The following is a 52,901-nucleotide window of genomic DNA, read 5'->3' on the forward strand; positions in this document are numbered from 1 at the left end:
TGGCTGAGCCCCAAAAGTGCGGTGGGGTCTGCATTCCGACTGGGGGTGACAGCCCACCATCACCCTCCATAAGTATGGGGAGGGGGGGTGAGGGCCAAGGTGATTGTGTCCCCCACCCGACCCTGGGTGAACGCAGCGCGGTGCATCGCTAAAGCGCGGCTTACCTGAGGGAGCGCTGACGGCGTGCGGCGCGTACTTCCGGGTTTCGGTAAGTCGCGGCCCGATGACGTCACCGCGACTCGGCGATCATGTGCCGGTGTCAAAAGAGCGCAAAATTTAAAAAAAAAAAAAAAAAATGGAAAAAGTGTGCTGATGCGCTGCTAGAGGGGAGGAGCCAATACCTATTTAACCTATCAGGTAACATGGCTCAGAGCTTCCCAAAGCTTCATTCTTTCATTATGGAGTCTGAAGGTGTCCAGTTGCAGCAGCAGCAGGTTGAGCAGCCGCCATCCTCACCATCTCAGCGGCTGTCTGGGGAGCCCCAAAAAACGCATCGCGCACGTGGTTCTGGTAGCCGGTCCTCAGGAAAACGGAGCTCTGAGTCTGGTCACCATACCTCTGGTAGAAGGGACAAATCTGCAGCCTCTAGGCAAGGTCCCCCGGCTGAGAAGGGTCCTTCCTCCAATCCGGTACCAGCTGTTTTTTCTTCCTGAGCCGCCTGAGTAAGTGATCTTCGAGTAAGTTCACTTAGTAATATGGTATCCCTTCTCCCCTTCCAAATTTTAACAGGGCAAGGCAAGGCATATATAGTGTGCGCTATGCAAGTCTCTTCTTCCTGACGGATACCCTAAAAAGCTATGTCAGTTATGCATAAACCAGACACTGGCAGAAGAGGGTCCTGCTCTAACTTCTGGTTTAAAAACCTTAGTTAAAACAGAGATTCACAAGGTCCTCTCCAAGAGAGTTAAAGAGAAAGTGAACTCGGACTGTGAGATCCCCTTAGTCTTGGATGACCCCCTATCCTCTCCCTATGAGTCGGATTCAGATGGTGCAGTTTTTTCCACTGCTTCCTCCTCTGATAGTGGTGTGGGACAAAATTGCTTCCCCCTTGGTGAAGTGGACAGATTGATTAAAATGGTTCGGTCCACTATGGGCATCACAGAGGCCAGGCAGGAGAAGTGAGTTCAGGACATTATGTTCGGGGGCCTGGCTCAAAGGAAGAGAAGGAGTTTTCCGTTGAACGAAAAAATTCAGGGCTTAATCCTTAGCGAATGGAAAAAAATGGAAAGGAAGGGCGCTCTACCTCCATTCTTCAAAAGGAAGTACCCCTTTGAGGAATCGGCCTCTTCCTCCTGGGAAAAAGCCCCCAAGATAGACGTGGCCATTTCCAAAGCCTCTAAGAGTTCCTCCCTTCCGTTTGATGATATGGGAGCTCTTAAAGACCCCCTGGATAGGAAGGCTGATTCTTTCCTTAGAGGGACCTGGGAAACTTCGGCGGGAGCCGTAAAACCCGCGGTGGCAGCTACTTGTACCGCCAGGTCCCTAATGATCTGGCTGGACCAGCTTGAAGCCCATCTTAAAAACAATACCCCCAGGAAGGAAATCTTAGCGGACATGTCTCTTCTTCAGGGGGCGGCAGCTTTTCTGGCGGACGCATCCGCAGATTCTGTCAGATTAGCAGCAAGGTCGGCCGCCATGTCTAACTCGGCCCGGAGAGCCTTGTGGCTAAAATGTTACCCGGGGGACATTCATGCGAGGACAAGAGTCTGCGCTATCCCTTGTGAAGGGGAACATCTTTTTGGGTCGGTTCTGGATGAACTATTGGATAGAGCAAGTGACACAAAAAGGGGCTTTCCTAGCCTATCTGCCCCCACGTACAAACGTCCTTTTCAGAAAAGAAGATTTCTACATAATAAGCGCCAGAAGGGGCAGGATAAATGGGAAGACCGTAGACCGAAAGGTAAAGGCATCCTGTTCGGATCCTCTTCTACTAGCCAAGGCCCCCGAAAACCGAGCCAATGACTCGCGGCCCAGGTTCCGGCCTGAGACTCGACTTTCAGCGAGTCCCTCGTGGGAGGTTCGTCCTGACCCCAAACCGGTCCTCAACACGGGAGCAGATGGCCCTACAAGTGGAGGTCCTGAATATGGTCCATAAGGCCGTCTTAGTGGAGGTCCCGATAGCAGAGAAGGGACTGGGGTTCTACTCACCGTTATTTTTGGTCACTAAACCTGACGGATCCTTTAGGTGTATTATTAACCTTAAGGCCCTGAATAAATTTTTGTTAATTCCCACCTTTAAAATGGAGTCCATTAAGTCTACTATAAAACTATTGTTTTCAGGCTGTCACATGGTAGTATTGGATCTAAAGGACGCATATTACCATATACCTATACACAGAAGCTTCCAAAAATACCTTAGAGTAGCCTTGGTCATAGGGGATGAAATCAAACATTTCCAATTTGCGGCCTTGCCATTCGGTCTCGCTATAGCCCCTAGAGTATTTACGAAGGTGATAGCGGAGGTGATGGCTCATGTACGGGAACATAATGTGTTAATTATCCCTTACTTAGATGATTTTTTGATCGTTGGAGACTCAGCCTCTCAATGTGTCTCCCATCTTAAATTGGTCTCCTCTATTCTGGAAGGTCTGCGCTGGATTCTAAATCTGGAGAAATCCAGGGTAGTTCCTTCGAGAGTATAGCAGTTCCTAGGTATCATGCTAGACTCAGACCTCCAGATGTGTTTCCTTCCAGAAGCCAAAAAACAGAAGGTTAAAAGGCTGGTGGAAGGAGCTCTTGCGAACCCGGTCATGTCCCTTAGGGCTGCAATGTCCTTGCTTGGTACCCTAATATCTTGTCTGCCGGGGGTAATATGGGCACAGTACCACTCCAGAGTTTTACAGTGGGACGTCCTACAGAATGAGGTCTCGTTACGTGGGCACTTGGAGAGACGGATGTTCTTATCTCCTCGGTCTATTGACTCTCTACAGTGGTGGGTGAATTTAGAAAACTTGTCTCGAGGAGTTCCCTGGGTGGTCAGAATATCTGAAATAATTACAACTGATGCAAGTCTACATGGATGGGGAGCTCACTTGGGGGATATGATTGCCCAGGGGTTCTGGTCGGACACTGAGAGATCTCTTTCCTCTAATACTAGGGAACTACTGGCAGTTGATAGGGCTGTTGATCATTTCTTACCATTCCTTCACAATAAGAACATTAGGATCCTGTCCGATAATAATATAGCAGTAGCTTATATTAACCATCAGGGGGGTACTCGTGCTGGATCGCTAATGAGAGTGGGGGATCATCTCTTTCAGATCTCGGAACACCATCTCCTCTCTTTAACAGCCCTCCACATCAAAGGGAAAGAAAATTCAAAGGCAGACTTCTTAAGCTGTCATTTTTTAAGGCAAGGCGAATGGGAACTAAAACAGGACATTTTTTCCCTATTAGTCCGGAAATGGGGTCTTCCGGTGGTGGATCTCTTCGCCACAAAGCAAAACCGGAAGACAACGTTTTTTTGCTCCCTAGATCCTAGAGAGAGGCCCCTGACAGTAGACGCTCTCCAGATCCCTTGGAACTTCAGTCTGGCCTATGCCTTCCCACCGTTAAACCATCTGCCTATGGTGCTAAGAAAGATCAGAGAGGACAAGGCAAGGGTCCTCTTGATCGCCCCCTTTTGGCCCAAAAGACCCTGGTTCTCATGCCTGAGGAACATGTCCATCTCGGACCCTTGGGTCCTACCCGATGTTCCGGATCTCCTCAGCCAGGGTCCAGTACTCCATCCGCGAGCTCCGGGCCTCCACTTGACGCCGTGGAATTTGAGAGGTCCCTGCTAGAACTAAAGGGGTTTTCCCAGAGTCTAGTATCTACTTTATTACGTAGTAGAAAGCCTGTCACTACCAAAATTTATGCAAAAATTTGGAACAAGTTTTTATCTTTTTCGAAATCTTCAGTGGATAAGGGAGCGCCAATTGGGAAGATTTTAGAGTTCCTACAAAGGGGCTTCGAGCTGGGATTAGCAACGAGCACCTTGAAGGTCCAAGTGTCGGCACTAGGTGCTTTCTATAACTGTGTCCTCGCAGAAGACTATTGGATTTCTCGCTTTATAAAAGCGGTAGGTAGGTCTAGGCCGGTTACCAAAACTAATTTCGCTCCATGGGACCTAAACCTGGTTCTGAAAGCGTTAGCTGGGTCTCCCTTTGAGCCGATAGATTCTGTATCCCTGAGATCTATTTCCCTCAAAACAGCGCTTCTTGTAGCCCTAACATCTGCTCGGAGGATTGGTGATATTCAGGCTCTGTCCTCTGGCACTCCCTTCACCCAGGTCCTGGACAACAGAATAATTCTTAGAGCAGATCCAGCATACTTGCCTAAGGTAGCTTCCCGGTTTCATAGACTTCAGGAAGTAATATTACCCTCTTTTTGCCCGAACCCTAGTAATCAGATAGAAGCAGATTTCCATGCTTTAGATGTGAGAAGGTGTGTGGTTAGGTACCTTGCTGTCACTCAGCCCTTTAGGAGAGATAGTTCCTTGTTTATCTCCAATCAGGGGGTTAGGAAGGGGCTCAAGGTCTCTAGATCCACCATAGCTAAATGGATTAGGGAGGCCATTACGCTAGCCTATGTATCCAGCGGAGAGGAAGCATCGCGTGGCCTGAAAGCTCACCCTACCCGGGCGGTGGCAACCTCATGGGCAGAGAGGTCTGGCGTCTTGATGGAGGACATATGTAAGGCAGCTACCTGGTCTTCTCCATCTACCTTCTATAAGCACTATAGACTAGATCTGGGTACTTCGTCTGACCTCACATTTGGGAGAAGGGTACTCCAAGCGGTGGTCCCTCCCTAGAATCTTCATCTCTGCAATTCTCTCGTGGTGCTGTCATGGTCGACCGATAAAGAGATTAGTTACTTACCGGTAACGGGATTTCTCAGAGACCATGACAGCACCCTTATATTCCCTCCCTTCACCCCTTTTTGGGAGCACTTATTATGTTTTCATTCTTTATTCTCACACATTGGTGTTGTAAGAAAATGTATATACTGTTTGTTTCATGATTATGTTGCTATGTCTACTAACCGGGCGGTCCTCTCAATGCTCTGTAATCCAAACTGAGGCGAGAGGGAGGGCCGCCCCCTTTTAAGCCTGTAGGTTTCCTGTCCTTGGTGGGCGGATTCCCTCTCTCGTGGTGCTGTCATGGTCTCCGAGAAATCCCTTTACCGGTAAGTAACTAATCTCTTTCTTCAAGAAGCCCTCCTACTCTGCACTCATTACCTGTAGTAATTGCACCTGTTTGAACTTGTTACCTGTATAAAAAAAAACATTTGTCCACACACTCAATCAATCACACTCCAAACTCTCCACCATGACAAAGACCTGTCTAAAAATTACAGACCTCTCCAGTCTTTGTAGATGGGAAAACTTGCAAAGTCGGCAGTGTATCAAATACTTATTTTCCGTACTGTAGATGTATCTCTATGCTATGTACCAGTACACACTAGCTGTAATTTTAGAGTCCACAATGCACATTCATGTAAAATATAATTCTCCCATGGTTGTCAGTGCAGGCTGTGGCTCATACTTTTTGCTGTTGCCTAAAGTGAAGCAGTTTATAAGTGAAAAAAATGGTGACAGGTTCCCTTTTAAAGAAAGAAAAAGTTCTGCAACAATTTCTTTTTTCAAGACAAAAACCTGGCATTTTAACAAGGGTGTGTAGATTTCTTTTATATCTACTGTATGTTTTTTAGAAGTGTGGTATATGCTGCGCTTTACTAGGCATTTTTGACTTTTTAAAATAAATGTGTAACCAGCATAAAGATAGTTAAACAAGAGCAGAGGTGTACTATGACTGACCATTACTGTATATAGCTCATTGAACATGTCGGTGTGACAGAGCAGGCAGGGACAGCAGACCGGTGAACAATCCAAAAGACCTTTTTGGGGACTAGTGGTCGAACATGGGTGTCTGAGTCATTAGGCAAGTTATCTCGGAGTGGTGTTGTCACGGGTGTTTCAGGTGTAATAGACAGTGCCTCTGGGTCTAGCTGTAGAAGGTCACTGCGCTTAGAATTGCAGACACCTTCCTTTAAGACCCAGCGGCGACCTCCCTCCTGCTGCTGATTGACCCTTGCATGAGAGTTATAAACTCTCTGTTTTCTCCAGGCAATTGTCGGTGATACTTCTATGTTCTTTTGTGCATGCTTGGAGCACTAGCTGTTTGCTGATTTTTTCTCTGGTACCCTTCGAGGACAATTGGGGTTACTCCTCTGGTGTCTGCTCAAACTAAGTTAATCCCCTTTGTTTGTCTACCTTGTTGTCTTTAGTTTGGGTGGGCCATGAATAGTGCTCACCCCTCCCCCTCCCTATCTAGGGCCAAACTCTAGGGACATACAGGGTTTATGGTCCTGCTCGGCGATTGGTGTGGAACCAATATATGGACGGTAGGATAGTCAGGGTGTTTTAGATCTGCCTAGGGGTCTCCACTCCCCCTTTCCCTAGTGTTTGGGCTTCCTCTTCCCTTCGTATTGCACTTAGTCTTTCCCACACCTTGCGTGACAGGTGTGGAGTGTTTTTTTGTTATACCATGCCTGAGGAAGAGACCAAAGATGTCTCGAAAGCTTGCCTTATAACATCCTTTATTTTATTTTTGTTAGCTATTAAATGTATCATACAAGATTATCTTGTTTTTCCCGAGCAATCTCGGAGTGGTGACACCTCTTACTCCATTGTAGATGACTGTAGATAATTTATAGGTAGATTTGGTGCAGGGTCATTCCTCAATTGATTAGCAGGGCTGGAGGCTTGCAGATGTCTGTGCTGCCCACACTGATAACGTGCGCTGTGGCACACTCCTCCCTATTTGCATTCTGGGGAAGTAGATAAGGGAACCTGGAGGCTGATAACCATGTGTAGGTGTATGAGGTGATTGTTGGGGTTGAGGATGACTCCTCCACTGCTTAGTTGGTTGTCATAGAGGGAAATTAAAATCCAAAAGACATTTCCGGGGAGGGGACATTCACCCAACCCCTCTGCCTCCCGCCATCAGACAGAACATCAGGGACAAAGAGCTGACACTTAACACATATGGGGAAGAGGAAGCCAGTTATAGCTATGGGAGAAAAAGGGATTAAAACTAATTAAGATAGGAAGAGCTAAGCATTGAAGGTGAAGCAGAGGACTTCCTGCAGAGTACAGGTAATTAAACAGGAAAGATTTTTCTGGGAAAACAGATATCAAAAGGAGATGTGTGCTTTCACAGGCACGGAGCTTCCATTCCCTCATCAGAGGTGGTAGCCAGTTCTGCTCCAGGGTCCAGATAGGAATATTGGGGTTTGTATCGATCTGATATTTATAGGATATAGATTTTTGGCATCGTAGAGAAGGGACGGACATGACGCTTTCACACACATCGGCGTAGGGCCACCAGAATCTCTCCAATTGAATAAAGGACTGATAGATGGTGTGAACCGGGTCATCCTCTGTCTCTCTGTAAAGGTAAAATCGCAATAATAAACATGATGTCAATATCTAATTCCTGCAATTTTCATGAGTGAAGATATTGTGAATGTGGGGAATCTGAAACTGAAGCCACTTTCCATGACCCGCCTTGTTATGAGTCATCAGAGGCCCAGAATTAGGGGGCTGCAAACTTGGCTATTGCCCAAGGCCCCCACACCTTTGGGGGCCCCCAGCCTCTACAGCAGGGGCTACACTGATAATAGCATTGAAACAATAAAAAAATACACATATTTGGTTTCACTGCGCTTGTAAAAGTCCGATTTATCCGATAGGTAAATGGCGTAACAAGAAAAAAATAAACTCCAGGATTACATTTTTTGGCTGCCGCAACATTGCAATGCAGAACAGTAAGAGAAAATCAAAACATCATATCAGCCCCAAAATGATATCAATAAAAAACGTCAGCTCAGGGTGCAAAAAAACAAGCCCTCATGCAGCCCTAAAATAAAAACATTGCAGATTTTATTATTTTTTTTTAGAAATTTCAGATTTTTTTCACTTCTTAAATAAAAATTATACGTTTGGTATCTGCGTACTCATAATCACACTGTTTCTTGCAATTTCAACACGTTTGGATTTTTTTCCCCACTTTCCACTACATTATTTGGTAGAATGAATGGTGTCATTCAAAAGTTCAACTTGTCTCGCAAACAACAAGCCCTCATATGGCTATGTGGACAAAAAATAAAAAAGTTATAGCTCTTGGAAAAAAGAGAGGGAAAAAAAAAAGAAAGAAAAAGGCCGGGGGTGAAGAGGTTAAAATCCTTGTAATGGCCATACAATTGCAGCTCGAGAGCTCCCTGCAGGCTTCATTCTTCAGATGTTCATGGTGGGTTTTTAGTAAAAAAACTAAAAAAATAATCATATCTATAAAATGTAATTAGGGTCAGAGTACCTCCTTAACCCCTTTCCGGCCCAAGGTGTACTAATACGTATCTGCGCCCTGGTATTAGTACGCCCTGGCAATTTTATTGTATAGCGGGTGCTCGAGTGACATGCTCGAGTCTCCACCCCATATGTTTTGCCGCTGTTATACAGCCAAAAAAACCTCATGATTGCCTGCCATGCACGAGCGATCCCCGTATGGTTTTTTTTGGGTGTCTAATAACCGTGAAACATGCGGGCGGGGACTCGAGCATGTCATTTGAGCACCCGCGATACTTGGTGCATATCTGAGTACCCGATGCAAACTCAAGTAATGAGCACTTGCACTCAAGACTAATGGCAACTTATTCAATATGATGACCTAATGTTATCAAATTCTGTGTCGTACCTCTGGATTCAAAATATTCACTATACCCCTTGATAAAATACTTGAGGGGTCTAATTTCCAAAATGGGGTCACTTTTGGGGGGTTTCCACTGTTTAGGGGCTCTCCAAACACAACATGGCGTCCGCTAATTATTCAAGCAAATTTTACATTCAAAAAGTCAAGCAGTGGTTTTCCCCCACATATGGGGTATCGGCTTACTCAGGAGAAATTGCACAACAAATTTTGTGGTTCATTTTTTAATGATACCCTTGCAAAAATAAATAAAAAAATTGGGTCTAAAGTAACATTTTTGGAAAAAAAAATAAATGTTAATTTTTTTCTTCCACATTCCAAAAATTCATGTGAAGCATCTGAAGGGTTAATAAACTTCTTGAATGTGGTTTTGAGCACCTTGAGGGGTGCAGTTTTAGAATGGTATCCCTTAAGGTATTTTCTGTAATAAAGGCCCCTCAAAGTCACTTCAAATGTGATGTGGTCCCTAAAAAAATGGTTTTGTAAATTTTGTTGAAAAATTGAGAAATCACTGGTCAACTTTTAACCCTTATAACTTCCTAACAAAAAAAAATTTTGGTTCCAAAATTGTGCAGATGTGAAGTAGACATGTGGGAAATGTTATTTATTAACTATTTTGTGTGACATATCTCTCTGATTTAAGGGCATGGAAATTCAAAGTTTGAAAATTGCAAAATTTTTACAAAATTTTCACCAACTTTCCATTTTTTTCACAAGTAAACGCCAGTGATATCGAATAAATTTTACCACTATCATGAAGTACAATATGTCACGAAAAAAGCAATCTCAGAATCAGTGGGATCCGTTGAAGCGTTCCAGAGTAATTACCTCAAAGTGACAGTGGTCAGAATTGGAAAAATTGGCCTGGTCATTAACGTACAAACCACCCTGGGTGGTAAAGGGGTTGTCTGGTCCAAATCAATAAGTCTGCAATCTGTATGAGTTATACATACTCCCAGCCAGTGGGTGTGGCCTCACTCCATTCACTTGTGGGGCCGAGGCCCAGCCCGACTAGTGACACGGCAATACAAGTGTGTGGAGGGTGAGGCAGCTGGCTGGCAGTATGCATAACACATACATACCCTCCGGTCGTTTCCTCGCAGTGCACAGTGCGTGCCCTGGGGGAATTCATAAGTAAGTGGAGAAAGTCATTTGTTTGGATAAAAGATGTTAACTCACACAATATTAGCAGTAATGGCGATAATGATAATTTAACAGTTGCGGCACAGTGGGACCACGAACCATGCTTGTGCTTATCAGTCCGAGTGTAACAGTTTCCTTAATGTCCTCATACTCGCGATTCCACCAAGTGTCTATAGCTCGATACGCTTCCGCAGTTCCACCCTCTACGAGTCCCTTCAGATGCTGGACACGCTCCATTTGTGAAACTTCTATTAACTCACATTGGTGTTCAAAGTCCTGGAAGAATCCCTAATGGCCCCTGCAGCCTTATTAAAAGGCTTAAAGTTCTTGTGGGACACTCTTGGGGATTCCCATAGTGGGTGGTGTGGTGAATGTCTGCCTGTGATTTCTAGCTGGTTCCACAGCGAGCTGCTGTTCACGAGCTCTCTTAATTGCCTCCCATTTATCCTCCTCCTGTGTCCCCCACCCCCCACCCCAGCATTGCCACCTTCTCCTCATACCTTACAATACACTGACTTTTCTGGGTATTTTCCACCTTTCAATGTCTTCACTAAATTGGTTTTGGAAGACAACTATCCAGGTGACGTTTTGGGAAATCAGATTGCAATCAATCTGGACAGCTAGCTATTAATGAAATGAGATCATGGGATGACGAAGTGTTTAAACCAGCTGATAAAGGGGGTAATTGGGTTATTTGGCCTAATGAGATGTATGAAAAACAAACCTTTAAATTATTGACCAACAAAATTGTTACAAAAAAATGCCAAATAACCCAATGAGTTTTTTTTCTGAATGAACTCTGCAACATCTTAGAGAGACCTTATCAAAAGGGAATTATCTCCAAAAGATTAGTGGATGTGATTATGATGTACAGTACAAAGTTATTGTGGTACCGTGTTAGACAGAAAAATCGATGTAAATACTTTAATGCCCAAAAATGACAAAAGTATTCTCGGAGTGATACCTTTATTGGCTAACCAGAAAAAATACACTACTCAAAAAAATAAAGGGAACACTTAAACAACAGAATATAACTCCAAGTAAATCAAACTTCTGTGAAATCAAACTGTCCACTTAGGAAGCAACACTGATTGACAATCAATTTCACATGCTGTTGTGCAAGTGGAATAGACAATAGATGGAAATTATTGGCAATTATCAAGACACACTCAATAAAGGAGTGGTTCTGCTGGTGGGGACCACAGACCACATCTCAGTACCAATGCTTTCTGGCTGATGTTTTGGTCACTTTTGAATGTTGGTTGTGCTTTCACACTCGTGGTAGCATGAGACGGACTCTACAACCCACAGAAGTTGCTCAGGTACTGCAGCTCATCCAGGATGGCACATCAATGCGAGCTGTGGCAAGAAGGTTTACTGTGTCTGTCAGCGTAGTGTCCAGAGGCTGGAGGCGCTACCAGGAGACAGGCCAGTACACCGGGAGACGTGGAGGGGGCCGAAGGAGGGCAACAACCCAGCAACAGGACCGCTACCTCCACCTTTGTGCAAGGAGGAACAGGAGGAGCACTGCCAGAGCCCTGCAAAATGACCACCAGCAGGCCACAAATGTTAGAAACCGACTCCATGAGGGTGGTATGAGGGCCCGACGTCCACAGATGGGGGTTGAGCTCACAGCCCAACACCATGCAGGACGCTTGGCATTTGCCACAGAACACCAGGATTGGCAAAGTCGCCACTGGCGCTCTGCGCTCTTCACAGATGAAAGCAGGTTCACACTGAGCACATGTGACAGACGTGACAGAGTCCGGAGACGCCGTGGAGAGCGATCTGCTGCCTGCAACATCCTTCAGCATGACCGGTTTGGAAGTGGGTCAGTAATGGTGTGGGGTGGCATTTCTTTGGAGGGCCGCACAGCCCTTCATGTGCTCGCCAGAGGTAGCCTGACTGCCATTAGGTACCGAGATGAGATCCTCAGACCCCTTGTGAGACCATATGCTGGTGCGGTTGGCCCTGGGTTCCTACTAATGCACGACAATACCAGACCTCATGTGGCTGGAGTGTGTCAGCAGTTCCTGCAAGATGAAGACACTGAAGCTATGGATTGGCCCGCCCGTTCCCCAGACCTGAATCCGATTGAGCACATTTGGGACATCATGTCTCGCTCCATCCACCAACGTCACGTTGCACCACAGACTGTCCAGGAGTTATACCTCCATACGACATACAATTGGTTTGAGAGCTGTTTCTTGGTATTACCTCTCTAGTAACGGTGATAAAAAGATGATAACCCTACTACTTATTTTACCTGAGTGGATTCTCACTCATAACCTGTTTATATTCAAAGATGACATCTATTTGCAATTACAGGGGACTGCAATGGGGTGCCTAGGATGGATGAGATACATAGATAATATTTGTTTAATTTGGGAAGGACCCATTAAGGAGCTACAAAATTTCATTGATAGATTGAACCAAAACGCTCTCAACATCAAATTAACCTATAAATATTGAAGGACTGTTGACTTTTTGGATTTGTAGATATGCACTCTTAGTAATGGAAATCTATCTACAAATTTTTTTAGCAAATCTACAGCAGCCAACTCCTTTCTCCATGCTCATTCTTCTCATCCATAGGTTACTAAATGTGGAATCCCGATTGGACAATTTTTGAAAGTTAAATTAATATGTTCGGATATCCAGGAATTTTTTTTTTTTTTCAAACATCATTTTTATTAGGATTTTCAAAACAGAAAGAACATATAAAGACATATGAACAATGCCAAAATGAACATTAATCAGGAGCCCGTAAGCTCATCAGGCACAATGTATAATCAATTAATTGTGATTAGCTGACACAACAAATAAATAAAGATTAAATATTAACAACTTACAGTCATCATTGTCAACAAAAGGAATTAAGTAAATATAAATAATTTGTACTGATTATCTCCCATGTTTTAGTTTACGCGTAATAGTCCTAAGTTGTTATTTAGATCCTCTAGAATATACCATTCTGTAGAAGTAAATGGTTCGACAATTTTGTTTCTTTCAGTTAGAGAGCAACACGTTACAATAAACTGTCTCCATTTTGACAAAAATTTGCCAGCCTGTTGTTCCTCGTTACTGAGGGCATCTAGATGTTCTACTCCCATAAAGTGTTTCAATTGGATAATCAGCTCTTCTATGGGGGGAATGATAGGATCTAGCCAATGTTTGAGTATCTGCTTTTTGCCAGGAAGAGTAGAGTATGGAGCAGTTTTGGGGGGCTTTTTGTTATTTTGTAGATATTCTCTGGGTTACTCCAATAATGTAGTATGGCTAAGTATGGAGAGGGGGTGTACCCTTGGACCCCATATAGTATTCATCAAATCTGAAACCTGATCCCAATATACTGTTGAATCGGTGCAGGACCATAGGCCGTGCATAAGGTCAGAGTATGGATGATGACACTTAGGGCATGCAATTAATCTATTTGATAATGGATCTTTTTTCGGTATATTAAAGACGTAGATGGCCCCATGTATTATTTTATATTGAGTTTCTCTCAATGTTTCAGATATCCAGGATTTTGAAGCACAATCTGAAGAATTAGTCCAAAGATTTCAGGAACGTGGATATAGCAAAATAATTATTTGACGGGGCTGCCAGAGGGCCAAAAAGACACCCAGGAATGAATTACTAAACAACAATAGGACCAAAAGAGACTCCCATTCTGACAATCAGGTACAACTTATTATAATATACCATAATAAGTGGCACAAGTTCTGAGAAATCATAGACAGACATTGGACAGTCCTTCATACTGACCGATTCTTCCATCTACACCCTCAATTGTAGAAAACAGATCTAGAAACTTATGGGACTTTCTATTACATAGCCACTATAATCCTACAAATTTTTTTTACCAAATGCCGGATTCACACCTAAAGACTTCTATATATGTGGGCTATGTCAGGCCTGTTCAAATCTTATCAAGGCCAACACCTTCAGCAACTTTGATGGGTCAAAAACGTTTGACATCAGAAAGTACATCTCCTACATATCCAAAGGTGTTACATATTATGCGGTATGTCCATATCGAAAAAGAAGTATTTTACTAACAACACGGGAACTTAAAATTCTAGTACAGGAGCATTGCAGAGACATAGAAATGCGGATGATGATAAACCTACACATTCATCATCTACACATGCACCTGCACTCAGTAACCCCAATGGGTTAACAATGCACTTTTTCTTCTTTTCAATATTATAAGCAACACTGATGCACTTTTCGCTAGCTGGTATAGCTTCCTTCATCTGTGGTGTATGCACTTTTGTACCTTCACACACACCCTTTACTTTGAGCTTTAGCACATTTGTACCAATATGCACCACATCTAAGTTGATATTTGGCTAATTGGGCTTATTTTGGTATACTTGACTTATCAGGCTAATATTTGGCTTATACGTTTGGCTCATATACAGGGTCGGACTGGGGTGTCTGGGGCCTACAGGGGGAATTGACTCTGGGGCCCACCCTACAGTTATATGCAAATACCTGTTATCCCTGTTATAGTGGAGCGTCGACTGTAAAACACAGGCGGCACCTGCCCATCTACTGTGCGGCACCATAACTGGGATGTACAATTATGGTAGTTTGCATTAAAGGGTTATTTGATGAAAATAAGTTATCACCGATCCACAGGTTAGGCAGGTGATATCTTATTGATCGGTGGAATCCGACCATTGGAAACTGCATCGATTGGAAGAATGGCGAACTTTTATCCCTGACAGGGCACTTTTATTCCCATTTTAAAATAGAGCGGCAGCTGGGGATAGCTGACCGCAGCCTCATTCATGCTGTTTGGGGGCTTCCAGAAAAAGCCAAGTGCACCCCTTAGGGAATGAATGGATAAGTGGTCGAGTTGCACATGCCGCTCCATACTAATGAGGATAAAAGCTGCACATTCTGTAAATCGGTGCAGGTCCCAGCAAGTCCGACCCCCATCAATCAATAACTTATCTTTTATCCTTTGGCCATGTTCACATGTTCAGTATTTGATCAGTACTTGACATCAGCATTTGTAAGCTAAAATCAGGATTGGAACAATTAGAAGAAAAGTATAATAGAAACAGCTCACCACTTTTGCATTTATCACCCACTCCTGTTTTTGGCTTACAAATACTGAGGCAAAATCCTGACCAAATACTGAATGTGTGAACATGGCCTTAGGACAGGTGATTTCTTGTTTTCACCGTAGAACCCCTGTAAGTGCATATTTGTTACTGTGTAATAGTCAAAGGACAGGGAGAGGTTAAATATCCAATATTTAATCTCTATTGAAAATCAAGAATCTTCCCCTTATTGGTATCTCCATACACAACATAATCCACAATACCAAGACTAATAATACCACATACAATGAACAAATACCACCACAATGTGACCAACTAATGCCACAAACAAGGGATAAATACCTTCACACCATGACCAGATCACATATTACGATCACATAGTGATCGAATAATACCACTTACAGCGGATAAATACCACCACACCATGACCAGGCCACATATTACCACCACATAGTGACCAAATAATACCACATACAAGGGAGAAATACCACCACACCATGACCAGATCATATATTACCACTACATAGTGACCGAATAATACAATAGTGATCATTAATAAAAACCATAATACTAATAACATTAATATTACCAATGGTAACATTATACACAGGAGCTCTGTATATAGTTTCAGTATACAGGTAATGCAGTGATCACCAATGACATTATACACAGGAGCTCTGTATATAGTATTGTCTTTTATTGTATGTACAAGTCCCATCTAAAATGTAAAGTGCTGTGGAATATGTTGGCACTATAGAAATAAAAAATATTATTAATAAACTGAAACTCTCATTCCAGTGTTCAAAACTTCTCACATGCTGCGCCAATTCTTTGGAATGCACTACCCAGGATTCTTCGAATAATCCCCAATACCCACAGTTTTAAGCGTGCCCTAAAACACATTTCTTTAGACTGGCCTTTTGCCTCACCTCACTTATATAACTACCCCCCTTTTTTTTCTTTTTCTTCCTTCCAAATCAGGACCCTCGTATCATCTATTCACACACCCCCATTTACTTAATAGACTTCTGTGTCTGTACTTGTTCACATACTGGTTGGTGACTGGTTCATTTAGCATTATGTAATTACCCTATTTATTAAATTGATGGTTGACTGTACAATACAAGCAATTATTACCATTCACCCTTTGTGTCTTCCCTATTTAGTCATAGACTGTAAGCTTGCGAGCAGGGCCCTCTCTCCTCCTGGTATGTGTTGATTTATGTGATTATTGTTTTTCTGTAATGTCTTTTATTGTCTGTACAAGTCCCCTCTAAAATGTAAAGTGCTGCGGAATATGTTGGCGCTATGGAAATAAAAATTATTATAGTATACAGATAATACAGTGATCACCAGTTACATTACAGCATATACAGAGGTCTTGTGTATATAGTATACAGGTAATACTGTGATCACCAGTGCCATTATACACAGGAGCTCTGTATATAGTGTACAGGTAATACGGTGATCACCGGTGACATTATACACAGCGACATAGTGCTGCTCTGCACAGTAACAGGATCCCACTTTTGTTACCCCACATGGAAGACAGTATCTTCAAAAGTAAATTAAATTACAGCAATAACAATGTCCCCTGATTGGTCCCCACAGTAATTACACTGTGTGCAGAATTATTAGGCAAATGAGTATTTTGATCACATGATACTTTTTATACATGTTGTCCTACTCCAAACTGTATAGGCTTGAGAGCCAACTACCAATTAAGTAAATCTGGTGATGAGCATCTCTGTAATGAGGAGGGGTGTTGACTAATGACATCAACACCCTATATAAGGTGTGCTTAATTATTAGGCAACTTCCTTTCCTTTGGCAAAATGGGTCAGAAGAGAGATTTGACGGGCTCTGAAAAGTCCAAAATTGTGAGATGTCTTGCAGAGGGATGCAGCAGTCTTGAAATTTCCAAACTTTTGAAGCATGATCACCGAACAATCAAGCATTTCATGGCAAATAGCCAACAGGGTCGCAAGAAGCGTGTTGGCCAAAAAATGCGCAAAATAACTGCCCATGAATTGAGGAAAATCAAGCGTGAAGCTGCCAAGATGCCATTCGCCACCAGTTTTGCCATATTTCAGAGCTGCAACGTTACTGGAGTATCAAAAAGCACAAGGTGTGTGATACTCAGGGACATGGCCAAGGTAAGGAAGGCTGAAAAACGACCACCTTTGAACAAGAAACATAAGATAAAATGTCAAGAATGGGCCAAGAAATATCTTAAGACTGATTTTTCAAAGGTTTTATGGACTGATGAAATGAGAGTGACTCTTGATGGGCCAGATGGATGGGCCAGAGGCTGGATCAGTAAAGGGCAGAGAGCTCCACTCCGACTCAGACGCCAGCAAGGTGGAGGTGGGGTACTGGTATGGGCTGGTATCATCAAAGATGAACTTGTGGGACCTTTTCGGGTTGAGGATGGAGTGAAGCTCAACTCTCAGACCTACTGCCAGTTTCTGGAAGACAACTTCTTCAAGCAGTGGTACAGGAAGAAGTCGGTATCGTTCAAGAAAAACATGATTTTCATGCAGGACAATGCTCCATCACATGCATCCAACTACTCCACAGCGTGGCTGGCCAGTAAAGGTCTAAAAGAAGAAAAAATAATGACATGGCCCCCTTGTTCACCTGATCTGAACCCCATAGAGAACCTATGGTCCATCATAAAATGTGAGATCTACAGGGAGGGAAAACAGTACACCTCTCGGAACAGTGTCTGGGAGGCTGTGGTGGCTGCTGCATGCAATGTTGATCGAAAACAGATCAAGCAACTGACAGAATCTATGGATGGAAGGCTGTTGAGTGTCATCATAAAGAAAGGTGGCTATATTGATCACTAATTTTTTTGGTTTTGGTTTTTGCATGTCAGAAATGTTTATTTCTAAATTTTGTGCCCTGATATTGGTTTACCTGGTGAAAATAAACAAGTGAGATGGGATTATATTTGGTTTCTATTAAGTTGCCTAATAATTCGGCACATTAATAGTTACCTGCACAAACAGATATCCTCCTAAGATAGCCAAATCTAAAAAAAAACACTCCAACTTCCAAAAAATATTAAGCTTGGATATTTATGAGTCTTTTGGGTTGATTGAGAACATAGTTGTTGATCAATAATAAAAATAATCCTCTAAAATACAACTTGCCTAATAATTCGGCAGACAGTGTATGTCCCCACTTGCCACCATAAACCAACAATGTTTTTTCCTCATCCTGACCCCCATAAAGTAATTATGTCACCCATTTAATAAAGTCCCAAATCCTGTGCCCCTTTATTAATGTCCCCATCCTAGGCCCCTTTGTTGCCCCCATCTATGTTCACTTTAATAAGGTCTCCATCCTGGGCCCCTCCCACTAATAATGTCCCCATTCTGGGCCCCTTCCAGTAATAATGTCCTCATCCTGGGCCAGTAATATTGTCCCCATCCTGGGCCCCTTCCAGTAATATTGTCCCGCTCCTGGGCCCCTTCCAGTAATATTGTCCCCATCCTGGGCCCCTTCCAGTAATATTGTCCCCATCCTGGGCCCCCTCCAGTAATATTGTCCCCATCCTGGGCCCCCTCCAGTAATAATGTTCCCATCCTAGGCCCTTATGTCAGCCTACATGTCCACTACCCTGTCCAATCACTGAGAGGAAAAAAAAAAAAGATTCTTCTCACCTTCCTGCGCTCCCCCGGTGTCCTCATGTGGCTTCATATTCAGCATGGTCGTTAAAATTACCGCCGACTGCAGCTGTGACAGGGCACTCTGCTCAGTTACGGGCTGTGCGCTGACGTCACATAGCAGTAACATTGAAAGGTCGCCAGCCTATCAAAGACTGCAGGCGTCAGAGTGTATTGCCAAGTTTTTAGCAATAAGGTTCGGATACGGCTTTAAAGGAGGCAACCACTTGTAATATAACGCAATTTTATTTATAACAGTTAATTTGAAAGATCAAATACAGAATCAAAGGAATAGTATGATATTATGATATTGCATACACTTTTGTAGATTAAAGGTTACAAAGGTTAAATACTTATAAAGGTTACATACTTGCTATTAGATAGAAGAAGAAAAAGATTTCCCTAGTAGCATGTACATCATCTGTCCAGAAACTTCAGCTGGAGAAGCGTTCAGCGATGGGCAGAGAATGCGTCCTAGCTCCTACACTGTAAAGTGCGTCCTCTTCACAGGTCCACAATGCTTCTGCCATAACCGAATTCTTCAACAGCTTTTATATTTAAAAAAAAGGCTTACCCAACCTAATATTACGTAAGCATGAAAATTCATAGGTTGTTGTCCAACATTCCAATCCTGTGACAGTGGCCAGCTATCACAGATAAGCAATACCGGACAAGACCTGTTCACGGACCATTCTACTTCTGTCATAATGTTTACATATGATAAGAGTAAATCCTATACCGGGTTATAAATCAGAACAAGGTTTTCTTCCCAGACAGTATATTGTGTTAAGAAGCTATGTATCAGTGAGATACATTCACAGATAAAGTATACATTAACAAAGAATATATAATAAGAATATTTAATTAAAGGTTGAATACATCATAATGGGTTTCAGATAGCCACTTATATTTTTGGTACTACAATAAGCTTCTCCATCTTAAGCCATATGCCTGTAGTCTTATTTACAATATTGTGCAATCGTCTGTCTCTGGTTCTAGCAAACACAGTTGTAAGGCAGCGCTAGTCATCATAATGGGGGATACTCGCTGCATCGGGTCAATTAAGGCACATAAGCAATGTCCTTCCGATAATTCACAATGCAGTTTATTATTTCGTCATAAACCGCTAATCACACAGTCCATCTTAGTATACGCCCGGCATGTTTACACCTATCACCTCCGGGAGCTTCTCAAGTGGCAGACCGGCATATTACACACATCACACTCGGGAGCCTTTCCAGCGACAGATACGTCCACTTGGCTCCCGTTATAGCCCTTGGCTAGGCAACAACATAAATGGCCATATAACGCAGCGTTTTTACCTTTAGCGGGTTTTGGCTGCTACAGTCCGTTTATTCCGCCACCACTGTGGCTTTGCGGCTTTCCCAGGTGGGGGTCTCTAGCCGTCGTCCCCTCGTAGGCTACTGGTATGTCTTCCACACTTGACATCCAGCCTGCGCCTTTCAAGGTTCTGCACCAAGCCGGCTCTCCCTCAAAGGCCACTGACATCCACGCACCGGATCCAGGCTCGGCCTTCCAGGCTGCCAGGCTTCACTCTCGGCCTCACTAGGCCTCACACGAACGGTGTTCCCACACACACGGGAACAGGCCTTACGCCTCTCTCACCGAACACACCTGTCTCAAATTACCAGGGTTTATATATCCTGTGCACACACACACACATACTGACAGGACCTTGCTGATGTCACAGTCATGTGATCAGTCAGCTGTGTGTATAGGTCCTGTGTGCTGTCCCAGTCATGTGTACAGACCTTTACTGTGCATACAGGACCTGTGTGATGTCACAGTCATGTGACCAGTCACCTGAGGGGGAAGGTATATGGTCAGGTAAAACACATCCTAGACCATTACCATAATGCCAGCAAGTCGCTGCATTACACAGTGTATACAAAAGGCTAATTCCCTTCAGTAATAAAGATTAAACCTCAGACTGTTAGCAAACTTAAACTAAAGCTATGTTTTAGTATGTCTGGACTAATGACCCCTAGTCTACTGAAGTAAGATACCTACAAATGCTGACATGTCTAGTTCCTATTTTATTTCAATATGGATAAAATAGCCATTTTTCATGTTCATACTACTGTAAGGCAGCGCTAGTCATCATATTGGGGGTTACTCGCTGCACCGGGTCAATTAAGGCACATAAGCAATGTCTTTACGCTTTTCTCACAATGTTGCAGTTTATTACATCATAAGCCACAGTTCACCGGGTCCAACTCTGTGGCACGCCGACACACATATCTACAATATTCATGAGACAAGTGGCACACAGGCCCACTTGCTCCAGGTTACAGCCTACGGCAAGGTAATAAATTATCAATGTCCATAACACAGTCCATGTAACAAAATGTATTACCTTTGCCGGGTTTTAGCTGCTACAGTCCATTTATTCCGCCACCACTGTGGCTTTGCGGCTTTCCCAAGTGGGGGTCTCTAGCCGTCGTCCCCTCGTAGGCTACTGGTATGTCTTCCACACTTGACATCCAGCCTGCGCCTTTCAGGGTTCTTCACCAAGCCGGCTCTCCCTCAAAGGCCACTGACATCCACGCACAGGATCCAGGCTCGGCCTTCCAGGCTGCCAGGCTTCACTCTCGGCCTCCCTAGGCCTCTCACAAACGGTGTCCCACACACACGGAGCACAGGCCTCACACCGAACACACCTGTCTCAAATTACCAGGGTTTATATATCCTGTGCACACACACACAAACTGACAGGACCTTGCTGATGTCACAGTCATGTGATCAGTCAGCTGTGTGTATAGGTCCTGTGTGCTGTCCCAGTCATGTGTACAGACCTTTACTGTGCATACAGGACCTGTGTGATGTCACAGTCATGTGACCAGTCACCTGAGGGGAAAGGTATATGGTCAGGTAAAACACATCCTAGACCATTACCGTAATGCAAGCACGTCGCTGCATTACACTACACAGAGCGATGTAGTCTATTTACAGACCAATGTCGTGGTGGTGCGCATGCCACAATCACGCTATACATCTTACTGTCCTGCTCATGGCAACTGGTGACGACAGGCCCCCCTGCCCATCTGGGGTGTGAACAGCAGCTCTCAGATGAAAGTTAATTTACCTGTGGTGGCGAGATGACCGCATGCGCAGAAAGAACCACGTGTACTCATCATTATGACATGGAAAAAGCTGACTAGTACAGTGCAGGTGGGAGGACTTTCACCAGGTAACAACTCCGGATCCCCCAATTGGTCCACCTGGCCTTAAATGGCAGTGATGCTCCCCCACCCTGACATACCACCGGGAGAAGCAAGATGAAACGTGTGTCGTGGTGGAGGGATGCAGTTACACTCTGTCCTATGGATTCAGTCAACACGCTTTCCACTTAGGTAATTAATATACTAAACACCAATTTTTGTTTAATCTGGCCTATCTTGGGCATATTTAATGGGAACATTATATCTATAGTTGAGATGCACATGCAATAGATATATTTACCTACTAATATAACCATTGGTGTTATAATATTAACAGTTGTAAGGTAGCGCTAATGATCATGTTAAGGGGCACTCACTTCACCGGGTCAATTAAAGCACACATGCAACGTTTTCCGGTAATATAAAGTCCAGCAGTTTATTACACATCATAAACTGCTTATAACATAGTCCATCTCAGTGGCTAGCAGGAATGTTACACATGTAATATCCTAGAGCCTTTTCAGTGGCAGCTAAGCCCGCTTGGCTTCAGATACAGACTTCAGTAAGGTACAACATCAATATTCATTTAAAGCACCGATTTACCTTTGCCAGGTCTTAGCTGCTTCTATCAGCTCTGTTCTGCCACAGCTGTGGATTAAGGCTCCCGAGACGTGGTCTCCAGGCCACGTGCCTTCCAGGGTTACTGGTGTCCCAGACACAGGGACCAGGCCTCTTGCCTCTCAAGGCTAATGGTGTCCCAGACACAGGGACCAGGCCTCTTGCCTCTCCAGGCTAATGGTGTCCCAGACACAGGGACCAGACTTCTCCACCGTTTCAAAAACCACCAGGATTTATATATCCTTCTGTGCACACAGGACCTGTGATGATGTCACAGTCATGTGATCAGTCACCTGAAGGGGAGGTACATGGTCATCCAGAACACACCCCCTCTGACATTTTGGCAGTGCAGCAAGCCGCTGCATTACATATCCCCCCCCTGTTCAAACTTGTGGGGTTGAGCACATAATATACACAATCACATTATAACCCACAGTTCATACAGAGACGATGTACTTGACATTTGCGCTGCTCAGCCCCTGGAACATTAGTCATCAACATTAGCCCATTCCTTAGGGACCTACCACCTGTCATTGTCTCCAACTTCGTCAAGTCACATTTCCTAGTCGTAACCTCGTCAGACCTCCCCTGCTCCCAGCGGTCAATATAGCAGTGCGACTCACTTGCGCTTGTATGTAAGGTCCGGTACGACTCCGTACTGTCTCGTACTCTACTGGGACTGTTGCATGGGCCTCTCAGACCTGAGTTACTGGAGGTCTCACTACCTCTAAACCCATGCCCACTAACCTCAGGACATCCTGAAAGGTCTCTAACTTCTGCTGTAGCTGTTCTAATATTTAGGGGGCCCTTTCTCTGTCTGGTCTCACAATTTATAGACGGCTGCCATCTTCTGCTGCTCAGGCGACGCTGTCTTTCTATTCGCAGTCTGGCGAGATTCAACTGTTCTACCTCTCGCAGGTAGGTCACTCCGTACTCCATCAGCATTCGTATATATGCAAGATTTTCTTCTGTTCCTACAGCAGAGAATGACACCATGCCGTCTTCATCCAGTATCCAGTCCTGATGATCACGTGGACTGCTTATTTTTATCACACCAGACTTCTTTACCATCATTTGCATGTGTAACGGGTCTGGGAGGCGGAACCTCTGGGCTACAATACAAGGGGGCGGTCCTTGTAAGGGAGCGGGTGGCGACCAGGCAGGTAGTCACAGGAGGTGACCAGGACAGTCTCTGGGTGTACGGGCAGGAGGACACGGCAAGTGATCGGGGCAGTCTCTGGATAAAGGGTAGGTACGACCTGTGATGGCTGAACCTCCAGGTAGGCTAGCAAGGCAGATGAAGAATGTGTGCTCCCAGGTGAGCAAGCGAGAGTCTCTGGAATAGCAGGTGGTCACAGCACGTGACGGCGGAGCCTCCAGGTAGGCAAGCAGGCAGGTAACGGAGAAGCGCTCCCAGGTGAGCGGGCAAGAGTCTCAGGAATAGCTGGTGGTCACAGCACGTGACAGCGGAGCCTCCGGGCAGGCAAGCAGGCAGGTAGCGGAGAAGCGCTCCCAGGTGAGCGGGCAAGAGTCTGGAGTAGCTGGTGGTCACAGCACGTGACAGCGGAGCCTCCGGGCAGGCAAGCAGGCAGGTAACGGAGAAGCGCTCCCAGGTGAGCGGGCAAGAGTCTCAGGAATAGCTGGTGGTCACAGCACGTGACAGCAGAGCCTCCGGGCAGGCAAGCAGGCAGGTAGCGGAGAAGCGCTCCCAGGTGAGCGGGCAAGAGTCTGGAGTAGCTGGTGGTCACAGCACGTGACAGCGGAGCCTCCGGGCTGGCAAGCAGGCAGGTAACGGAGAAGTGCTCCCAGGTGAGCGGGCAAGCTGGTCCATAGACAGACTGACCGGAGTTGTAAGGCAGACCGTCGGACCTCAGGAAAGCAGGCAGGTAGCTGAGGTGCGCTCCCAGGTGAGCGGGCAGGCTGGTCCTTAGACAGACTGACAGGAGTAGTAAGGCAGACCGTCGGACCTCAGACTAGCAGACAGGTAGCAAGTAATCAGGCAGGAATCTGACAGGTAACTGGCAGGTAACTGGCAACGGGACCTGAGGGCTGAAGCACAGGTGAGACACAGGTGCAAACAACATTGCTCGGGCACCTCCATTTTGGAGGAGGTGCCTTATATATGATGAAGTCCTCCGGCCATTGGCCGGGGACTCCTTAGGACGGCGCGCGCGGCCCCTTTAAGAGGAGGGGAGCGCGCGCGCGCGCGCCCTAAGCACAGGGGCCGGGAAGGAGCGCGCGCTGAGAGCAGAGCGGGAGGAGGACGCCGGGAAGGAGCGCGCGCTGACAGCAGAGCGGGAGAGGGACGCCGGGCACGGGGCAGAGCGGTGAGGGGAGCAGCGTCCCTGCCTAGCAGAGGGCAGGGACGCCGGCACTACAGTACCCCCCCCTTTAGGCCCCCCCTTTTTTAGGCCAGACAGAAATTTAGCTAGGATGAGAGGGGCATGGATGTTCTCCCGGGGCTCCCACGTTCTCTCCTCAGGACCAAACCCCTTCCAATCTACCAGAAAAAAGGTCTTTCCTCTTACCCTTTTGGTGGCAAGAATGTTCTCTACCTCAAACTCGTCCTCAGCAGAAACCGGAGCAGGAGGCGTACCTGTAGACTTGGAAAAAGAGTTAAGTACCACAGGTTTGAGGAGAGATACATGGAAGGAGTTAGGGATCCGTAAGTTGGCCGGGAGTTTCAATTTATAGGCCACCGGGTTGATCTGACTGGTGACCTCCAGAGGTCCGATGAACCGAGGCCCTAACTTGTAAGAGGGTATCTTGAGTCGAACATATTTAGATGAGAGCCAAACCTTATCTCCTGGACGAAATTGAGGAGGATCCAGGCGTTTTTTGTCAGCGTGTCTTTTCATCCGCTCGGACGACTGAAGGAGTGCGGATCGGGTACTCTCCCAAATGGAGGAAAATTTGCTAACGAGAGATTCCGCAGCCGGGTTGTCCACCGAGGTGGAGACAGGAAAAGGAATCCGAGGATGCTGACCAAAGACTACAAAAAACGGGGATTTGGAGGAGGATTCGCTCTCGTGATTATTGTAAGAGAACTCGGCCCATGGTAGGAGATCCACCCAGTCAGAATGGTGGGCATTAACAAAGTGCCGGAGGTAACTGGTCAGGTTCTGATTGATCCGCTCCACTTGACCATTGGACTGTGGGTGGTAAGCGGAAGAGAAGTCCAGGGTGACGTCTAGTAGTTTACAAGTGGCTCTCCAGAAGCGTGAGGTGAACTGTACCCCACGATCCGACACGATGTGGAGGGGCAGGCCATGAAGACGGAAGATGTGACGAATAAAGTCTCTAGCTAGCTCGGGTGCAGACGGGAGGCCTGGCAGGGGAACGAAATGAGCCATCTTGGAGAAGCGGTCAGCGACCACCCAAATGACCGTACAACCGGCAGAGAGTGGGAGGTCAGTTATGAAGTCCATTGCAATATGCTGCCAGGGGGCAGCAGGCACTGGGAGCGGAAGAAGGCGACCGGCTGGCAGATGTCTCGGAACCTTGTTGCGGGCGCAGGACACACAGGCAGAAACAAAGTCTATTACATCCTTGTGCAGGGTAGGCCACCAGTAGTGCCGGGAAATAAGCTGGAGGGTCTTCTTCTGACCAGCGTGGCCAGCCAGTTTAGACGAGTGACCCCAGTGAAGGATCTTCTCCCGATCAGGTACTGATACGAACGTCTTTCCGGGAGGGAGACGATTTAGACTCACGGGAGCCACCTGCATTACTCTGGCGGGATCGATGATGTGTTTCGGATCTTCCTCGAGATCAGATACCAGAAAGGATCGAGACAAGGCGTCCGCCTTGACGTTTTTGTCAGCCGGGCGAAAATGAAGGACAAAATCAAAACGAGCAAAAAACAAGGACCACCGGGCTTGGCGCGGGTTAAGTCTCTGGGCATGCTGGAGGTAAGCCAAGTTCTTGTGGTCAGTGTAAATTATTACCGGGTGAAGAGCCCCCTCAAGCAGGTAACGCCACTCCTCCAATGCCAGTTTGATGGCCAATAACTCTCGATCTCCAATGGAATAATTGCGCTCTGAGGAGGAGAAGAGTTTAGAGAAGAAGCCGCAAGTTACCATCCTCCCGGAAGAAGATTTTTGAGTAAGTACCGCTCCAGCTCCAGAGGAGGAGGCGTCCACTTCCAGGAAGAACTGCTTGTTGCCGTCCGGGCGATGCAGCACCGGGGCGGAAGAGAAGGCCTGTTTTAAGGAAAGAAAGGCTTCTTCTGCTTCGGGCGGCCACTCTTTGGGATTAGTACCCTTACGGGTGAGCGTGGAAATTGGGGCAGTCCGGGAAGAGAAGTGTGGTATGAAGAGGCGGTAGTAGTTGGCGAAGCCCAGGAACCGCTGAATGGCCTTCAACCCCTCCGGTCGGGGCCATTTCTCGATGGCAGACAGTTTCTCTGGATCCATTCGTAGGCCGGTCTGAGAAATAATGTAGCCCAAAAACGGAAGCGAGGTCTGCTCAAAGAGGCACTTCTTGTATTTAGCGAAGAGGTGATTCTGCCTGAGCCTGAGCAGGACCTGACGAACGTCCCTCCGGTGAGTCTGGAGATCCGGAGAGAAGACCAAGATGTCGTCCAGGTACACCACTACGCAGGAGTAGAGAAGGTCCCGGAAGATGTCATTGACCAACTCTTGAAAGACGGCAGGAGCGTTACAGAGACCAAAGGGCATTACCAGGTATTCATAGTGGCCGTCCCGGGTGTTGAATGCCGTCTTCCATTCATCCCCTTGACGGATACGAACCAGGTTGTACGCCCCACGGAGGTCTAGTTTGGTGAAGATTCTAGCCCCCCTCAGACGATCAAATAATTCTGGAATGAGCGGAAGGGGGTACTTATTCTTCACCGTGATCTGGTTTAGGCCTCTATAGTCTATACAGGGACGGAGAGAGCCGTCCTTCTTTTTGACGAAAAAGAAGCCTGCTCCCGCCGGGGAGGTAGATTTCCGGATGAATCCCCTGGCCAGATTCTCCTCAATATATTCGGACATCGACCGGGTCTCAGCAGCGGATAAAGGATAAATACGCCCACGGGGAGGAGTAGTACCGGGTAACAGGTCGATGGGACAATCGTATGGTCTATGAGGGGGTAATGTCTCTGCCTCCTTTTTATTAAAGACATCAGCATAAGACCAATAAGGAATTGGAAGTCCAGGTAGATTAGCTGGGGTAGGAGAGGGACGGACGGGATGGACGGGAACCAGGCAGGTCTTATGACAGTCTTGTCCCCAGCGAAGGACTTCTCCGGTTTGCCAGTCAAGCACGGGTGCATGTCTCTGGAGCCAAGGCAGACCTAGCAAGAGGGCGTGAGAGAGTCCAGGCAGAACATGAAAGGAGATACTTTCAGAATGCAGCATTCCCACCTGCAGAGTAATGGATTCGGTGATGAGTTGGATGGGGTGTGGTAAGAGCCCCCCATCCACGGCAGCCACAGACAAGGGTACAGCCAGAGGTTTGGTGGGGATGCGGTATTTCTCTACCAGGGACTGTGAAATAAGATTCCCGGCCGCTCCAGAGTCCAGTTGGGCTAGTTCGAAATAACGGTTCTCCCCATAGACGATTGAAACTGACAACAGCAGGGATGGAGAGGATTTATTCTTGTCTAGGTGGACCTCTCTGAGCGAACCTAGACACAGGCGTTTCCCGACCTCTCCGGGCAGGCACGGATCCGGTGCTCCTTGCTGCCACAGTAGAAGCAGGTCCCCTCGGCACGGCGTAAGTCCTGACGGGTCTTGACCATCTTGGTCTGGTCGACCTGCATAGGCTCAGGAGGGTGTACCTGGTTAGAGACAGAAGGAGTGACGGGTTTCTGAAAAGTAGGAGCTAGACGTGGTAACCTCCTCTCACGGGTGACCTCTCTGGCACGCTCCTGGAACCGTAGGTCAATCCGGGTGGCAAGAGTTATTAAGTCATCGAGAGTGGTAGGAATGTCCCGACCGGCAAGTTCATCTTTAATACGGCCGGACAGACCCTCCCAGAAGACGGAAACCAGAGCGTCGTTATCCCAGGCCAGCTCCGAGGCAAGGGTACGGAACCGTATGGCATATTGGCCCACGGTGAGACTCTCCTGATGGAGGCGTAGCAACGATGATGCAGATGAGGTCTTCCGTCCGGGTTCGTCGAAGACTTTCCGGAAAGCCGTGAGAAAAGCAGGCAAGTTGGACACCAGGGGGTCTCCTCTCTCCCATAGAGGATTTAGCCAGGCCAGGGCCTCCCCGGTGAGATGGGACATGATGAAGGCAATTTTGGCCCGGTCGGAGTTAAACTGGTGGGACAAAAGTTCAAAGTGCAGGGTGCACTGATTTAAGAAGCCCCGAGCCTGGACGGAGTCGCCTCCGAAGCGAGGAGGTGCAGAAAGCCGGGGTCCGGGGTAGGATACCATGGTATTAGTGGGCAGCGGAGCTGCCGGATTGCAAGATATGGCACTGGCGGAGGTTGTTGGTGGATCAGACAGAGTGTTCAGGCGAGTATTGACATTCCGCAGGTGACCCAGGATGGACTCCTGTTGGGACCTCTGACGGGACAGTTCAAGACAGAGGTCCGAGAGCGAGGGAGCTTGGGTGCCACCGGGTTCCATGGCCCGAGCAAACTGTAACGGGTCTGGGAGGCGGAACCTCTGGGCTACAATACAAGGGGGCGGTCCTTGTAAGGGAGCGGGTGGCGACCAGGCAGGTAGTCACAGGAGGTGACCAGGACAGTCTCTGGGTGTACGGGCAGGAGGACACGGCAAGTGATCGGGGCAGTCTCTGGATAAAGGGTAGGTACGACCTGTGATGGCTGAACCTCCAGGTAGGCTAGCAAGGCAGATGAAGAATGTGTGCTCCCAGGTGAGCAAGCGAGAGTCTCTGGAATAGCAGGTGGTCACAGCACGTGACGGCGGAGCCTCCAGGTAGGCAAGCAGGCAGGTAACGGAGAAGCGCTCCCAGGTGAGCGGGCAAGAGTCTCAGGAATAGCTGGTGGTCACAGCACGTGACAGCGGAGCCTCCGGGCAGGCAAGCAGGCAGGTAGCGGAGAAGCGCTCCCAGGTGAGCGGGCAAGAGTCTGGAGTAGCTGGTGATCACAGCACGTGACAGCGGAGCCTCCGGGCAGGCAAGCAGGCAGGTAACGGAGAAGCGCTCCCAGGTGAGCGGGCAAGAGTCTCAGGAATAGCTGGTGGTCACAGCACGTGACAGCAGAGCCTCCGGGCAGGCAAGCAGGCAAGTAGCGGAGAAGCGCTCCCAGGTGAGCGGGCAAGAGTCTGGAGTAGCTGGTGGTCACAGCACGTGACAGCGGAGCCTCCGGGCTGGCAAGCAGGCAGGTAACGGAGAAGTGCTCCCAGGTGAGCGGGCAAGCTGGTCCATAGACAGACTGACCGGAGTTGTAAGGCAGACCGTCGGACCTCAGGAAAGCAGGCAGGTAGCTGAGGTGCGCTCCCAGGTGAGCGGGCAGGCTGGTCCTTAGACAGACTGACAGGAGTAGTAAGGCAGACCGTCGGACCTCAGACTAGCAGACAGGTAGCAAGTAATCAGGCAGGAATCTGACAGGTAACTGGCAGGTAACTGGCAACGGGACCTGAGGGCTGAAGCACAGGTGAGACACAGGTGCAAACAACATTGCTCGGGCACCTCCATTTTGGAGGAGGTGCCTTATATATGATGAAGTCCTCCGGCCATTGGCCGGGGACTCCTTAGGACGGCGCGCGCGGCCCCTTTAAGAGGAGGGGAGCGCGCGCGCGCGCGCCCTAAGCACAGGGGCCGGGAAGGAGCGCGCGCTGAGAGCAGAGCGGGAGGAGGACGCCGGGAAGGAGCGCGCGCTGACAGCAGAGCGGGAGAGGGACGCCGGGCACGGGGCAGAGCGGTAAGGGGAGCAGCGTCCCTGCCTAGCAGAGGGCAGGGACGCCGGCACTACAGCATGGTTCGGCCATTTCTACCAATGAGCTTTCTTACCACAGCATGAGGCACCCGGATGACTTCTTCCCGCAGACTTTGAGCTTTTCTCATAAGCTCCAGTTGTCTAATGGCTTGTTCCATCTTCAACCGGACAAACCGCTTCGTGCGAACACATCGCCAGTACATGTCACTTAGGATAGCCACCCTCTTCACTGTGACTTCGGTTGTGGACAGGACCAACAGCTGTTTAGCTTCTGAGGTCGAGTATACCTTACAGGCTCACACGGCCTTCTTAAACTCTTCATGCACTGACTCTCTGGTGCATTCTTCTCTCAAATCTTCAGGTACATCTATGAGGCACTTGTACTGAGACGTTTCTGTCTCACCAGTGGTTTCCAGACGATCATCCGGCTCAGGTTTCAGGGACAACTGACTTTCAGCTTCTTTACCCTGTATGCTTCCCCTGAGCTGCCTCACCGCTGTGAACTCAAGAATTCTCGTCTTGACAACTTCCATTCCATACTTATCTTCTTTTAACACTCTCTCAGCTCTCCTCAGGTCCACCTTCTCATGGTTTAAAGGATTAAGCACAATTTGTTTGCCCTTCTCCTTCTCCAAGGAGGCCTCGTTCACTGATTGGTACTTTGCCAGGCGACCTTTGAGCTCGACAACTTCTTCCTCTAGCTCAGCTACTCGCCTCTCAGCAACCCATCTCTGAAGCTCTTCCTGCTTCAACTGCTCCTTTATCAGCAGAATTCTCTCAGACCTCTCTGTCTCCAATGTGCCCACTCGGCTCTCGACAGCCAGTCTCTCAAGCTTCTCTTGCTTCAAATGGGCTTGTAACGTCTCCTTGAACTCCTTGATCTCGGCTCTTACATCCACCGAATCATCCAAGCTCGCATTATTCGAGGAGGCATTTGCTTCATATCTCACTTGTCCGATAGACTCCTCCATCTTTTTCCGCTCAGCTTCCATCCTGCCGATTCTATCCTTAAGGCACGGCTCTGCCCTCTGGAGATCAACACAGAACGTCTTCAGCTCCTTCACCTGAGCTTCCAGTCCTAGGGTCTTTCTGCGGAGATCATCATTTTCATCACGGGTGTCCTGCAGAGTGGTCTCAGTCACTTGGCGCATGTGCTCTGCATCAGCCTTATCATCCTCTAGTTTTTCCTTAACCTTGAGGAGATCCTCATAGTCTCTCTTGGTTTGTTGCAGTTCCCTATTGAACTTTTCATGCATCTTTTCTGCCTCACGGTCGTGACCAGACACTTCATCTTTTATTGCCTCTTTCAGGGCGGATAGCTCCCGGTCTCGCTGGTACAGAGAGTCCTCCAGCCGCTCCTTCTCCTGCATTAGAGGCTCTACTTGGTCCTGGAATTGCGGCAGCTCCCTCATGAGTTCACCATACTCCTTCTTGGAGTCACACAGCTCCCGGTTGAACTGTTTGCGCAGTCGTACTAGGTCTTGATCACGTCCAGAAACTTCATCCTGCAGCGCCCCTTTTAAGGCAGATAGCTCCCTATCCCTCTGGTGTAGACCCTCATCCAGCCTTTGCTTCTCCTGCATCAGCTGCTTCACCTGCTCCTGAAATCTCTGCACTTCCTTTCTTGAGACCGCTGCTTCTTCCGCATCCAAAGAGCCTTTCTTCACTTTGTACAGCTCTAACTGTACCAGGGAGAAACGATCTTTCATCTCGCACAGCTCATCTTCAGACACCGCTTAGTCAAACTGCAACTGAAAAGCCTCCTCTTTGGTTTTGCTGAGGTCCTCTTTAATTTTGATTTCCTTGCTGCTTTCCTCCAGTTCTCGCTGCAAGTTCCTCACAACGTGGTTTATTTTCTGCCGTTCAGACTCCAGGTTCAGCTGGTCCTGGGACATGCTCTCCATGTTTTTCCTTAGTTGCTGCACGTCACTCTGATACTGCTGCCTGATAGGCTCCAGCTCTTGGTCATGATTGGCCACCTCCTCTTTCATTTGTCAGTTCCTGAGCCTTCTGTCTCAGTAGATCATCCTGCTTGTAACGAATCTGCAGAACTGCATCCAACTGTTCCACCTGATCTTCATTGTTGTCTGATACTGTACCAGAGATTGCTACTGGCAACGTCACCTCCTCTTCCATCCTGATCTCCTCTGCTTCTGAAGGAGGATCCACACTCAGAATAAAGGCACACAGCATTGCATTTTCGTTATTTACCCTTTCAGCAAAGGCTAAAGGAACAACTTTTTTGTGGCCCTTGCGCCTTCGACGACGAGACGGGAACTTTCTCACCTCGTTTAGCTCCTCCTGACTGAACTCTCTTTCTACTTTCGTAGTGTCACCGTCAGTTGTGGGGTCTGTGTCACTCCCCATGGTGTTGTGGACCAACAAGTCACCCCCCACTTTGATGTCAACCCCTTCTACTGGAGCTACCCAGTTATCAACGGTTGAATTGTCATTTTTAGGCGGTACCAACACACGATCAGTAACCAACTTTGGCATTCTATACCCCACCCTCTTTTTAGACTCCGCCCCCTTTTGGACAACCACACCTGTAGGTTTTTTTCAAAAAAAAACAAACCACGCGATAGTCTTAGGACCCAGTTCACAACATCGCTTACCACCTCCCTGGGCACTCTGGGACAGTACCGGTGCCCCAGGAGAACTCAAGGAATGGTCCGCTGCCGCCATTCTGTACGGTGCCAACAGCTCCTGCACCATCTCCTGTTGCTGTAACTTTAACAGGCACCTTAATCGCTCAACAGCTTCAGTCTCATCTGTTTCTCCCTTCACAGCCATCTTTATCTGCTTCTGCATTACTTCAGGAAACTCTATTTTGCTGAAGAGCGTTTGCAGCTGGACATCTAACCACTTCTCCCTTGACAATTTTCGTGGCCCCACCAAGCCACAGCAAACCAGGTTTGAGTGCGACGACAATTTTCGTAACCCCGCTGAGTTACAGCCAGATGCTTGCATCCACATTCGTCATCCTGTGCCGTTACCCCTAGCAACCAGGCTGCAGTTGCCCACATTCTCCAACCAATTGTAAGGTAGCGCTAATGATCATGTTGAGGGGCACTCACTTCACCGGGTCAATTAAAGCACACATGCAACGTTTTCCGGTAATATGAAGTCCAGCAGTTTATTACACATCATAAACTGCTTATAACATAGTCCATCTCAGTGGCTAGCAGGAATGTTACACATGTAATATCCTAGAGCCTTTTCAGTGGCAGCTAAGCCCGCTTGGCTTCAGGTACAGACTTCAGCAAGGCACAACATCAATATTCATTTAAAGCACCGATTTACCTTTGCCGGGTCTTAGCTGCTTCTATCAGCTCTGTTCTGCCACAGCTGTGGATTAAGGCTCCCGAGACGTGGTTTCCAGGCCACGTGCCTTCCAGGGCTTTTGGTGTCCCAGACACAGGGACCAGTCCTCTTGCCTCTCAAGGCTAATGGTGTCCCAGACACAGGGACCAGGCTTCTCCACCATTTAAAAAACCACCAGGATTTATATATCCTTCTGTGCGCACAGGACCTGTGATGATGTCACAGTCATGTGATCAGTCACCTGAAGGGGAGGTACGTGGTCAGCCAGTACACACCCCCTCTGACATTTTGGCAATGCAGCAAGCCGCTGCATTACACAGTGATGATAATAGCGTTGGCTTTTTCTGTGTGTGAATTCTGCATATCAGACTGATTGATATTACTTATAAGTGCACGTAGTATAATCAATATTTTCCTTATTTGAAAATTCTGTATACCAGACTGATTGTTATTATTTACAAGTGCACTTAGTACAACCAATGCTAGCCAGCATTTATTTAGTTGTTGTTTTATATTTTGCCCATAATGATTTGGTAGCTTCGATCTCTCTTGGCTTGAGGCACCTTTATTTATCACTTTTATACTTATGTAATTTTGTTTCTCAATATATAATTTTTGTATACAGTGTTGTCATGCCTTCAGCATTCATTTTCATATGTTGAGTTTGTTTGCAGTACACAGGCTCCATCTTGTGGCTGAATTCATTTATCAGGAAAAGATTTTGGTCCCTCTGCTCTTCCTATCCCTTGCTCTGTAGTGGTGCATTTTGGGAAGCAGCTCATTAACTCGCTGACTGGTGTTCAGAGGCCATCCACCATTTTACTCCCCTTCGTGATAGCATCTCTGATAAGAAGGATTATGGGGTACTTGAAGCAGCCACCAGATACCCAAGACTCTCACCCCTGCATTAGTCAGGTGCATCTATAAGACTGGATAGCAGGCTGGTTTAACATATGTTATAAACTGTTCAGCCATTTGCCTCGTGTATTTCTGTGTTACCTGTATACATGTAGGCATGCCTTTTTTATTTCATTGCTCCTAGTTTCACAAAATGTATTTACTAATATTCAATAAACTGCACAGACTTCAAGACATAGTATTCTTATTGGACTACGGGAGATCGGTTTAGCTGCCTGACAGACCACGCACACTCCTCAGGGTAACGTGTAGCGAGGACAAAACAGTGAAACAGCTGTTACCCAGTCAGTGGGATTCAGGACACCAACTATTCAGAGACTTAGTACAGCTACATCAATCTCTACACAGTCAAACATTCCCTTAACCCCTTTACAATCTTAGACGTATCCATACGTCCAGGTCGCCTGGTACTTACCGTCCTGAACATATGGATACATCATGGCGATTTTACACGCACAGAGGCTGTGTGCTCAATCGCCGCCGGGTGTCAGCTGATTCTGACACCCAGCTCTTAGTGCCAAGTGTGCTGCCCGCACCACTCCAGGCACTTTAAACCCCTAAATGCTGCAATCGCAGCATTTAACGAACATGCAGAGGGAGAGAAGCCCCTTTGCTTTTGTATCGGCGACCCCGTGACGTCATCATGGGGTCCCAATCATTGCCATGGTGACCCGATGTTATCATGATGACATCTGGGTCACCAGGCACTAGCAAGGTAGTTAGAGCATGTGCAGTCCATGATCTAACTAACTTATTTCTGCAGGGCTGACAGTCATAAAGCATAGCAGTGATCCTGCTGTGCCTTATAACAGCGATCAGCCTGCAGAAAGTGAAATTCCCATAGTGGTACAAAGAAAAAAAGTAGAAAAAAATTGTAAACGTATTTAAAAAAAAACCCCACAAAATAATAAATATAAAAATATTTTGTACCCATAAATCCATATTATTATGAAAACAAAACTATAAAGTACACATTTGGTATTGCTGTGTCTGGAATGACCCGACCTATAACAATGTTACACTAGTTAACCTCTTTAATGAACACCATAAAAAAACAAACAAAAAAAAGAGGCAAAAAACAATGCTTTATCATCATACCACCAAGCAAAAAGTGGAATAAAACATGATCAAAAAGACGAATGTAAATGAAAATGGTGTCACTAAAATGTCATCTTGTCCTGCAAAAAAACATCGGAAAAATAAAAAAGTTATAGTTCTCAGAATAAAGAAATGCAAAAATAATTATTTTTTCTACAAAATAGTTTTATCATGTAAAGGCGCCAAAACATAAAAAAGATAAATGAGGTATCGCTGTAATCGTACTGACCCGAAGAATAAAGCTTCCTGATCAATTTTACCATACGGCATTAAAAAAAATAAAAACAATTCCTGAATTGTTGGTTTTTGTTTATTCTGCCTTGCAAAAATCGGAATCGAAAACTATCAAAATATGTCATGTGCCCAAAAGTGGTACCAATAAAAATGTCCACTCATCCCGCAAAAAAACAAGCACTCACATGACTCTGTTGGCAGAAATATGGAAATATTATAGCTCTCAAAATATGGTGATGCAAAGATTATTTTTTTGTGACAGCAGCCAAACATAAAAACCTGATATGAATCTGGTGTGGCAAATCCTCATCTCGCCACCCCGCCTGACGTCACTACTACATCAGAAGGATCACGTGATATGGATCTGCTCTTGCACCAACGTGATGTTCCGCACCCCTGGGAACATGTAAAGTCAGATTGGTACAGTTTTACACAGACACCCCCTGTCAACACGGACCCAGGAAGGCACAGGGAGTGAGAGGGTGTGGCCCAGTCACTGACGTGGCACCTCACTTGCTCCTACCCCTGACAGGCTGAGAGGCCCCTATCACTAGCCCCACTGAAACAGAACTTTATCAGTTCCTCATTCGATATAAGCCCGGTCCAACGGAGCTAGCTGTTGGGTGGTTGAATCCCTTGTTTGAAGCCGGCCAGTTGTCTTGTTACAACTACACATGCTTACAGGTTGATTGTAAGCTGCCATTACACCCCCCCATCCTTCACATCAGGTATCGCTGTAATCGCACCGGACCAAAGAATAAAGTAGTCTAATCACTTTTACTGCACGAGGAACAGCATAAAAAATAAATAAAACCAATTCTTCACCTACTGTTGATTTGTTCTGTCTCCCAAAGATTGCAGTAAGGCTCGGCTCACATTTATTCTGTGCTCTGCACACCTGCGTTTCTGTGTAAATCTCTGAAATACATGGTTCAGAGTGAAGCCCCGGCGAAAGTTTATCTATAATGAGGCAAATGGAGGTACTGTGGACAGGGGCTCTGCCAATGTGACATGGCACCATCAAACCAGTCCAGCAAAATATGAAGCCCAATATAGCGCTCCTTCCTTCTGAACTTTCCCCTGTGCCTCAAAAGTAGTTTTCGACCACATATGGGATATCGGCGTACTCAGGAGAAATTGCACAACAGTTTTTGGGTTCCATTTTCTCCTGTTACCCTTATGAAAATGCAAAATTTGGGGCTAAAATTTTTTTTTGTGGGAAATAGGTAAAATTTTTATTTTCACGGCTCAATGTTATAAACTTTTGTGAGGCATATGGGGGTTCAAGGTGCTCACCACACATCTAGATAAGTTCCCTGAGGGGTCTAGTTTCAAAAATGGTGTCACTTGTAGGGGGTTTCCGCTGTTTAAACAGATCAGGGGCTCTCCAAATGCAACAAGGCATCCGCTAATTATTCAAGCAAATTTTACATTCAAAAAGTCAAATGGCGCTCCTTCCCTTCAGAGCCCTGCCATGTGCCCAAATAGTGGTTTTCCCCCACATATGGGGTATCAGCATGCTCAGGAGAAATTTCACAACAAATTTTTTGGTCCATTTTTTCCTGGTACTCTTGCAAAAATAAAAAAATTGTGTCTAAACTAAAAAATTTTGCAAAAAAAAGTTAAATGTTTCTTTTTTTCTTCCACATTTCAAAAATTCATGGGAAGTACCTGCAGGGTTAATAAACTTCTTGAATTTGGTTTTGAGCACCTTGAGGGGTTAAAGTTTTAGAATGGTGTCACTTTTGTATATTTTCTGTCATATAGACCCCTTAAAGTCACTTTAAATATCATGTGGTCCCTAAAAAAAGAGTTTTGTAAATGTTGGAAAAATGAGAAATGGCTGGTCAATATTCAACACTTGTAACTTCCTAACAAAAAAAATCTTGTTTCAAAAATTGTGCTGATATAAAGTAGACATGTAGAAAATGTTATTTATGAACTATTTTGTGTGACATATCTCTCTGATTTAAGGGCATAAGAATTCAAAGTTTGAAAATTGCAAAGTTTTCAAAATTTTTGCCAAATTCATATTGGAGAAATTTTACCACTGTCATGAAGTACAATATGTCATGAAAAAACAATCTCAGAATCAGTGGGATCCATTGAAGCGTTCCAGAGTAATTACCTCAAAGTGACACTGGTCAGAATTGAAAAATTGGCCTGGTCATTAACATGCAAACAGCCTTGGGGGGTAACGAGGTTAAAGGCACCATGTCCTAAAAATCTTCATAATAAACAAGATCTGTAGCTTCTATTTGCACAAAGGCATAGTCAATCAGCAACATCGTGGAAATGCAACTGAAGTTAGAGATAGTGCACTTGGAAGCTACACTGCAGATAGCAAAAGCTAACCAATAGAGGAAGTCACAAATTGAGCAGACACGCCTGGATGCCACCTTAGAGAGACTAGCAGCAGAAAAGAAGGCTGCAGCCACTCTATCTGAAGCAGAGCTCCTAGAAGCCACACAATATCCTGAATTGCAAAGACAAGAGCATGATGTTTATACCACAAGATTCATTACAACGCACATTACAGTATGTTAATGAGCTCCCTGATTCAAACTGCAATTCTAAGCCAGTACGAAAAAAAGAACACGATCTCTCCATTGAGATAAACAGGTCTCAACATGGGACGCAGACCCAGAGCTATAAATGTGAAAGCAACATGCAAGACAACTCTGCTAACACAACCATGCCGCTCATCAGGCAAATTAAGCAAATCACCTTGCTGGCATATCTTTCATCACACCAAAGCAATAGGACACCGGCTGGCGCAACTCACAGGATACTAACAAGTTTGAGCACACCTACCAGGGTGACTTACTGTCATAAAAATATTAAGAAAATATTAAGGATTTCTATCTCCCCCTGAAAACCCTCACCCCCCACCCTATACTATTTGTCACCAGACCAAGAGTTGGCAACTCCGGAGCTATCTGTATGCCAATTAGCACGCACAGGAGAAGTTGCTAGTAGGCAAATGCTAGCACAAAGGGGGCTACTAACGAGTGTATTTTCCATTGGCACAGGCCTGCGATAAATTTACACCTGGGTGAGGAGGATGCAGCTTGTTTAGGCTTCAAACACTACTCACAATAGCCAGCTGCAAACTCTAGGCTTTTAGGCACCGACATGAAATATTGAATATTGGAAGTTCCATAACTCTGATAATAATGGGACACGTATTTTTAGCGACAGGGTCAGCTAAGGAACAATACTCTTATTTTTCCATAGCTGTATGCCCCGCCGTAGAGTGGTAATGCAATAGTACAAAATAACAGACCACAGCTATTTCATGTGTAGTCTCTAAGCACAGGTAAATTCATAATAAAGAATATGGCGTCACTTGCAAGCTTCTGCGATCAACCAGCGATAAATTATCCCAGAAGTTTGAGATTTTAATAAAAATATGAAGGCTGGAGCCCAGCCCACGTGCTGTCATCACAGGGTGTGTGTGGAGAGGTTCCCCCCTTTGACATAAGACCCAGCCGAAGATGGGTCAGCACTCATGTTGGAAGTACATATTTATGGGTAACACGGGTCACATTCGCTGAACGGGCATAGGAGCGCTTCCCTCCAGCTATACTGAATAGTCTCTGTGGTCTTTATAGTAAGTTTTGTTTGTTAACCGCTTTTTATTTCGTGTAACTGTATATTCTGTACTGTATTGTCTCCATTTGTAAAATCTTTGTATATTTTTCATAAACACTGCCTCCCTTTTGAATTAAATATAAAATTTAATTTATTTTGCTCTGTAATCGTTCCCTCCCCCGAAGCCATATGTAGCGCCCCGGGGGTTCGGTCGCTACAGGGGTATTGCACCTCTGCCAGAGGTGTGGTATTCCACTCCTGTGTAAGGATGGAGTATGGACTAGGGCTCAGTTAGCTGCATGCATCACACACACCCCATTTCCGGGGGACAGCTCCTCAACGGTGCTCCCATTTATATAATGCAGGCACGACAGACCCTGTCCCTGACTGGAGTGGGGAGGGGGGAGGAAAACCCAGTGATGTAGGAGCAGGAGGGGACGGTTTCTGAGCATAGGAAGGAGCTCATTGGGTGCTGGTAACCTGAGCTCACACTCAGAGGAGGAGGTATAAAAGGTGGGCACCATCTTAGTTAAGGGTTCAGTCTGTTCAGTGGAGAAGTGACAGGGAGCAGAGGCTCTGTAGGAGCTCTGCTCTGAGGTAGGCCTAGAGAAAGGGCCGGGGCCAGAGAGAAGGAAGGAAGGAGAAGTAGGCCTAGAGAAGAGGCCGAGGAAAGGGGGAGAAGAAGGAACAGAAAAGGAAGAGAAGGAACCAAGGAGTAGAAAGGCTCAGAAACAAGAAGGCAGAGGGGACCCTAAGGACCAACGTGAAATCGGGTGACGGGTCAGGCAAGAAAAGGGTACCGGATCCCAAGTTGGTGGAGGCAAATAATCCTTAGCCAAGAACCGGAGGTCGTGATCATCACTTGGTGCGACCCCCTGCTAAACCTTGCTAGGAAGGCACCATATAGGATAGCGGGAAACGGGGCCCACGTTTACCCGCATAGATCCGCGGCAGCTGGAAAAAAGCTTGGTCACTGGTGGGGCACGAGCCAGAGGAAGGATAGAAAGGAGTCCTGTGCCATATTCCTGAATTGCCTGGGGGTTGACCGAGCCCCTCGCCTGGTGGACACGGCACGGCTTGGGCAGTCACTACCTGTACAGAAGTGGCTTGGAGTATACGAACTGTGAGTAAAAGATCCTGGACTGCAACATGTTGTCTTTGTGCTTCTTGCTTCGCCAGCACTAACGGTACTGTGACTCCCTGTACCATCACCCCCACCATCTACTACACTGCCCTGGGGCCACACTCCTCCCGTGGGGAGTTATACGATCTCAGCTGCACACACCATCAGCCTCAGGGGACTGCCTTGCAGCGGCGGTTCATAATAGTTGCAATCCACGGGTGGCGTAGTCGGACATTACCTAAAACATATAAAAGACTGCCACTGGTCTGACTGCCCTGAGCCACGGGACCGGGTCGCCACTACTACTCCCAGCATTGCCCTGAAGTCCGGTCCTGAGTGCCCCACGGCCCAGTGGGCGAGTCACACACGCTCGCTACCAGAAAGCAGGCGTCAAATCAGGCCTGTATTGTATTTTAAAAGCTGGTCAGTGGTGGCAGCAAATAATGATAAATGGGTTATCGTGAAGCTGGCAGTGACCATACTGGGGCGTATACACATATTACATGCGTTGGAATCCGGAGGTGTGTATGACATACGCTCACTGCGCGCTTGCCGATACCTACGTAGTGAGAAATCGGGATCGTGTGCATGCGAATCCCTGCTCAATCCTGTCAAGAGTGACGGCAGCGGTGGGATATTGTGCGATCTCTCCCTGTCGTTCCCTGACACTCACCATTATACCCTGCTGATAACCAGTTCACAATGAACTTTCCTAAGTTCTTTATACGGCGTGAACTAGTAGCCCAAGGGCTCTTAAAATTCAATGACCAGGCTGAAGGCTACCAGGCCTGGATGTTATGTGCTTCACAGAAGGACCCAGCAAGACTGGCACCAAACCAGCAAAGGAGCAGCCACAGACGCACTTGGCACAAGCTACCCAGCTAGGCGAGACGTTGAGGGCCGAGAATACTCTTGACCAAATCCAATGATCATCCATGATTTGGTCACTTGGGTCAGTATAGACTATTTTATTACTTGCTTCATACATCCATGTGCTACATTCACCTCTTCAATGACTGTGTAACTATGTCTCTACCTTTATAGACTTTACAATTAGCACTACGCACTTTATTCTGGAATCTATTTAGGGACCTGTTGCACATTTATGTCTTGTTTTGGTTTATGATTAATTGATTTTTTGTATGAAAATTATGTTATAGCTACTAGCTTTTCCTGTGACCTTTCTGTTGTGTTACTTTTCCTGTACACATATTAATATATATGTATTTTTTATTGTCTTACTCTTTATCCATCAATAAATGGATTTGTATATTTTTATATTATCCTAGTTCCTGTGTCACATATGTAGCTTTTAGATGCCGAGCATGCCGAAACTACTCGGCGAGCAACCAAGTGTGCTCGTTTAAAGGGTTAAACGAGTATACCCGTTCATCATTACTATTCACACTAGGTTGCTGACCAATACCATATTTATAAGGCCACTACCTAAAACCATGATCATCAGACATGATTCTATATTACTGCGATAATTATCCTTTTTGGGAACGTGACAAATATTATAATCCATTTAAAATGGGCAAGGCGCGTGGAAAGGGACAGGGAAGTGGACGTGATGGTGCACGCAGAGCCCGAGGCCGTGGGCAAGCTGAAATTGTGCCTGCTGAGGGAGCACAATAAGCACCCACATCATGTCGCCCTACCTTCCTGTCCGACTTTCTAGGTGGTCATGGAACACCATTCTTGAAGCCAGACCAGTGTGAAAAGGTTGTTGGTTGGATAGCAGATAATGCTTCCAGTCAGTTTTCCACCACCACCCTGTCTTCCACATGGTCCAGTCTCAGTAGCTGCGAGTCTGGACCACATATTCCTCACCCTGATCCTCCTTCCTCCCACCATGCCGAGTGCCTGGAGACAAGTGATCCCACACTTGGACACTCCGAAGAGCTGTTAATTTTTACATTTATAGCTTCGGGTATGAGGAGATCTTATGTAGCGATGTCCAAATATTTGAGCAGCCACAGTCACACGAAGGCGACAGTGGGAAAGTGTAATTACTGTCGCAAGAGGTGGATGATGACGAGACACAATTGCCATCAAGTCAGGAGGAGACCCAGGGTGCAAACGTGGAAGACAAGTTGGTGGACGATGAAGTAACTGACCGAACCTGACAAGGTGACATGCATAGCAAGGACATCAGTGCAGAGTGGGAGGGAGCCGTAGCACCACACAGGCAGGGACAAGCAGTGGGGTGGCCACAGACACAAGGCAGGCAACTGTTCCCCAAAACACCAACACGAGGGAAGTTGCCAGTCCAACAGTTAAGTCTTCCCGAGTCTGGCTCTTTTCTAAAGACTGTCCAGTTAACCCCAAAAATGCCATTTGCAATCTCTGCCATGCCAGCATCAGCAGGGGCAGCAAAACTACCAGCCTGACCACCACAAGCAAGCTCAGGCACATGACAGCAAAGTACCCAACCATTTGGGCCAATGCCAGGGTCCATAAATAGTGTCTGCAGTAGTGTTGAGCGAACATGCTAGACACTGCTCGGTACTCGCCCGAGCATCACGCTACTCGGGATGTTCGGCGAGCACCGAGCATTTCCGGGTTACTCGGGCGGGAGCTCGGGTCTCCGCCCTGCATGTTTGGCGCTCTTTACAGAGCCAATGAACATGCAGGGATTGCCAGCCAGTCACTGTAATGCTGCAGCCATGTTGGTTGTGGGCATTACAGTGATTGGCTGGCCGCACAGCGTCACCTCGAGTATTTAAAACGGGGCGCCGCCATCTTGGACACAGTCGCTCCGGATTAGACAGTGTAGGGACAGCGCTGCTGATTTAGGGAGAGATATAAACTGCGAAATAGTTAGTGTAGGGTCTGTAAAGGCTGCCAGAACAAACAAACAGTCCTTTTCAGGACTAATATCCATCCCAGATACCAGGCAGGCAGGCTGTATAGGAGACACAGTGGTTATACCAGCAAACGCTGCATTACAGTCCTGTGTGCTACTGTTGCTGAAATTGCTGGACTTAGCACCAGGTGTCGGGGGCCAGGAAAAATCCTTTTTTTTCCATCTAAATCCTCCTTTTTTTTTCCTCCTTCACACTGTACAAATACCCGTCTTATTAACCTTTTGGTGTGTCGTCCAACCCTCCCCCCCCAAAAAAAGCGTGTCTCTGATTTTTCAGACACAAATATAACTGTTGAAAATAGTCTGGTGTAGGCTAGAGAAACAAAAGTGTTGTTTGGCACTTCCACGGTTCAAACCTCTGTATTATCCATTTAGGGCCATTTGTATCTAAAACAAAAAACAGTTTGAGTGTGTCGCTCACTGTTCAGCCGCAAATATCTCTATTTAAAAAAGTGTGGTATACCCCAGTAAACAATAACTGTGGTTTTGCCATCCCACGGTAAAAAATCTCTATTATTCAGCTTTTGGTAGTTTTTTCCGTAAAGAAAAACAGTAGTGTCAGCTGACTGTTGTGACACAAAAATATATCTGTTGAAAATAGTCTTGTGTAGGCCCGACATCCCAGTGTGGTTTCGTAGTTCCACGGGTCAAATCGCTGTACTATCCAGTTTTGGGCCTTTGGTATCTAAAAAAAAAGCAGTTTGAGTGTGTCGCTCACTGTTCAGCCGCAAATATCTCTATTTAAAAAAGTGTGGTATACCCCAGTAAACAATAACTGTGGTTTTCCTCTTCCACGGTTCTAATCTACTCTTTATTACCCTTTTTCCATTGATAGTGCAAGTGTAAGCTATTTTACTTCATTTACAATGGGCAAGGCGCGTGGCAAGGGACGTGGAAGTGGACGTTCTGGTGATGGTTCATGCAGAGGACGGGGCCGTGGCCAAGGTGAAAATGTGCCACAACCAACAGCCACATCTTCTCGCTCCCACTTCTTGACCGAATTACTAGGGAAGCACAGAACAACACCAGTATTGAGAACTGATCAGTGTGAACAGGTTATTAATTGGATAGCAGACAATACTTCCAGTTACCTGGGAACCACCACCTCCGGTCTGTCTTCCACACGGTCAACTCTTAGTAGCCTTGAGTCTCGACCGCATACTCCTCCTCACCCTGATGCTCCTTCCTCCCACCATGCCGAGTGTCGTCAGACAGCAAGTGATCCCACACTTGGACACTCTGAAGAGCTGTTCACTGGTCCATTTCCATATTTGGGCCCCTCGCCTGATACGCTTGAAGTGGTGGAAGAGGAGATCCCATGTTGCGATGCCCAAATATTTGAACAGCCACGGCCACAGGAAGTCGACGTTGGCAATCTGTCACAAGAGGTGGACGATGACGAGACACAATTGCCAGGAAGTGAGGAGGAGGATCGTGGTGCGCAAGTGGAAGAGGAGGAGGTGGTGGATGATCTAGTAACTGACCCAACGTTGAAGGAGGACATGCAGAGTGAGGCCAGCAGCACACAGGGGGAGGGAGGCAGAGTACCCCAACAGGCAGCAAGAAGCAGTGTGGTGGCCGCAGACAGAAGGCAGACAACCGTTCCCCGTAACACCAACACGAGGGACGTTGCCAGTACAAGCGGTAGGTCTTCCAGAGTCTGGAATTTTTTTAAAGACTCTGCTGATAACCCCAAAAAGGCCATATGTTCCACCTGCCATGCCAGCATCACCAGGGGTGACAAAACTACCAGCCTGACCACCACCAGCATGATCAGGCACATGGCAGCAAAGCACCCGACTTTGTGGGGCGAAACCCAGGGTCCACGACCAGTGTCAGCGGGTGTCACCACTGCTTCTTCCACTGTTGTGCGTGCAATAGAACCCCCTGTTGTGTGTGCAAGGCAATCCCCTGTCCATACTGCATGTAAAGATGCCCCCTCCTCTGTCTTCACTTGTTATGGCAGTTTCTCAAGAAACAGCATCAACGTCCACGTCCACGTCCCACCGCAGCGTTCAATTGTCCATATCCCAGACCTTTGAACGAAAGCGGAAATTCGCAGCTAACGCCCCACAGGCCACAGTCCTAAATTCGCACATTTCACGACTGCTTGCATTGGAAATGCTGCCTTTTAGGCTGGTGGAGACGGAATCCTTCCGCAATCTTATGGCGGTGGCCGTCCCTCGGTACTCAGTCCCCAGCCGACACTATTTTGCCCGGTGTGCCATCCCCGCACTACACAAGCACGTGTCCCAAAGCATCTGCCGTGCCCTCAACAACGCAGTTACTGGGAGAGTCCACCTGACAACGGACACGTGGACAAGTGCTTGTGGCCAGGGACGGTACATCTCTCTGACGGCACACTGGGTAAACATAGTGGAAGCCGGGACCCAGTCGGACCTTGGGACGAAACACATCCTCCCCACACCAAGGATTGCGGGCCCTATGTCAGTCAGAGTTGCCCCCACAGTGTACAGCTCCTGCGCATCCTCCTCCTCCTTCTCCTCATGTTCAGCCTCCATCTCAGATATCACCACATCAGTTACAAGCTGGCAGCATTGCAGCCAAGCGGCAACAGGCTGTGCTGAAACTCATAAGCTTAGGTGATAAACCTCACACTGCTTGTGAGTTGTGGACAGCTGTGACAGAGCAGGCAGATCTGTGGCTGAGACCGCTGAACCTACATCCCGGCATGGTCGTGTGTGACAATGGCCGTAACCTGGTGGCGGCTCTGAGGCGAGGTGAGATCACACACGTACCATGCCTGGCTCATGTGCCTAACCTCGTGGTTCAGCGGTTTCTTAAATCGTACCCCGAGTTGCCAGATCTGCTCGTGAAAGTACGCCGCCTGTCAGCTCATTTTCGCAAATCGGCTACAGCTTCCGCCGCCCTTGCTGTGTTGCAGCAGCGTTTGCAGCTTCCGGCACACCGACTGGTGTGTGATGTCCCCACACGTTGGAACTCTACCCTCCACATGTTGCAAAGGATTTGTGAGCAGAAGAGAGCAGTTGTGGAGTACCAGCTGCAACAAGGCCGTCGATATTCAGGTCAGACTCCACACATAAGACCTCAGGAGTGGACCTGGATGTCTGACATATGTACCATCCTGACAAACTTTGAGGAGGCCACCAAGATGGTGAGTGGCGATGACGCCATCATTAGTGTCAGCATCCCACTTGTCTGTCTTTTGCAACGCTCTCTGCAGAGAATTAAAGAGCAGGCATTGCAGCCAGAGTATGATGAGATGGATCAAGAAGCCGTAGCGGGCGATTACACACAGCCCAGCCTCATCTCATCCCAACGTGCATTGGGGGACAATGAGGGAGAGGAGGAGGAGGAGGAGGAAGAACAGGAGCTGCTATCATGCGTTGTAGACGGTCGTACCTGTACAAGTGTCATACCGTCGGTTCAGCGTGGGTGGCCTGAGGACAGGGGGGAGGAGGAAGAGGAGGAGGAGGAGGAGAGCATGGTCAGTCGTCATCTTGGTGAGGACACGGAAATCTTGCCCGTTACCAGTCTGGCACGCATGGCTGACTTTATGTTACGCTGCCTTAACCGTGACCCTCGCGTTGTCAAAATGTTGGGTGACAGTCATTACTGGTTGGTGACACTTGTAGACCCCTGCTACAAGGAGAACTTTCACTCTCTTATTCCTTAGGTGGAGAGGTCTATAAAAATGGGGCAATACCAGAAGGCCCTTGCTGCAGAACTCGTAAAAAAATTCCCATCTGAACACGCTAGCGGCAGAGGTCACAGTTCGTTGCCCAACCAAGGCGTACAGGCGAGAGAGATGCAACTCCTATCCAGCAGAGGCAGGGGAACACTGTCAACGTTCTGGGACAGTTTTCTGACATCCGCCCAGCTTACAGGCCCTGAGGCGCGAGGTACTCTCACAAGGAGTGGAAAGTTTCAAAACATGGTGAGGGAGTACCTTGCCGATCGTACCAGCGTCCTCCGTGATTCCTCTGTGCCTTTTAATTATTGGGTATCCAAGCTGGACACTTGGAATGAACTCGCTCTGTACGCCTTGGAGGTCCTGGCCTGCCCTGCCGCTAGCGTGTTATCGGAGCATGTTTTTAGTGCCGCTGGGGGAATTATAACTGATAAGCGCACTCGCCTGTCAACTGACAATGCTGACAAGCTGACCCTTATCAAAATGAACAAGGGCTGGATTGGGCCAGACTTCTCATCACCACCAAATGACAGCAGAGTAACATAAAGTCAAATCCACTGTGTTATTTCGGGAGGTGTATTCACATGCACCGCTTCACACCCACACATGGGTATACGCTTCCTCGTTTCGGCTGTTTAATCTTCTTCTCCTTATCCTCAGCCTCCACCACCACTATACCACCAGGGTGCCAGCATTGCAAGTTGCTCCATCCTAATTTTTGGCAGCTTTTGCTTGGAAAGCATTAGCAAATACTATGGGACACCCACTCCCCAATAATGGGACTTATGTTTGTAATATGCTGTACTGCATGGCTCTTGTAAGGGGCATTGCAAGTTGCTCCGTCCTAATTTTTGGCAGCTTTTGCTTGGAAAGCATAAGCAAATACCATGGGACACCCACTCCCCAATAATGGGACTTATGTTTGTAATATGCTGTACTGCATGGCTCTTGTAAGGGGCATTGCAAGTTGCTCCGTCCTAATTTTTGGCAGCTTTTGCTGGGAAAGCATAAGCAAATACTATGGGACACCCACTCCCCAATAATCGGACTTATGTTTGTAATATGCTGTACTGCATGGCTCTTGTAAGGGGCATTGCAAGTTGCTCCGTCCTAATTTTTGGCAGCTTTTGCTTGGAAAGCATAAGCAAATACCATGGGACACCCACTCCCCAATAATGGGACTTATGTTTGTAATATGCTGTACTGCATGGCTCTTGTAAGGGGCATTGCAAGTTGCTCCGTCCTAATTTTTGGCAGCTTTTGCTGGGAAAGCATAAGCAAATACTATGGGACACCCACTCCCCAATAATGGGACTTATGTTTGTAATATGCTGTACTGCATGTGACGCGCCCCCTGGGCCGTGTGTACACGTGTGTGGGATACCCGGTGCCGGGTCTCTGGGGTCTGTAGTCTCCGTGGCGGTGACCCGGTCCCGTGGCTCAGGCTGGTCAAACCAGTGGCAGTCTTTCTTAGGTTTTGAGGTTAATTGTCCGACTGCGCCACCCGTGGATTGCGGTCAGGGAGTACCACCGCTGCGAGGCAGACCGCTGAGGCTGGTGTTGTGTGCGCAGCATAGAATGGGATAACTCCCCTCGGGAGGAGTATAGCCTCAGGGCAGTGAGTGTGGATGATGGGGGTGATGGTGCACGAGCGCAGCAGGAATGACTCAGAGTCTTTGCAGTGCAGTTCAGGGTCTTTACTGATGATTATAAGGTAGACCCTCCCGGGAGTACTGGCTAGCATAAGAGGCCTGGTCAGTCTGTGAGCAAGCAGGAGTTCCCCTGGCCAGGTGGAGTTGTAGGCCTCCCCGTCTGTCTGCACTCTTCCTGGCTACCTTGCTGTAAGCGGGTAGAAGTAGCCCACGTCCCTGAGTGTACCGTGTAGTGCTCACCCGTATGGCTGGTGACTTGGGGCCTTCTGTTAGCCTCCGCTCCACGACGGCGGTGCTGGTCCCTTGCTTGTGACTGAGCCTCCGGGCTTCTATGGCCAGAGGACCTGAAATCCCCTGCCGGCTGGTTTCTGCTGCTGGATATATAAGTCCTCACAGCTTCGGACTCCTGTGTCCGGTTCCTATTGTCTTCTGCCAGGGCGAGCTCTGCTCAGCTTCCAGCCCCTGGTCTTTAGCTCCTAGCTCCTACAGAGCTCCTTGCTGTTACTTTCCCTTGCTCTCACTCTGACTCTGACTGTTCTCTGACTCACTTAACCCCGCCCCAGATCCAGTTTATAAGGGCAGAATTCTCCCCTCCCAGGATTGGGGCAGGAGGATGTTGCATGTTTAAGGGATCGTGACCAGGAAACCTCCCACTTGCTCTCCGACGTAATATCTCTATTACTGTGGTGACCAGACCCCTGGGGTGCCACACATGGCTCTTGTAAGGGGCATTGCAGTTCCTCATAATTTTTGGAAAGCCTTCCATTCACTGCTTAGGCCAACAGTGCACGGGAGACCCAGTTGCTATAAATGGAAAAAAAGGTTTAGTTAACGCCCTCTGACCTCCATGTCATTTCCAAGGGGCATTGTAGTGGCTCGAAATTTTTGGTAGGCATTGCACTCACTGTATGCCCTATAACTGTGTAGCCGAACCGCTCCTTTTGTTACAGAAACATATCCTACAAGACATATCTGGTTGACTGGCCTGATATTGATGTGAATGGTCCCTGTTCCTCCTGCTCTTTCTCCTTTGTCACTACCTCATCCATCATTTATCACCTGAAGCTTTGTTTTAACGGGAGTCATAGAACTTGGATAGTAGCAGGAAAACATCCAGCAATCCTCGGAGGAGGTAGGATATGCACCAAAACGCTGACCACCTCAGGCCTAGCTGCTACTACATACATGCGCTTGCATTACAACAAAACAAAGCAGATGCTAACTTCTATCATCCTCATCATGCTCCTCACCTTGGCACTCTCAACTCCCCTGATGGAGAAGCCAGGGCCCACTGGAGGAGTCTGATAGTCCGGTGGGCTCGGCCAATGCTGCCCTAAAGCAGGCCAGGCTAAGAAAAGTGTGGGAAAGGTTACCGGGACAAATAGGGGTGGCTGGGGACCAAGTATGGACACCCGGCCACCCCCTGGAGGCTGGGGAGCAAGCGGGGACACCCGGCCACCAGGCGGCTGGGGACTGAGTATGGATACCAGGCCGCCGACACAGCCATGGCGTGGTGGCCAGATTCCGCCTCCACATGCCTAAAAGGCCCAATTTAAAGTGCAAGCAAGCAAGCAGTATGGTATTGCAGCCTGGGGGTGGGTGGGTGGCAGGCTGCATACTTGCGCTTGCATTGCAAGGAATGGGAGAGGTACAATTGAACACTGCCCTGGGACAAGGACTTGAATGGGGATAGTTGCAAGTCTGCAACGACAGGTGCAAGGTGGGAGGCATCTTCGCATGTACCATGAACAGGGGTTTGGCATGCACACACTACAGCGGAATAAGCTCTCCTTCCCACTAAATGCACTGGGGAGGGCACAGGTAATGTTTTGGTATACGCGCTTAATCTTATCTATAAGGCACACCAGGACAAATATGGGCGGCTGGCGACTGAGTATGGATACCTCGCTGCCGAAGCAGCCATGAGGTAGTGGCCAGCTTCGGCCTCCTCCAAACTAAAAGGCCCCATTTCAAGTGCAAGCTAACAGTATGGAATTGCAGTCTGGGGGTGGGTGGGTGGCAGGCTGCACACTTACACTTGCATTAAAAGAAAACATAGCAGATGCTAACTTCTGTCATCATCATCATGCTCCTCACCTTGGCACTCTCAACTCCACCGATGGAGAAATCAGGGCCCACCGGAGGAGTCTGGTTCTCTGGTGGGCTCATCCAATGCTGCCTAAAGCAGGCCGGGCTAAGAAAAGTGTGTGGGGGGATGTTCCAAGGAGAAATAGGGGCGGCTGGGGACCGTTTATGGACACCCGGCTGCCCCCAGGCAGCTGGGGACCGTGTGTGGACACCCGGCCGCGGGGCGGCTGGGGACCGAGTATGGACACCCGGCCACCGGGCGGCTGGGGACTGAGTATGGATTCCAGGCCGCCAACACAGCCATGACGTGGTGGCCAGATTCCGCCTCCACATGCCTAAAAAGCCCAATTTCAAGTTCAAGCAAGCAGTATGGTATTGCAGCCTGGGGGTGGGTGGGTGGCAGGCTGCATACTTGAGCTTGTATTGCAAGGAATGGGGGAGGTACAATTGAACACTACCCTGGGACTAGAACTTGCATGGGGATAGTTGCAAGTCTGCATCTTCTGATGCGGCAAGGATCACTTATGATGGGCACACTTTTAGACAGTGACCTGGGAGTCAGAGATGCTTCCAGGGGTCTTCCCCATGCTGTTCCCTTGTCTTTTCAGCACTTTATGCATGTGTCACACAGCACATGGCCAGATAAGGTTGTAAAATGTTAAAATGACATTTCACGGTGAATGCATTTGTCATAGTTGAAAGCAATACAAAAGAGCAAAAACGCATAAAAAATGCTACTTGTGAACATAGCCGAAGGTGTGGAGGAGTATTTTTGTTTTTGGTCATTTGTTTTAACTTATACACAAGTCTTTACCCTGGAAAGGATGTTCCTTAACATATTTCACAGGAAAAAAGTTTCACTTTCGTTTTTGAACGTTTTATTGTGAGCCTGTAAAAGTGGCTTAATACCTCTGACCACGTTGTTGACAGCAGTGACCTGGGGGTCAGAAATGCTTCCTGGGCCGATCCCCATGCTGTCCCCATGTCATTTGAGCACTGTCACTATCGTTTTGGGCACTTGTTAGGCTTTTAAAAGACTGCCGGGGGTGCCACCGCAAAAATGCTCGAGTCTCCCATAGACTAACTTTGGGCTCGTTGCTCGGGTCGAGCACCCGAGTATCACGGCGAGGTCGGCCCGAGCTTCGAGCACCCGAGCATTTTAGTGCTCGCTCAACACTAGTCTGCAGGTAACATCACTGCCTGTTCCACTGTTGTGCGTGCACACCAATCCCCTGTCCATGACGCAGGCGAAGATGCCTCCCACCCTACACCTGTCGTTGCACACTTGCAACCATCACTGTCAGAAACCACGTCCATGTCCCAGCGCAGCGTTCAGTTGCACCCTACCCCAGTCCTTGGAACGGAAGCGCAAATACGCAGCCACCAACCCACATGCCACGATACTAAACTGCCACATTTATTGACTGCTTGCACTGGAAATATTGCCTTTTAGGCTTGTAGAGTCAGAAGCTTTCCGCAACCTCATGGCGGCATCTGTCCCTCGGTACTCGGTCCCCAGCTACCACTATTTCTCCCAGGATGCCATCCACACCTTACACAAGCACGTGTCCCAGAACGTTTCCCGTGCTCTCACCAATGCAGTTACTGGAAGGGTCCACCTAATCACGGACATGTGGACAAGTGCTTGTGGCCAGCAATGATACATCTCACTGATGGCACACTGGGTTAATATTGTGGAAGCTGGGACCCACTCAGATCCTGGGACGGAACATGTCCTCCCGACGCCAACGATTGCGGGCCCTGTGTCAATCAGGGTTGCCCCCACATTCTCATTCTACAGCTCCTGTACCTCCTCCTCTTCTGCCTCCATCTCCGAAATGACCACATCAGTTGCAAGCTGGAAGTACTGCAGCACTGCCTTGGCCAAGCGGCAAGAGGCTCTGCTGAAGCTTATCTGCTTAGGTGACAAACAGCACACCGCTGCAGAGTTGTTGAAAGCTGTAACAGAGCAGACAGATCTGTGACTCTCACTGCTGAACCTACAGCCAGGCATGGTCGTGTGTGACCATGG

General features: G+C 47.4%; 1 pseudogene; it reads right to left on the minus strand.

Moving 5' to 3' along the window:
- Positions 1–1,565: 1,565 nt before the first annotated feature.
- On the minus strand, positions 1,566–32,432 carry LOC141271457 (cingulin-like; annotated as a pseudogene).
- Positions 32,433–52,901: the final 20,469 nt, after the last annotated feature.

The sequence above is a fragment of the Phyllobates terribilis genome, unplaced genomic scaffold (assembly GCF_046119375.1).
Source record: "Phyllobates terribilis strain yellow unplaced genomic scaffold, ASM4611937v1 Scaffold_5__5_contigs__length_657084704, whole genome shotgun sequence".
NCBI lineage: Eukaryota > Metazoa > Chordata > Amphibia > Anura > Dendrobatidae > Phyllobates > Phyllobates terribilis.